Below are 72,089 nucleotides of genomic sequence, written 5' to 3'. Positions count from 1 at the left end.
CCCCAAGTCAGAGCTCCAGGCATGTCCATTCCCCAGACAGTGCGCATTGTATTCATCATGTAGGTATACACCCATCCCCTCCTGGCACCCCCTCTCCTTGAGTCAGCACCTTCAAGCGTGACCATTCCCCAGATGGTACGCAACACACTCATCATGTAGGCATATACCCATCCCCTCCCCCCACCCCCCACCTCAGTCTGATATCCGATTGGTATCATTCCCAGATGTGAATTTAAGTGATGATCAGGGAAACCAATTTTCTGGTGAGTACATGTGATGCTTGTTTTTCCATTCTTGGGATACTTCACTTAATAGAATGGGTTCCAACTCTCTCCAGGAGAACCAAAGAGATGTCATATCACTGTTATTTCTTATAGCTGAGTAATACTCCATGGTATACATATACCACAATTTACTAATCCATTCGTGAATTGATGGGCATTTGGGTTGTTTCCACATCTTTGCAATTGTGAACTGTGCTGCTATAAACATTTGGGTACAGGTGTCTTTGTCACAGAATGACTTTTGTTCCTTTGGGTAGATGCCCAATAATGGGATTGCTGGATCGAATGGTAGGTCTATTTGAATCTGTTTAAGGTATCTCCATAATGCTTTCCACAGGGGTTGAACTAGTTTGCAGTCCCACCAGCAGTGTATGAGTGTTCCTGTCTCTCTGCATCCACGCCAACATGTGTTGTTTTGGGACATTTTGATAAAGGCCATTGTCACTGGAGTTAAGTGATATCTCATTGTGGTTTTGATTTGCATTTCTCTGATGATTAGGGATGTTGAGCGTTTTTTCGTATGTTTGTTAGCCATTCTTATATCTTCTTTTGAAAAATTTCTGTTCATGTCCTTTGCCCACTTTTTGATAGAGTTCTTTGATTTTTTTCTTGATGATTTTCCTGAGTTCTAAATAGAGTCTTGTTATCAGTCCTTTATCTGATGTGTAGTATGCGAAAATTTTTTCCCATTATGTAGGTGGTCTGTTTACTCTCGTGACTGTTTCTTTGGCTGTGCAAAAGCTTTTTAATTTAATCAGGTCCCATTCATTTATTTTTGTTGTTGCTGTGGTTGCCTTTAGGGGTCTTCCTCATAAATTCTTTGCCTAGGCCAATGTCTGTAAGAGTCTTTCCTACATTTTCTTCTAGAATTATAATAGTTTCACACCTAAGATTTAAGTCTGTTATCCACCGTGATTTGATTTTTGTGAGAGGTGAAAGCTGTGGGTCCTGTTTCAGTCTTCTACATGTGGCTATCCAATTTTCCCAGCACCATTTATTGAATATGGATTCTTGTCCCCAGAGTATGTTTTTGTCTGCTTTGTCAAAGATTAGATGACTATATAAGGATGGTTTTATATTTGGATTTTCTGTTCTGTTCCACTGGTCTGTGTCCCTGCACTTGTGCCAATACCAGGCAGTTTTAAGAATCACAGCCTTGTAGTATAATTTGAAGTCTGGCAAATTAATCTTTGAAAAGATAAACAAAATAGACACACCTCTGGCTAGACTAACCAAGAGCAGAAAAGAAAAATTTCTAACAACCTCCATTAGGAACATGAAAGGAGAAATCACAACCGATGCCACAGAGATACACGATATCATCTATGAATTCTACAAAAATCTTTATGCACACAAACTGGAAAATGTGGAGGAAATGGACAAATTTTTAGAAACACGTAGCCTTCCCAGGCTCAACCAGGAAGAAATAGAATTCCTGAATAGACCAATATCAAGAACTGAAATTGAAACAGCAATGCAAAACCTTCCCAAAAAGAAAAGCCCTGGTCCAGATGGGTTCACACCTGAATTTTACCATACATACAAAGAAGAACTGGTGCCCATACTACATAAACCATTCTCCAATATCGAGAAGGATGGAATTCTCCCCAACACATTTTACCAAGCCAACATAACATTGATACCAAAACCAGGAAAGGATGCAACAAAAATAGAGAACTACAGACCAATTTCTCTCATGAATATGGATGCAAAAATTCTCAATAAAATCCTAGCAAATTGAATCCAAGTGCTTATCAAAAAAATAATCCACCAAGAACAGGTGGGCTTCATCCCAGAGATGCAGGGGTGGTTCAACATTCGTAAATCTATAAATGTAATTCACCACATAAATAGAAGCAAAAATAAAAACCATACGATCCTCTCAATAGATGAAGAAAAAGCATTTGACAAAATTCAACACCCTTTTATGATAAAAACGCTTAAGAAAATAGGCATAGATGGAACCTACCTAAAAATGATACAAGTCATATATGACAAACCCACAGCCAACATCATACTGAATGGGGAAAAATTGAAAGCATTCCCACTTAGAAATGGAACCAGACAGGGCTGCCCACTGTCCCCATTACTTTTCAACATAGTATTGGAAGTCCTTGCGAGAGCTATCAGGCAAGAGAGCAGAATCAAGGGAGTCCAAATAGGGAAAGAGGAGATCAAACTCTAACTCTTTGCTGTTGATATGATGTTATATCTGGAAAACCCCAAGGATTGAACCAAGAGACTCCTGGAATTGATTAATGAATACAGTAAAGTCTCAGGTTACAAAATCAATATACACAAATCAGAGGCATTCATATATGCCAATAACAGTCAATTGGAGAACCAAATTAAAGACTCAATACCCTTAAAAATAGTAACAAAGAAAATAAAATATCTAGGAATATATTTAACTAAAGAGGTAAAGGACCTCTATAGGGAGAACTATGAAACACCGAGGAAGGAAATAGCAGAACATGTAAATAGGTGGAAAACCATACCATGCTCATGGATCGAAAGAATCAACATTGTTAAAATGTCTATACTACCCAAAGTGATCTACAGATTTAATGCAATCCCTATTAAATTACCAACATCATTTTTCACAGATATAGAAAAAATAATTATACACTTTGTATGGAATCAGAGAAGACCCCGTATAGCAAAAGCAATTTTAAGCGATAATATATTTTGGAATTACGTATGACATTTTACTTTTTATTTTCTGTATGTCTCATGTGTTTTTGTTCCTCTATTCCTCCTTTATTGCTTTCTTTTGTATTGAATGAATATTTTCAAATGTAGCATTTTAGTTTCCCTAATGATTGTGCAGTACATTTTCAAGTTTATTTTTAGTGCTTGCTCTAAAGTTTACCATATATAGTAGTCCTGACTTATTCATATTTCTTTTTCCTTGTGGCTTCCTTTATCTGTGGTCAACCACGATCCATAAATAGATGAATATTGTTTAATAAGATATTTTCAGAGAGAGAGAAACCACATTCACATAACTTTTATTACAGTATATTGTTATAGTTTTTTATATTTTAGTATTAGTTATTATTACTAAATTCTTACTATGCCTAATTTATAAATTAAACTTTATTTTAGGTAAGTAGGCATAGGATTTGAATTACCATCTAGGATCACTTGCTTTTAGCCTTGAGAAGTTCTTTTATTGTTTCTTATAAGGCAGGCTTGCTAGCAACAAAGTTTCTCAGTTTTTGTTTATTTGGGACAGTCTTTATTTGTCTCATTTTTTAATGATAGCTTTGCTGGATATAGAATATTTGTTTGACTTTTTTTTCTTTGAGCACTTTAAATATGTTATTCCATTGTCTTCATTGTGTCTGCTGAGAAGTCAGCTTTTAATCTTATTTGGGTTCCTTTGTAAGTGATGTGTCATTTTTCCCTGTTGCTCTCAAGATTTTGTCTTCATACTTGATGTCCAGCGTTTTACTGTGTTGTGTTCACTTGTGGGTTTCTTTGCATTTATTTTACTTGGAGTTTATTGAGCTTCCTGGATGGGTAGTTTATTGTTTTTCAATAAACGTTAGAAGAATTTATCTATTATTTTTTCAATTTTTTTTCTTCTACTTTCCTCTTTTTCTGGTGCTCCCATTATCTATCTATCTATCTATCTATGTTGGTACCCTAATGGTGCTCCACATTTTTCTACATCTCTGTTCAATTTTCCTTATTCTTTTTTTTTCTCTCTCTCCTTCTTTGGGGTGTCCTTTTTTTTTTTTTGCTTACATAATCTGTATTGATCTCTCTTCAAGTTTGCTAATTCTTTCTTCTGCCTGACCAAATTTATTGTTCAGCCTCTCTAGTGAAAATTTACTTCACTTATTGTAATGTTCAACTCAACAATTTCCATAGGCTTCTTTTTAAAAATTTCTCTTTATTGATATTCTCTATTTGATATGTCATTGTAGTTTGACCTTCTTTTACTTCTTTGATGATCCTTTCCTTTGGTTCTCTACACATATTTGTAATAGCTACATTGAATTCTTTTTCTATTTAAGTCCAACATCTGATTGCTCTCCCAGGCAGTTTCTGTGGCTTGCTTTCTCTATGGTGTGTAGGTCATATTTCCCTGTTTCTTTTCATACATTGTCATTTTGGTTGGAATCTGGACATTTTAGATAACATATTATAGCAACTCTGGATATTCCTCCCCCTGACCTGGGAGTTGTTATTGCTATTTGCTTATTTGTTTAGTGAATGGCTAGATTATTTTAGTGAAGTTACAATGTTAAATATCTGATATTGCTTCTCAGGGCAACACAGCTTTGGGTATGTTCACAGTTACCCTGGGATGACAGTGATTCTGGTAGGGTTCTCTTTCACTCTTACCCTGACTACCCCAGCTGTTATGCTCCATTAATTTCTAGCTGATTGCTCTATTATTTACAACAATGCCCTGGGGTACAATTTCTTCTACAAACTAATCACTTCTAATTGTGGCTCCTTTGATGAAATAGATTCTGAGATTGGTGTTTGATATTTGTTCTGAACCCCAGGAGGACTTCTCCCAGCTCTTATTTCCAGGTTCTGTACTGCATACTAGCCATCCTACATTCTAGGCTCTATCTTAATTAGGTTCACAAATCTCCTTCTAATTGCCTTTTACTACAACTTCCACTGTTCTTGAGAGTGCCCTCAGGTTTAAAGTTATCCATGCTTTGTTGAAAATGAATTTTATCTCTTTTGAGAAGATATTAGGAGCTATTTTATAGCCTGTTCTTCCACCCAGGCAAAATCTCTCAGACAGAGTTCTGGAACTGAGAGTGGGGGCATTGCAAACTTCTCTCTATTGACACTCTTGCTCTAGAAGCTTAGCACTCAGTGGAAGTGTAAGGGGAAGTCAGCAGCCTGGAGTGATCAAGCTTTATTCTCCATGGGTTGAACCACTACCTCATGAGCTTTGGTTCGGAGTCGGAGAGAGAGGGAGCCCTCTGTTTTTTGGCTATAGCAGTCTGGAGTGGAGTTACTATTTCACTGAGTTGGGATGAAGGAGAGAGGAAGAAGTCTTCGTTCAAATATCACAGAATCTTGCCTTTATTACCAATTTTTTTTCCATTGGATTTTTTTTTATTTTCAAAAATGTAAATAAAAATCAAGAATTCAAATAGCAGAGTTCTTACAATCTGGCATATTCAACCTGAATTTCATAAAATGGAAAAACAGCTCTTAGCAAATAATTTTCAAGTATTATAGGAGACTATCACCAAATTTTGATAGATTTTTTTGAATAGATGTTTATTTATTTGCTATTTGATCTTAGGACTGTTTCCAGAGGCTTTAAACGGTTGTTTTCTTGTTTGTTTTTTTTTTTAAATCATTTTCATCATTTTCACTGGGGAGCAAATCAACAGAGCTCTTCATGCTGTCATACCAGAAATAAATTCCCATTCTTTTATTCTTGTAACAATACTTATTGAGGGCTTCTGTGTGCCAGACTCTGTGATGCCTGGTGGCTGATGGGTATTGTTAAGGACTAAATGATTGTATCTATCCCAAATATACATGTTGAAGCTCTAATCCTCAATTTTATGGTATGTGGATATGGGGCCTTTGGGAAGCAATTTGGGTTAGATAAGGTAATGAGGGAGGGTCCCTTATGATGGGAATAGTGCCTTTATAGAAAGACACACCAGATGATCTCTCTCTCTCTCTCTCTCTCTCTTCCCATCTCCCTTCTCTCTCCAAATGCACATAAAGAGAGGAGACCTCATATTGAAACCTACCTTATCAGCATCTTGATCTTGGACTTGCAAGTCTCCAGAACTATGAGAAATAAATTCCGTTGTTTAATCCACAGTCTATGATAATTTATTATGGCAGCCCAAGCAGAGTAAGACAGGTGGACACTGATGAGTGAACACAATATAGTTGCTATTTTAGGAACATTTTATAGGAGTGTAACATTTATCAACTAACCATACAAAAATACACAAAATTACATGTGTCAAGAGTGACAAAGGAATACAGTGTCATAAGAGCATATAAGACTGCATTTGACCTAATCAAGAAGGTCAAGAAAGAGATATTGAATTCTAAAGGAAGAATAGAAAATATTTTTGTTGAGGGAGGTGCATTCCAGGCCAAAGCAATATCATTTGCTGTCCTAAGACTAACAACGGGAAAACCAAAGACACCTGTACCCTAATGTTTATAGCAGCACAATTCACAATCGCAAAGATGTGGAAACAACCCAAATGCCCATCAATTCATGATTGGATTAGTAAATTATGGTATATGTATACCATGGAGTATTACTCAGCTATAAGAAATAACAGTGATATGACATCTCTTTGGTTCTCCTGGAGAGAGTTGGAACCCATTATATTAAGTGAAGGATCCCAAGAATGGAAAAACAAGCATTACATGTACTCACCAGAAAATTGGTTTCCCTGATCATCACTTAAATTCACATCTGGGAATGATACCAATCGGATATCAGACTGAGGTAGGAGGTGGGCAGAGGGGATGGGTGTATGCCTACATGATGAGTGTGTTGCGTACCGTCTGGGGAATGGTCACGCTTGAAGGTGCTGACTGGGGGGGGAGGGTGTGAGGAGGGGATGGGTATATACCTACCTGATGAGTGCAATGCGCACTGTCTGGGGAATGGACATGCCTGGAGCTCTGACTTGGGGGGATAGGCGGTACATGGGCAACGTATGTAACCTGAACTTTTATACCCCCCATAATAAGCTGAAATAAAAAAAAGAAAAGAAAAGAAAAAGAAGAGTTTTTAATAGGGAGGTGACACTAGCTTTGTGTATGCAGAGATCTTTCTGACAACAGTATGGAGCATGATTTGGAGGGAGAGTCTAAGAAAAACATACCATTTTTCTGAACTCTTACACAGAACACCTCTGACACCAGATGTGTGGGTTTTTTCCCACACTAGCCAATTCTTTGATTTTCTGCAGACGCCATCTGGGCATCCTACAGTTCAATTCAATTCTAACAATATCTATGTATTTAGCATCAGATACCACAAGTTAAGGGCTTACAGAAGATTGCTCCCACTTCAGACACCAATCAGACGTCTGAGCCTCCCATACTTTTGACCAATTGGGTGTAAATCAGTGGTTTCAACAGCCTCCTCTTTGGGTTTGATAATTTTCTAGACTGGCTCACAGAACTCAGGACAATACTTTACTTACATTTACTGGTTTATTATAAGGGATATTATGAAGGATACAAATGAACAGTCAGATGAAAAGGTATAATGTTCCAGGTTCACAAGAGTCCTTAGAACAGGAGCTTCTGTTCCTGTGCAGTTGGGGTGTGTCATCCTCCTGGCATGTGGATGTGCTCACCAACCCAGAAGCTCATCAAAACTCATTGTTCAAGAATTTTTATAGAGCTTAATTTTTACCCACCCCCACTTCCCAGAGGTTTTTGGGTGAGGCTGAAAATTCTAATCCTCTAATCATTTGGTCTTTCTGGTGACTGTCCCCATCCTAAGGCTATCTAGGACCTCACCCTAAATCATCTCATGAGCATAAACCTAGATGTGATCAAAATTATAAATAGCAAAAGATAGCTCTATTACTCAAGATTCCAAAGTATTTAGGAGCTCTGTGCCAGTAAACAGGGACAAATACCAAATATATTTCTAATTATACAACAGGAATGAAAGCAGAAGCAAGGAGACCAGACTAGAGATGGCAATAGCCTGGACTAGAGTATTTTTGGAGGTCAGAAGCTGAGGATACAGTGGGAAGAAATAAAGAGAAATGGAGAGATAATCTAGATATATAGGAGATAAACTTTAGAGAACTACTTCATCAATTGAAAAGAAGAGTAACAAGGAATGACGGTGATAACAGTGATAAGTCCAAGGTTTTAGTCTTATCGTTCAGAGAGACGATAAACACTGGAAGAGGATCAAGTTTGAAGAAAGATTGCATAAGTTTAGTTTATAATAATCTGTCATGCAAAAGTGTATAGGTTAGGTTGCAGCAAGAGCATAAGAATTTTTAACTACTCAGGAGATACTTGTTTAATAGTATATTTGTGTATACTTTTTAATTCTAGTTTATTCATTTCTATTCATTAAGAGTTTATCCATAGAATCCTTATTTGGCAGCTCTTTACTCAGTTAACTTTCCCATATATACTAACAGAGATCATGTTACAGCAAAGGAGATCATTATTTTCAAAATCAATCAGATCCCTTGTGTGACACTTAAATTGACAGTAGTAACTGTTCCATTGAATCCAGGATGTAGGGTTGCTATACATTTGACAAATTTGAACTCTGGCCCAGGAGTCTGACAACCTAAGTTATAGTGCCAGTTCAGCTGTTAACTGACTTGGGAAACCTTAAGCTAGTCCCTCTTTGCAAGGACTCTGTGGCTTCATCTTTATAAAGGTCCACTGACCACTAGTTCTTTACAGAGGTCTATTAAGTAGCCCATGGGCAGTGTGATGGTTTCAGAGAAAAATGCAACAATATTTTGTTTATATAACTTCTACAAATTTAAATTTTAGTTGTGATTTTCATAAAAATTTCATTTTGTTCTTAATATAGATTACATTCTTAAGGGCATAAAGTTTTAAAAGTGATATAAGAGTGTTAATGGATAGGTTGTAAGTCTTCTCTAAAATATTTTCACATCATCTGTGAATTATTATTTGTCCCAGTTATCTATTGCTGCATAACAAACTACTCTAACACTTAGAGGCTTAAATCAAAACCCACTTCATTATATCTCACAATTTTGTGGATCAATAATTTGGGTAGGTGATTTAATAACCACAGCCTTGTAGTTTAGTTTGAAGTCGGGTATATTAATACCTCCCATTTTGTTCTTACTGCCTAAAATTGCCTTTGCTAAATGGGGTCTTCTCTGGTTCCATATGAAGCATAAAATTATTTTTTCTGTATCTAGAATACGGACACAGACCAGTGGAACAGAACTGAGAACGCAGACATAAAATCATCCTCATATAACTATCTAATCTTTGACAAAGCAGACAAAAACATACACTGGGGAAAAGAATGCTTATTCAATAAATGGTGCTGGGAAAATTGGATAGCCACATGCAGAAGACTGAAACAGGACCCACACCATTCACCTCTCACAAAAATCAAATCATGGTGGATAACAGACTTAAACCTAAGGTGTGAAACTATTAGAATTCTAGAAGAAAATGTGGGAAAAACTCTTATAGACATTGGCCTAGGCAAAGAATTTATGAAGAAGACCCCAAAGGCAATCACAGCAACAACAAAAATAAATAAATGGGACCTGATCCAATTAAAAAGCTTCTGCACAGCCAAAGAAACTGTCACAAGAGCAAACAGACAATCTATAGAATGGAAAAAAAATTTTACATGCTACACATCCAATAAAGGGCTGATAACTAGAATCTATTTAGAACTCAGGAAAATCAGCAAGAAAAAATCAAACAACCCTATCAAAAAGTGGGCAAAGGACATGAACAGAAACTTTTCAAAAGGAGACAGAATAATGGCCAACAAACATATGAAAAAATGCTCAACATCTCTAATCATCAGGGAAATGCAAATCAAAACCACAGTGAGATATCACTTATGTCCAGTGAGAATGGCCTTTATCAAAAAATCCTGAAACAATAAATGTTGGTGTGCATGCAGAGAGACAGGAACACTCATACACTGCTGGTGGGACTGCAAACTAGTGCGACCTCTGTGGAAAGCAATATGGAGATACCTTAAACAGATACAATTAGACCTACCATTTGATCCAGAAATCCCATTATTGGGCATCTACCCAAAAGAACAAAAGACATTCTATAAAAAAGACATCTGCACTCGAATGTTTATAGCAACACAATTCACAATTGCAAAGATGTGGAAGCAACCCAAATACCCATCAATACATGAGTGGATTAATAAAATGTGGTATATGTATACCATGGAGTACTACTCAGCTATAAGAAACAATGGTGATATAGCACCTCTTGTATTTTCCTGGATAGAGCTGGAACCCATTCTACTAAGTGAAGTATCCCAAGAATGGAAAAATAAGCACCACATGTACTCACCATCAAATGTATTTCACTGATCAACACCTAAGAACACATTTAGGAATAACATTAATCAGGTGTTGGGCAGATGTGGGGTGGAAGGGGATGGGTGTATACCTACATAATGAGTGCAATGCACACGTCTGGGAGATGGACACGCTTGAAGCTCTGATTCGGGGCGGGGGGGGGCAAGGGCAATATACGTAACCTAAACTTTTGTACCCCCATAATACGCTGAAATAAAAAAAAAAGAATTTGGGTAGGGTTCAGGTGGGCATTTCTCTTACACACTGTATAGACTAGAATGACTTGGTGCTATTTAGCTGATATCTGGGCTTGTCTAGAAATTCCAAGATAACATCACTCACGTGTCTGAAGCATTAGTTGAAACATCTGCAAAGCTGAGCTCAAATAGGACACTCTTTCTTTCCATGTTGTCTTAAGATCTCTCCACATGATCCCTCCAGCAGAATAGTTGAACTCCTTATATGGTGTTATGGATTGAATTGTGTCCCTATACAATTTATGTAGAAGTCCTAATCTCAGGGACCTCAGAATGTGAGCTACTTGGAAATAGGGTCATTACAAATGTAATTAGTTAAGATAAGATCATACTGGAGTAGGGTGGCCTCTATTCTAATATGTAGGTATCCCTATAAGAAGAGAAGAACAGACACAGAAACACAGACACATAGGAAGAACTCCATATGATGAAGGAAACAGAGATTGGAGTAATGCATGTGCAAGCCAAGGAACACCAAGGATTGTTGGCCATACCAGAGGCTAAGAGAAAGTCATGAAGCAGATTCTGCCCTAAAATCTTCAGACAGAGAACACGGTCTTATCAACACCTGAATTTGGAATTTCTATCCTCCAGAATTGTGAGAGAATAAATTTCAGCCAACCAGTTTATGGTACTTTGTTACGGAAACCCTAGGAAAATATAATACCTGGCAGCACAGGGTTCCAAAACCAAATGATCCAAAAGACAGTTAAGTCTTGCCATACTCTTAAGGACTGTGTCTGGATACTGGTACAGTCACTTCCAACATATTACATTGATCATGGTAGCTACAGAGCTTCCTCCCAGATTCAAGGAGAGAGGACATAGACCCAATTTCCTCACTGGAGGAATATTAAAAAAAAAATTGCAGATATCTTTTTTTTTTTTTTTTTTTTTTTTTTTTTTTTGAGACAGAGTCTCACTCTGTTGCCCAGGCTAGAGTGAGTGCCGTGGCATTAGCCTAGCTCACAGCAACCTCAGACTCCTGAGCTCAAGCGATCCTCCTGTCTCAGCTTCCCGAGTAGCTGGGACTACAGGCATGCGCCACCATGCCTGGCTAATTTTTTCTATATATATTTTTAGCTGTCCATATAATTTCTTTCTATTTTTAGTAGAGGTGGGGTCTCGTTCTTGCTCAGGCTGGTCTCGAACTCCTGAGCTCAAACGATCCGCCCACCTCGGCCTCCCAGAGTGCTAGGATTACAGGCGTGAGCCACCGCGCCCAGCCAAAAATTGCAGATATCTTTAACCTACCATATTGTTTGTTAAATTTACATTTTTGCTGTTATTTTTGTGTTTTGTGATCTCCACAATAAACAAAAATGTCTGTTACATCAGACAAGTGGGAGTCTCATGGTGCAATCAGAAAATAACACAATTCTTTTTCCCCTCTGCCCAATTTAACCTATTCTGTTAGGGTAGTTTTTTTCTCTGGTATTGGAAGAAATCTTGAGCAGGCTCCATTGCTTATCTGCCTATCCTTAGATAGTAAAAAGCCTTGTTCACTTTTGGTCACAAGAATAGTCTCATTTAATAATTAATATGCTCTTTCCAGTATAATAATAAAAAGATCAGACTTTATTCAAAATTAATTTTCTCCCTTCACCCAGCTCTTGTCTGCTTTAGGCTAGTTACTTATTGTGATAAAAGAGATACATGATTATAATCTCTGGGTACTCATCATGCCCTTATAACCCACCTATCCCCTCATTAGACTACTTTAAGTTTTACCAAGGTTGGAAGAGTAGGTAGATAGGAAAGAGAAATAAAAAGAAGAATGCTATGTGTGACTGTGCAGGTTGGGCATCCAACAACTCACCCCATCATTCATGAACACCCTGGTATGGGGCAGGAAAGAACCAACTTGGTTGATACAGATATAATATAGAATTTTTTTTTCAGGGCTAATATTTGAGGTTGACTCTTTTGAGATGCACCCTATACCCCTGCTCACCTCGGACCTCTAGGAATGTGATTCTCCTTCACCTCAAGCATACTGAGAAAGTATTCAAGGAGGCCACATAGCCTTACTTAATATTTGGCCCCTGATATTTGAAGGACACAGCAGATAGTTGAGAGGCTATGTTAAATAGTCTGTGACGGCAGAGTAGAAGAATGGGTATGGTAAGCAATTGCTATCACAGAAGCCGGCAGGTCAGAGGTAAGCTATTTAAACTTTGAGGCAATCAGGGAAATTTGAATGCTGTATGGACATTTGATGATATTAAGGAAATATTTTTCATTTTTGTTGTGGTAATAGTATTTTAGTTGTGATTTTTAAGTCATTGCTTTTAGAGGCACATACTGAAGAATTTAAAAATTAAAAAGATTTATAAAATAAACAAATACATGCATATCTACATAAGTGACTTATTGACCAAATATAGAACCCATGACAGAAATTTCAGCCTCAGGATATTTTTAAAAGTGATTCTTCCTAAGACAGTTTTTGCTAGAGGGAAAGGCAAGAGTAGAAAGAGGCTGAAGATGAATCACTGAATGAGGGGAGTTTGAAAGTGCTGGGCAAGCCAGATGCACCACTGCATGAGATGCCCATGAAAATGCCAATGAGAGAAAAAGTCAGCACAAACATGGTCAGAGGAAATCAATAACAGATTGATGTATTGATCAAATTTTCAAGTAAGACCTTTCTTACTTCTTCTCCACTCTGCCATCAGAAGAAAAATGGATCAATGTCTCAAAAGTAGTTCATTGAAATGTAAAAGTTGCATACTAGGAAGAATAATGGTCCTTCAAAGATGCTTACACTCTAATCTCTGGAACCTGTGAATATGTTACATTACATAGCAAAAGGAGGATTAAGGTCACATGGAGTTAAAGTTGTTAATCAGTTGCCAATGAGATGGAGAAATTACCCTGGATCATCTCAGTGAGCTCAATGTAATTACAAGGGTTCTCATAAGAAGAAGAGAGAGGCAGAAGGGAGAGAACCAGAGAGATGGCAGCTTAAGGAGAATTTCGCCTGATGTTGTTGGCTTTGAAGATAGAGGAAGAGAACTATGAGTCAAGGATTATGAGCAGCCTCTAGAAGCTGGAGAGGACAAGGAAATGGATTCCTCTCTAGAGGCTACAGAAAAGAACTCAGTCCTGCTGACATCTTTTTTAAAAATTTTATTTATTATTTTTTTATTTCAGAATATTACAGGAGTACAAATGTGTACATTACATATATTTCCTCTGCCCACCCGAGTTAGAGCTACAAGTGTACCCATCCCCCAGACAGTGCACACCACACCCGTTAGGTGTGAATATACCCATCTTCTCCTCCCCCCTCCCAACTGCCCAACATCTGATGGACGTTACTACCATATGTACATGTAAGTGTTGCTCAATTAGTACCAATTTGATGGTGAGTACATGTGGCGCTTGTTTTTCCATTCTTGTGATACTTCACTTAGTAGAATGGGCTCCCGCTCCATCCAGGATAATACAAGAAGTACTAGTTCACCATTGTTTTTTGTGGCTGAGTAGAACTCCATGGTATAGATATACCACATTTTATTAATCCACTCATGTATTGACAGACACTTGGGTTGTTTCCACATCTGTGCAATTGTGACTTGTGCTGCTATAAACATTTGAGTGCAGATATCTTTTTTATAGAATGTCTTTTTGTCCTTTGGATAGATGCCCAGTGATAGGATCCTGCTGACATCTTAATTTTAGCCTGGTAAGACCCATTTCAGACTTATGACCTCCAGAACTGTGGTAATAAATTTATGTTTTTTAAGCTACCAAGTGTGTCATACTTTGTTATAGTAATAATAGGAAACTAATACAAGTACTAATGCAAATACTAACATAAATTTTTCAACTCAGTATAATGTCATGAATGTAAATAATAAACAAGACTACAATATAAATCTAAAATTAAAAACTTATTGGTTGGGACAAGTGAATTTGCATGTTTATTGTTATCACCCAAGCAGTAAAAAAAGTGTGAACAAAAAATAATACAAATATCTGAAAATTGTATTTTATTGAACTGGTAATGCATTCACTCACATTTCTCAGTGTGTTGTTATAAAACTTTGTCAAATGAGGGCATGAAGCCACACACAAAAAAGCTTTTGCATAATTTTCAAATAAGGCACAATAATCTCTCTAGTAAACCAATCACATTTTCTCAAAACAAGTGCAAAACAATACTTGGAAGTACAATTTTTTTTCCTGTAAATTTAGAGAAGAGATGAAAAGTAAACTAATACTATTCAAAAATGAAATTCATATACCAATAAGAGGTGATACTATTACCAAAGAAATTGTATAACCAACTGCAGTGTTAATATCAAATATTAGCCTCAAAGAGAAAGCAGAAAGCAGAAAGCAAAATCTTTTTTTAATCACAGGTCATTGTTGGACAATGGTATGTGATATGGAAGACCAGTTACTGACATCTGTATGTTCTAGCATTGTTTTTCTTTATAGTTGGACAAATCCACTGATGTGCAAAATCTGGATCAGTTCTTAGCATATGATTTTATATATATACATATATATATATGAAGAGTATAATGTTACTTTTTGTTCTGTTGCTGAAAAACTTAAGGAAGAAGAGATCTTGTGTTTAATTTTTATTATTGCTCATTTTATTTTATTTTGTTTTGTTTGTTTGCTTTTAGTGAGTTCTGGCACAGACTGAAAACGTTGCTGATTTTGTTATCTATAGCAATCCAACTTTTGCAGCACGGAAGTGCATTGCCACAGAAATGAGAAAGTTTCCTTTGGATGCCAGTATACACACTGCTTTATTCAAGGATAACAATTGATGGTCAGCTATGCCCCTTGATTCTAATTCAGCTTTGAATGACATAGTGACATAGTGAAAATTATAAATATGATCAAATTACGGCCATGTATTTCTTTTCAATATGCTTTGCGAAGAAATGTATAGCAATTAGAAGTCTGATTTTCCACATTGAAGTACACTGGTTGCCAAGGGAAAAGGTGCTTGCATAAATTTTTGAAACAAAAGATGAAATTAAAATCATGACTCCGATAATGGCAATTTTTTTTTATTTCAGCTTATTATGGGGGTACAAAATTTTAGGTTATGTATATTGCCCATGCCCCACCCCACCCCACCCCCAAGTCAGAGCTTCAATCGATAATGGCAATTTTAATGATCTCAAGTGAATTTCTCAGCTGGTATAGCCCAGGGTTATATTCAGTATTTTGAATAGCCCAACTCTACAACTTCAGTGCCAAAAGATGACAATTTTTAATGGTGAGGATGAGATAGTAAGCTTTCTTAAGAAGGCTAGTGTGTAAGTAGCTCCATCACTAAGATATTTATTCTTTCATAATACTTGATGGCTTTCCTTACTTATTAGAGAAAGAAGAACATGAAGAAATTGTTTTCAGAAAAGAATGAATTCACTCACCTCTATCACCCATGTTAAAACATTCAGCTTTCATTTAATAGGGCTCTGATAGTGAGAAATCTCTACCTAAAGTTTGGGTTTATGTTCAGTAAAATCTTCAGATATGTCTAAAATAATCACTACATAATTGCTTAAGCTTTCTTGGTAATTTATGATTGTGAGTTTGTATTTTCTAATTTGGCAGAAATAAAGCATAAAGTGCATAAATAAAGTTATCTATCCTTTATCAAGCCAAAGATAGACATCTTGGTTTAAGACTGTAAACCATTTCACCTTTCCCACTGATGTTAAATACTTATTCTTGATTTTTAAATTGCATTCTATTTTAACTTAAAAAAATTGTAATTGATCATTTAACAATGACCTCTATTGGTACCAACTGTACATTAGTATGCTGAAAATTTGATAAACACTAGACTACATGATTGTTAAAGTTTTTTTCATACTTCTAACATTTCTTCCAACAAATAGTCTAACTGTATTAGAGCCAGTCAGTTGTAAGCACTAAAAGGAAAGCTAAAATATATAACAAATTTTCTGTGCCCTTCAGAATCTCAATATAAAGGATAATACAGGCCAAGTTACAATTATGTATATTCTTATGACATGAAAGAGAATTTTTATATAGGCTAAACCTGTACCTTTTGCTAATTCAAAAAGTTAATTTCAGGTAGTGAAGTTGGCTTGCTGTATTATAGTAGGCAATCCTTCTCAATCTTTTTCACATTATGGATTCATAGAAAATATAACCTCTGGATAGCACAGGGAGGTAAAGGGAAGACATTGTTTGAAGCCAGAGGCAATCAGCACAGAGGGATCTCTTTGTCACAGGGCTCTCCAGGCCTCCCCAAGGGCCAAGTCTCCTTAGCCATACATAGCAATATCTTAGTATACCTGAAACCCATTTATGGCATACCTGTTAGGAAGCTCTGGTATAGGGATTAAGCACTTCATTTTTATAATTAGAAAGACCTGGGTTTGAGTTTTTTGGCCCTTGGCCTTTATCCTAAGAATAGTCAAGAAGAGTTTTTGAAGTTTAAGCAGACAAGTAATAAGATCTGAGTTGTAATTAAGAACAACAAAAAAAATCAGTGTGAAAGATTAATTTATAATGAATTACTTATTTCTCTAATCTTCAGTTTTCTCATCTATAAAATGGGGTAATAATTACTTCATAAGTTTTAAAGGAGATAATACATGTATTTATTAATTTATCCAATAAATAAGCATTAAGGGAGAAAGGACTGAGCTAAGCATTGGGAAAACAGTAGCAAGAAGGCAGACATGGTCTCTAGCTTAATGGAACTTAAAGTTATCAGAGAAGATAAATATTAAACAAGAAATTAAAAGTGCACCGAGAACTCAAAAAAGTGCACATTGAACCTACTCTGCTTGGTATGTGTTGAGGATGAGTGGAAATATCAGACTTCCTGAATAAATAATGTGTTTACTTATTCTCAGATTTCATAAGCTATTTGAACTTTGGAAATTTGTATTTTTTCAAATAGCACAAGCTTAAGAAGCCTCTTGTATATCATGTTGAAAACCTTGGGCTTTATCCTAAGAATAATACAGAACAATTTTTGAAGTTTCAGAAGAGATGAAGTAAGATTTGAATTATTAATATGTTTAAGAACAAAAAAAATCACATGTACACAGTGTAGAAAATGAATTAGAGAGCCTGTTGTAGTAATCTAAGTGGTGGAGACTGAAATAATGAGGGCCTCGACCAGGGAGAGTAGTGACATCCTTGGGTGAATAGGAGAAGAAAGATTTGAGGAAGATGGTAAGAATGATAATGATGGTGAACATGAGGAAGAAGATATTGTTCTCAGGTGTCATAATGTCTGGGAAATAATAGTTTTCTAACTTCACTTCCAATACACACCAGCTTTGGTTGGTTCACTTATCACATTTTTATAACCCTCCATGCACTTATATTTATTTCCCCAACGTCTATCCTCTCTGATAGACTGTTGGTTCTGTTAAGACATGGTGCATCATAATAGTTGACCTCTCTATGCCCAAGATATAATACTCTCAGAGATTTTCATAGAATAGGTATTGTTGAGGCCAAGAACATCTGAATTTTGAACAACAGTTTTAGGTGATTCTAATATAGTACTAATCCATAGACATTTTTAAAAAATATAATCATAATAACAAAAATGAAAGCCCATAATCCCACAGTCCAAATCAAAAGTTATAACATGAATAACTTAAATTGATGTAACCTTCCCCTATCTCATCCCCACATTTAAATTCAGATGTAATCTTTATTCTGAATTTTATGTTTATAATTTCCTTGATTGTTCAAAGTGTTTTATCAGCCTTATATATAAGCCTTATATACTTATGCTTTCTACTTTATTGAAATAGAATTTACACGCTATACAATATACTCACTTAAAGTATATGGTGAAAAGTTCAATGGTTATTAGTATATTCACAGAGTTGTGCAACCATCAACATAATCTTAGAATATTTTAATTTCTCCTCTAAAATATGCATATATTGCAAAATATATTTATGTATATGTGTGTGTATGATACACACACACACATGCACACACACACACACACAAGCAGTCACTCTCCATTTCCCCAGCCTTTCAGGGTCAGCCCAGGGCCACCACTAAGCTACTTTTTGTCCCCAGAAATGTGCCCATTCTGGACATTTCATATAAATGGAATCATAAAATATGCAACCATCTGTCACTAGCTTCTTTTAATTAACATAATTTTTAAAGATTCACCCATGTTGTAGGATGTATCAGCACTTTATTTCTTTATATTAATGAATGATATTTAATTGTATGGAATGAAATATAAATCATTCATAGAAACATTGTATGAATGTTTATACATTCATTAGTTGATAGACATTTGGGTTATTTCCACTTTTTGGCTATTATGAATAATGCTGCTATGATGTTTGAGGAAGTGCCAGACTATTTTCCAAAGTGGCTCCACTATTTCGTATTCCTACCAGCAGTGTATGAGTGCTCTAATTTCTTCAAATCACTGCCAACACTTGTTACTATTTCTCTTTTGGATTATAGCTATTCCACTAGGTGTGAAGTGGTACATTGTTGTGATTTTAATTTATATTTACATAATGACTAATGATGTTGAGCATCTTTTTATGTGCTCATTGACCATTTTTATATTTTCATTGGATAAATGTTTATTCAAATCATTCATCCATTTTTAAAAATTTGGTTATTTGGCTTTTTGTTATCGATCTTAAAAAGATATTGAAGAATTCTATAAAAGTCCCTTATCAGAATTGTGCTTTCAAAATATTTTCTCCCATTCCTTAGGTTGCCTTTTCACTTTTTTCATAGTATCCCTTGAAAGTTATAAGTTTTTACAGTTGATGAAGTCCAATTTATCTATTTTTCTTTTGTTGTATATGCTTTTAATATTATATCTAAGAAATTGCCACCTAAATTAAGAACACAAAGATTACTTTTCTAAGAATTTTATATATTTAGTTTTAATATTTAATTTAAGCCTATGATTGATTTGTAATTACCTTTTTGTATATGGTGTGAAGTAGGGAGTATAAATTCCTTCTTTTGTATGTGGATATCAGGTTGTTCCACCATCAGTTTTCAAAAGAGTATTTTTTATCCCATTGAACTGTTCTAATATCCTTGCCAAAAAATCAGTTGACTATAAATATGAGGATGTACTTCTGTAGTGCCAATTTTATTCTATTAATCTATATATCTATCCTTGTACAAGTACCACACTGTCATGATTTCTATAGCTTTGTATTAAATTTTGAATTTAGAAAGAGTCCTTTCACTTCTTTTTCAGGATTATTTTGGCTGTGTTGTGTCTCTTGAGTTTCTATATGAATTTTAGGATCAGCTTTTCAACTTCTATAAAGAAACCAACTGGGATTATGTTAGAAATTGCATTGAATCCATAGATCAATTTGGGGAACATTGACATTATAACAATATTAAGTCTTTTGGTCTATGAAGATATATATTATTGTCTTTAATTTCTTTAAATGATGTTGTGTAACTTTCAGTTTATAGGTTTTGTACTTTTTTTGTAAATTCATTCCTAACCAGCTTATTACTTTTGATGCTATTGTAAATGGAATTGTTTTCTTATTTAATTTTTGGATTGTTCATTGCTAGTGTATAGAAATATTATTGATTTTTTATATTGATCTTGTATCTTTCAACCTAGCTGAACACATTTACTAGTCCTTATAGATTATTGGTGGATTTTTAGAATTTTTATATATAAGATTGTCATTTGCACATAGAGATAATTTAATTATTTCCTCCAATATGGATGTTAATTTTTTCTTGCCTAATTATCCTAGCTATATACTACAGTGCCAAGTTAAATAGTATTGGTCAGAGCAAGCATCCTTATTTTGTTTCTAATTTGAGGGGTATTCTTTCACTATTAAGTATGATGGTAAACCGTATTTTTGGAGATGTCCTCCCCATGTTGGGGAAGTCCTCTTCTATTCCTAATATTTTTAGAATTTTTACCATGAAAGAGTATTAAATTTTGTCAAATGCTTTTTGTGTGTCTAATGAGAAAAGCATATGATTTTTGTCCCTTAATCTACTAATATGGCATGTTATGTTGATTGATTTTCAAAATGTTAAACCAATCTTGCATTCATTGGATAAATTCTACTTTCTCATGGTATGTGATCCTTTTTATATGTTGCAGGATTGATTTATCTAGTATTATGCTGAACATTTTAATGTCTGTATTAATAAGGGATATTAATTTGTAGTTTTCATGTGATGCTTTTGTCTGGTCTTTGTTTCAGGGTAATACTGGTTCCATAGATTGAACTGAGAAGTATTATATTTACTTTTATTTTTTGAAAAGGTTTAAAAGATTGGTATAAATTTTTCTTAGAATGTTTTGTATACCTTATGAGTGATATCATCTGGTTTGGCTTTTCTTGGTTGGGGGGGTCTTTTTTATTATCAATTTTCTCTCTACTTGTAATAAGTGTATTCAGATTTTCTGTTGCTTCTTAAGTCAACTTTGGTATTTTGTGTATTTCTAGATATTTGTCTATTTCAGGTAGTTTTCTCAACTTTTTGGCTTCCAATTTTTCATAGTATTCTCTTATAGTCATTTTTATTTCTGTCAGTGATGCCCCCTCTTTCATTTATTATTTTAGTAATATCTTTCTTGATCTCTTTTTTCCCTTGGTTAGTCTCACTAAAAGATTGTCAGTTTCCTTGTGTTTTTTCAAAGAAAAAGCCTTTGATTCAATTGAACTTCTCTCTTTTTTTCTATTCTTTATTTCATTCATTCCCACTCTAAGTCTTCTGCTTCTATTGGTTTAGTTTGATCCTCTCTTTCTAGTTTTTTGAGATAAAATGTTAAATTATTGATTTCAAGTATTTTTTTAAATAAAATGCAGCTATAAATTTTCCATTAAGAACTACTTTTGGAGAGGTAAGATGGCGGAAAAGAAAAAACATACACCACAGGGTTCTGCAAGAAAGACAGATTTTAGAAGAAAGTGAAGAAAAAAAAAACAGGCAGACAAGCATAGATCAGACAAGAGTTGGAAGAAAGGGTGCCTGAAACTACAGGAGAATCCACAGGAAAAAGTTGCAGAGGAGAACTGGAGGGGAAAGGCCCCCAAAAGGCTGGAGATCAGCAATAAGGGTAGGTGGAGCAGCTACATTTACCATCCCTTGTGTTTTGGACTGTGAGTGGGTTCCTAAGTGGAAAGACATGCGCACACCAGCCCAGAGAAGGCCGCTGCCAGTGAGCCATGAGCCTCTTGCAGACAGAGCACCAGGCTCGAGCTCCCTTGGGGCACCTCCCAGTCTACAGACCCCAGCGAAACTGCAGGGGCCATATTGCTTCATTCTCCCCTCCCCGCTCCCTACCGGCAGCTGCTGAGAGAGACAATTTAACCACCACCCAGAGGCATCTACGGGGAATGGGACCTTTCCTGTTGGGGACCTACAGCAGACTGAGGGGTACTCAGATTGTGAGCTCCCTACCTGCCAGCCCTCCCAGGTGCTGCTTGCCTCTTGATTCGAGGAGAGTGGGACAAATCCTTAGATGGAAAGACATTGATCCAGCTTGGGCACCCTGTGGGTGACTTGAGACTAGCACTCCTCTCCCTGGAAAGGTCAGGGATTGATCTCCAGAGCCCAGGGGACAGGCCTGCAGACCAGATCCCATACACCCAGGTCTCGACCGCATTACCCTGGGTCACAGATGGGATATTTATGAACGACCCTACTGAGTGTGTGTGCCTTTAGGGGCAGATCAGCATGCTTGAGGGGTAACCTTCCTCTCACAGGAAGACCATGCACCCAGCCCAGGCTGCAATCCTGGGCAGGGAACCTCCTGGCCTGCATGACAGTCAGGGTAGATCCACTGGGTTGAGGTCCTGCCTGCTGGCAGAGGCCCGGGAGAAACTGCGGAATAGGGGAGGGTGGAAAGGAGCAAGGCCTACTCCAGACTGTAGGTCTCAGACAGCCCCACCCCCACACACAGACTTTTCTGCTGAGTGGGGCCATTCCAGCTTCTCCCTGCCAGCTTTTCCCAGAGGCAAAGAACACAACTTTGACCCCTGCTAAGAGCATTTGTGGAGCTCAAGGGTAGGCTCAGCCAACCCAGCTCTGACCAGACTCACTTCCTGACCTGTCCCCACTGAGGTGTAGAATAAGGACACACCCGGAAGTCCCAGGGCCACACTCACCACGTGAGACACTAGAGTGCCTCTCCAGAGGAAAAAGAGCTGGTTAGGTGACCCAAAAACAACACTGCAGCCTGCTCCTCCCACCAAGCACCACCTACTGACAGGGAGGTCATTCTGCATACCCTTTTACTGCATCTACAGACTCATCATATAGGGTGTGGTCGAATCTAACCCACAAACACCACCTACTGGCTCAGAGACTAAACAGGGTGTGTCATTAACCAAATGAATATCTAAAGGTAAGAAGCAACAGCTGATCCAGATGGGAAGGAATCAGCAAAAGAACTCTGGAAGTAAGAACAATGAAACAGAAAGCACACCTCCAAGGAGGAACACCGGCTCTCTAGCAATGGACAGTAACAAAATTCAGAACACAAAAATGGCAGAAGAAGAATTTCAAACATGGATCATAAGAAAACTCAATGATATTCAAGAAAAAAATGGATAACCAACACAAAGAAAACACACAAAAAAAATCCATGACCTGGAAGAAAAATTCACTAAAGAAATTGAAATATTAAAGAAAAATCAAACCAAACTCCTGGAAATGAAGAATTTATTTAGGGAACTACAAAACACAGTGGAAAGCCTCAAGAGAAGGGTAGATCAAACAGAAGAAATAATCTCAGAGTGAAGATAACACTTTCCAATTAAATAAGTCAGTCACAGTGATAGAGCAAAGAAATAAGAGAAAAGACCAAAGTCTGCAAGAAATGCGGGATTATGTGAAGAAGCCTAATGTGAGAATTATAGGCATTCCTGTGGGTGAAGAAGATAAAATGCAAGGGTTCCATAAGCTATTTCAAGATGGAATTGAGGAAAATTTCTCAGGCCTTGCTAAAAATCTAGATATACAGGTAAAGAGGCCCAAAGGACCCCTGGGAGATCCATTGCAAATAGGAAAACACAACGTCATGAAGTCATCAGACTGACCAAAATATCCACGGAAGAGACCCTTCTTTGAGCTGTAAGGTGAAAGAAACAAGTAACATACAAAGGAAAGCCCATCCGAATAATGCCAGATTTCTCAACTGAAACCTACAAGCAAGAAGAGACAGGGGCCCCATTCTCACTCTTCTGAAACAGTATAATGCCCAGCCTAGAATCTCGTACCCAGCAAAGCTAAGTTTTGTATATGAAGGAGAAATTAAGACATTTTCAGATAAACAAAGACTGAGGGAATTCACTAAGACAAGACCAGCCCTCCAAGAAGTACTCAAAACAGAGCTGCACACGGACCAGCACAAGAAACACTGACAAATGTAAAACTACTCAAAAGCTAAAGATCAAAGGCCAGATACCACAATGGCTCAAGAGAGAAAACATAACAATGAAGTTCTACCCAACAGGATGAACAGAAATCTGCCCCACATATCAATTCTCTCAATAAATGTGAATGGCTTGAACTCCCCACTCAAGAGACATAGGCTGGCCCAGTGGATTAAAAAATACAAGCCAAGTATCTGCTATCTCCAGGAAATTCATCTAACCTGCAAGGATACATTTAGACTGAAAATAAAGGGGTGTAAATCAATATTTCCAGAAAACGGAAACCAAAATAAGGCTGACGTGGCAGTTTTGATTTCAGATAACTTAGCTTTTAAACCAACAAAAGTAATGAAAGACAAAGATGGTCACTATATAATGGTTAAGGGTACAGTTCAACAAGAAGACATAACTATACTTAATATGTATGCACCCAACTTAGGTGCACCCAGATTCATAAAGCAAACCCTACTTGATCTAAACAAAATGATAAACAGCACCACCATAATAGCCAGAGACTGCAACACCCCGCTGACAGCACAGGACAGATCCTCCAAACAGAAGATAAACAAAGAAATAATGGACTTAAGCAGAATGCTAGAACAAATGGGCCTGACTGACATTTACAGGACATTCTATCCAAAATCCACTCAATATATGTTCTTCTCATCAGCTCATGGGACAATCTCTAAGATTGACCATATCCTAGGACACAAAGCATGTCTTAAAATATTTTAAAAAATAGAAATTATGCCATGCATATTCTCAGATCACAGTGGAATAAAAGTAGAAATCAACCCTAACAGAAATTCTCATTTCTACTCAAAGTCGTGGAAGCTAAACAACTTTTCCTGAATGATTATTTTATAAATGAGAAAATCAAGATGTAAATCAAAAGATTCTTTGAACTAAATTACAAAGGAGACACAAGTATCAAAATCTGTGGGACACAGCTAAAGCAGTCCTGAGAGCAAACTTCATTTCCATAAATGCCTGTATCCAAAAGACAGAAAATTTACAAATAGACAACCTAATGAATAGACTTGAAGAGCTGGGAAAAAAAGAACAGACCAACCCCAAACCCAGCAGAAGGAGTGAAATTAATAAGAACAAACCAGAAATAAATGAAATGGACAGCAAGAAAACTATATGGGAGATTAATAAAATAAAAAGTTGGTTCTTTGAAAAGATAAACAAAATTGACACGCCTTTGGCTAGAAAAAAATCTCTAATAACCTCCATCAGGAACACAAAAAGGGAAATTACAGCTGATGCCACTAAGAGACAAGATATCATGTATGAATTCTACAAAAACATTTATGCACACAAACTGGATAATGTGGAGGAAATGGACAAATTCTTAGAATCTCACAGCCTCCCTAGGCTCAACCAGGAAGAAATAGAATTCCTGAACAGACCAATATCAAGATCTGAAATCGAAACAGCAATAAAAAACCTTCCCAAAAAGAAAATCCCCGGACCAGATGGTTTCACACCCAAATTTTACCACACCTACAAAGAAGAACTGGTGCCTATCCTGCAAAAGTTATTCCAGAACATTGAGAAGGATAGAATCCTCCCCAACGCATTTTATGAAGCTAACATAACCCTGATAACAGAACCAGGAAAGGACGCAACAAAAAAGGAAAAGTACAGACCAATACCCCTTATGAATATAGATGGAAAAATTCTCAATAAAATCATAGCAAATCGAATCCAGGTGATTATTAAGAAAATAATCCATCACGACCAAGTGGGCTTCATCCCAGACATGCAGGGATGGTTCAACACACGCAAATCTATAAACAGAAGCAAAAACAAAGACCATATGATCCTCTCAATAGGTACAGAAAAAGCATTTGACATTAATCAACACCATTTTATGATAAGAATGCTTAACAAAATAGGCATAGATGGGGCCTACCTAACAATGATACAAGCCTTATATGACAAACCCACAGTCAACATCATATTGAGTGGGGAAAAATTGAAAGTGTTCCCACTTAGAAGTGGAACCAGACAAGGTTGCCCAGTGTCCTCATTGCTATTCAACATAGTTCTGGAAGTCCTTCTGAGAGCAATCAGGCAAGAAAGCAGAATCAAGGGTGTCCAAATGGGGACAAAAGAGATCAAACTCTCACTCTTTGCTCATGATATGATATTATATCTAGAAGACCCCAAGGATTCAACCCAGAGACTCCTGGAATTGATAAATGAATTCAGTAAAGTCTCAGGATACAAAATCAATACACACAAATCAGAGGCATTCATATATGCCAAGAAGAGTCAAACTGAGAACCAAATAAAAGACTCAATAACCTTCACAATAGCAGCAAAGAAAATAAAGTACCTAGGAATATATTTAAATAAAGAGTTAAAAGACCTCAACAGGGAGAACTATGAAACACTGAGGAAAGAGATAGCAGAGCACGTAAACAGGTGGAAAACCATACCTTCCCCTTGGTCAGAAGAATCAACAAAGTTAAAGTGTCTATACTACCCAAAGTGATTTACAGATGCAATGCAATCCGTATTAAATTACCAACATCATTTTTCACAGATATAGAAAAAATAATTTTACACTTTGTATGGAACCAGAGACAACCCTGTTTTTCAAAAGCAATTTTAGGCAACAAGAACAAAATGGGAGGTATTACGTTACCAGACTTCAAACTATACTACAAGGCTGTGGTTATTAAATCAGCTTGGTATTGGCACAAGAACAGAGACACAGACCAGTGGAACAGAACTGAGAATCCAGATATAAAACCATCCTCATTTAGCCATCTAATCTTTGACAAAGCAGACAAAAAAAATACTCTGGGGAAAAGATTCCTTATTCAAATATGGTGCTGGGAAAACTGGCTAGCCATATGTAGAAGACTGAAACAAGACCCACACCTTTCACCCCTCACAAAAATCAAATCATAGTGGATAACAGACATAAACTTAAGGTGTGAAACTATTAGAATTATAGAAGAAAATTGGAAAAAACTCTTATAGACATTGGCCTAGGCAAAGAATTTATGAAGAAGACCCCAAAGGCAATCACAGCAACAACAAAAATAAATAAATGGGACCTGATCCAATTAAAAAGGTTCTGCACAGCCAAAGAAACTGTCACAAGAGCAAACAGACAACCTACAGAATGGGAAAAAAATTTCATATACTACACATCCAATAAAGGACTGATAACTAGAATCTATTTAGAATTCAGAAAAATCAGCAAGAAAAAATCAAACAACCCTATCAAAAAGTGGGCAAAGGACATGAATAAAAACTTTTCAAACGAAGACAGAAGAATGGCCAGCAAACATATGAAAAAATGCTCAACATCTCTAATAATCAGGGAAATGCAAATCAAAACCACAGTGAGATATCACTTATGTCCAGTGAGAATGGGCTTTATCAAAAAGTCCCAAAATAATAAATGTTGGCATGGATGCGGAGAGACAGTAACACTCATACACTGCTGGTGGGACTGCAAACTAGTGCAACCTCTGTGGAAACCATATGAAGATACCTTAAAGAGATACAAGTAGACCTACCATTTGATCCAGAAATCCCATTATTGAGCATCTACCCAAAAGAACAAAAGACATTCTGTAAAAAAGACATCTGCACTTGAATGTTTATAGCAGCACAATTCACAATTACAAAGATGTGGAAACAACCCAAATGCCCATCAATAGATGAGTGGATTAATAAAATGTGGTATATGTATACCATGGAGTATTACTCGGCTATAAGAAATAATGAGGATATAGAATCTCTTATGTTCTCCTGGAGAGAGTTGGAACCCATTCTACTAAGTGAAGTATTCCAAAAATGGAAAAATAAGCACCACATGTACTTACCTCAAATTGGTTTCACTGATCATGATCTAAGAGCACCTTTAGGAATAACATTATTCGGGTGTTGGTCAGATGTGGAGGGGGAGGGGATGGGTGTATACATACTTAATGAGTGCGATGTGCACTATCTGGTGCGTGGACACTCTTGAAGCTCTGACTCAGGGTGGTGGGGGGGGCAAGGGGAATATACGTAACATAAACTTTTGTACCCCTATAATATGCTGAAATAATTGAAAAAGGAAAAAAAAAGAAAAGAAAAGAAAAATAGATTCTTTTTGACAATTGTAAGCATTCAGTACAATAGTTGGATTAAGACGAAGTGGCAAAGCAGAGTCCAAAGCCAAATATTCATCAGAAAAAGCTAATGGTGTTTATTTGGTGGCCTAGAACTAGTATTACCCACTACAGCTTCATGAAACCTGGTCAGTTGATTACAGTAGATGTCTACTGCAACCAACTGGATGAAATCATGAGGACACTTGCCATTAAGCAGCTGTAATCAGTCAACAGAGACAGGTCAATTCTTTTGCAAGACCACATGTTGCAACAAACAAAACTGCTCGAACTACAGAGGCTGGACTTGAAAACTCTCTGTCATCCACTATATTCACCAGACCGTACACACTTCTTCCAGGCTTTGGACCATTTCTTGCAAGGGAAAATATTCAATTCTCAACAAACTGTGGAAAATACCTTTTGTGATTTCATTGCCACTCACTTTCCAGGCTTTGCTGCTGGCATAAACAAACTACTGTTGAGATGACAAAACTGTCAATAGTTTACATGCATACTTTGATTAATTGTACTGCTTCTTGTTTGAGATATACTAGACTAAACTTTTGTTTTGAAATTGGACATTTTATATTTATTGACCTAATAACTTCATAAGAGCTAAGGAAACCAGTTGAGGGAATACAGCACCTAACTATAGCACAGGAATAAAAAGACGCATTGAAGAAGATAGGAAGTACAGTTTTACATTGCCTGCATAAGCCCTTCCCCAACCCCAGGCAGCAGAGTTAGTAGAGAGATACCCTCTGCTTAGAAGGAGAGGGAAGTGGGAACTGACTTTGCCTCAAACACAAAACCCAGTAAAACCTAGTACTGTGCAAGCCCCCACGGCCCTAGACTCTAAGGTGATATCTGTGGACTAAGCCACCAGGCCTGCCCCAACACTAGGCCAGATCCCACAGCCGCAGGTTCCAAGCCTTCCTGGCAGACTTGGTCTCTGGGTTGCCCCACCAACACACTGATCTCAGCAGCCTCAGTTTCCAGACTACTCCCATTGACCAGCTAATCCAAGCATCTCCAGGCTCTGTACCACCTCTAACATCAGGCTGGCCCCTATGCCACCAGGCTTCAGGCATGCACCAACACTAGGATGCCCCCCACTTCAGCTCTAGTCATCAGGTTGGCACCTGAGAACCTATTCTCCAGTCCAGTCCCTGCAAATACAGGATCCAGGCCCACATAGCTCCAAATCAGCCCCTGTGGCTCTAGGCTTCAGGTCTGCCCCAGTGCCAATTTGGCACCCTGGCCTTAAACACCAGACAAGCACCCGACACAGGCTCCAGGCCCTTACAGTGGCAGGCTGACCCCTGCAGCATCATCCTCCAGACCAGCCCCTATGGCCCCCTGCTTCAGCAGACCTACAGTCCAACTCTGCTCCAGCAGACCCAATTTTCAGGCCTCCTCTGTAGGTCCCAATACTGGACTAGCCCCTATAGGCTCGGGCTCCAGAACTATCCCTATTTAGTGAGGTCCCTGGCCACTCCCTGGGTCCTGGGCCCCCAGGGGAGCCCTCACAGATTTAACCTCGAGGCCAGCATCTGCACACCAAGCCTCCAGGCTGGTGCCAGTGAGCACAGATTCCAGGTTAAACCCCACAGCCCCAGACTGCAGGCCACCTCCAGTAGCTCCAGGTACCAGGATGGCACTCATGATACTAGGCACTGGATCAGCCCCCATGGACCCAAGCTTCAAGGTGGTTCCTATGACCATAGGCTCCAGAGGGCCCAGGGTCCAGGCTTGCTCCAGCAGAGCAAGGGGCTAGACCCACCCACAATGTCAGGCCAGATATTGTGGACTGAGACTCCAAAACCACCTCCATAGACCCATTCTGTAGGGAAGACCTTATGAGTCCAAGACTCTCACTTACCCCCACAGACTCAGTCTCAAGCCTCACCTCAGTGCCAGGCCAGCCCCTATAGACTCAGGATCCAGGTCTGTTTCAGGGATTCCAGGCACCAGACCCATCCAAAGGCCTGGCCAGTGTTTGCAGACTCAGGCTTAAGGCCCACTCTAGTGCTATGTTCACCCCTATGGACCCAGACTTTAGGCTTCTACCCATGGATATAAGACCCAGACCCACCCTCATGGACCAAGGCTCCAGGCCCATCCTTGCAGACTCAATAAACAGGTCTACTCTAGTATACACAGGCTTCTGGCCCAATTCCATGGACCCAGGTACCACAATTGCACATATACTGACCCAAGCACCAGAGCAGCCTGTATGAGGATTCTAGTAGCAAGCTTACCCTTTGATCATGACAGACAGCCTGCCCAGAATCTGGACTGGTGAAGAGTTTTCCCAGACAAAGCCAGTCTTCCAAGACTGGAATAAGTCTCCACTTCTTCAAACACACAGACATCGATGCAAGGCAACAAGAAACATGAAAAACCAAGAAGACACAGCACCACCAAAGGAATACAATAATCTCCCAGTAACTGACCCCAAAGAAATGGAAATGTGCAAACTTCCTAAAGAATAATTCAAAATAATTGTTTTAAGAAAGCTCAGTGAACTTCAAGAAAATAACAGAGAAACAATTCAATTAAATCAATAAAAAATATATCTGCACTGGAATGTTTATTGCAGTACAATTCACAATTGCAAAGATGTGCAATCAACCCAAGTGCCCATCAATACATGAATAGATTAATAAAATGTGGTATATGTATACAATGGAGTACTACTTAGCTATAACAAAATGTGAACTAATACTTTTTGTAACAACCTGGATGGAACTGGAGACCATCCTTCTAGGTGAAGTATCACAAGAATTGAAAAACAAACACCACATATACAAACTATTAATTAGAAATAATTGATCAACACTCATATGCTCATATGGTAGCAAAATTCAATGGAATTCAAGTGGATGATGAGGAGGAGTTGATGGGTAAATTCACACCCAACATGTACAATGCACACTATCTGGGAGATGGACACACTTAAAATTTTGACTCAAATTGTACGAAAACAATTCATGTAACCAAAACGTTTATACCTCCCTAATATTCTGAAATAAAAAATAAATAAACTAAAAAAGAAAGAGAAACAATTCAAATAAATAGAGTCACAGACCAAAAATATAACTGAATAAATAGAAATAAAAAGGATCATAAGAAGCTATTCTGAAAAACTATAACATAACAAATTGGAAAATCTAGGAGAAATGGATAAAGTCCTGGACATTTACAACTTACAAAAATTGAACCATAATGAAATAGAACATACGAACAGACCAATAACAAGTAATGAGATTGAAGCAGTAGTAAACAGTGTCCCCTCAAGAAAAAGCCCAGCACCTGATGGCTTCACTGCTGAATTCTACCAAATATTGAAAGAAGAGCTTATATCAATCCTTTGCAAACTATTCCATAAGGTTGAAGAAGAAAGAATTCTTCCAAACTTATTCTATGAGGTCAGAATTACACTTATACTCAACCAGACAAGAACACAATAAAAAAAGAAAACTTTGGGCCAATATTCCTGATGAACATAGATGCAAGAATATTCAAAAAGTATTAGCACTGAGCAAGAGCCAGACCCTATCTCTACTAAAAATAGAAAGAAATTAGCTGGGCAACTAAAAATATATAGAAAAAATTAGCCGGGCGTGGTGGTGCATGCCTGTAGCCCAGCTACTCGGGAGGCTGAGGCAGTAGGATTGCTTGAGCCCAGGAGTTTGAGGTTGCTGTGAGCTAGGCTGACGCCACGGCACTCTAGCCTGGGCAACAGAGTGAAACTCTGTCTTAAAACAAAAAAAAGTATTACCAAACCAAATTTAACAACACATTAAAAAATGTTATTTTCCATTATCAAGGGAATTTATCCCAGGGATTCAAAGATAGTTCACCATATGCAAATCAGTAAATATGATACATCACAATAACAGAATCAAGGATAAAATTCATATGATCTTTTCAATATATGCAGAAACAGCATTTGATAAAATTCAATATCTCTTCATGATAAAAAATCTCAACAAATGACATATAGAAAGAATGTACTTCAACACAATAAAGGCCATTTATGACAAACCCAGAACTAACGTTATACTCAAAGGTGAAAGATTTAAAGCTTTTTTTTCTAAGATCTAGAACAAAACAAGGATGGCCACTTTTATTCAACATAGTACGGGAAGTCTAGCCAAATTAATTAGGCAAGAAAAAGAAATAAAGGGCATCCAAATTGGAAAGGAGATAGTCAAATTGTCCCTTTTTGCAAATAACGTGATCTTATATATAGAAAACCCTACAGACTCCACCAAAAAAAAAAACTGTTAGAACTAATAAATGAATTCAGTAAAGTGGCAGGATACAAAATCAACATACAAAAAACAGTAGTGCTTCTATATACTAACAACACACTATCAAAAAATAGTCAAGAAAACAATTCCATTTATAGTAACTACAAGAAAATTAAAATACTTTGGGATAAATTTAACCAAGGAGGTAAGAAAACCTGTGCATCAAAAACTATAGAACATTGATAAAAGAAATCGAAAAATACACAAATAAATGGAAAGATATCTAATATTTGTGGATTGAAAGAATTATTAGTATTAAAATGTCCATACTACCCAAAGTAAACTACAGATTCAATGGAATCTCTATCACAATTGCAATGACATTTTTCACAGAAATAGAAAATACTATCGTAAAATTCATATGAAACCACAAAGATCCAAAATAGCCAAGGCAATCATGGGCAAAAAGGACAAAGCTAGAGGCATCATACTACCTGACTTCAAAATATACTGCAAAGCTATAGTAATCAAAATAACATTATACTGGCATAAAAAATCATGTAGACCAATGGAACAGAATAGAAAGCCCACAGATAAATCCATGCATTTGTGGTCAATTGACTTTTGACAAAATTGCCAAGAACACAAAATGGGAAAAGAGCAGTCTCTTCATTTAATTGCATTGAGACAACTCGATGTCCACATGCAGAAAAATGAAATGATACCTTTATCTCAAACCATATACAAAAGCCAGCTCAAAAATATATTAAAAATTTAATTATAAGATAAACTATAAAATTAATAGAAGAAAATATGGGAGAAATGCTCCATGACACTGGTCTAGGCAATGATTTTTTTTTAATAGGGGAAAAGCTCCATGACACTGTTCTAGGCAGTGATATTTTTTAATATGCACCCAAAAGCACAGGTAAGAAAAGCAAAAAATAGATAAATAGGGTTACCATTAAGCTTCTGTACAGCCAAGGAAACAATAAAGAGACAACTTACAGAATGGGAGAAGATATTTGCCAACCACACATGTTATAAGGGATATATACAAGGAACCCAAACAACTCAATAGTAAGAAAAGATAATTTGCCTAAAAAATGACCACATGCTCTGAATAGATATTTCTCAAAATAAGACATACAAATAGCCAATAGGCATGAAAAATGTTCAGCATCACTAATCATCAGAGAAAGGCCAATTAAAACCACAATGAGACATCACTTCAAACTCATTGGAATGACTACTATCAAAAAGACAAAATGTAAGTGCTGACCAGAATGTGGAGAAAAGAGCACCCTTGCATGCTTTTAGTGGGAATGCATATTAGTACAGCCATATGGAAAACAGTATCGAGATTCCTCAACAAATTAAAAATATAACTACCATATGATCCAATAATCCCAATACTTGGTATATATTGAAAGGAAATGAAGTCAGTATGTCGAAGAGCTATTTGCACTTCCATATTCATTTCAGCATTATGCATAATAGCCAAGAAATGAAACCAACCTAAATGTCCATCAATGGATGAATGGACAAAGAAAATGTGGTATATATACATAATTTAATTAAGTCTTAAAAAATAATGAAATCCTGTCATTTGAGACAACATGGATGAACCTGGAGAATATTATGTTAAGTGAAATATGCCAGGCATGGAAAGACAAGTACCACAGTATCTCACATGTAGAAGCTAATAAATCAAACTCACAGAAGCAGAGAGTAGAATGGTGGATTACCAGGAGTAGGGGGTAGGGCCATTGAGATGTTGGTCAAAGGATACAAAATTTCAGTTAGGTAGAAGAAATGAATTCAAGAGATCTGTTTTACAACATGTGACTATAGTTAATAACAATGTATAGTATTCTTGAAAATTTCTAAGAATAATTTTAAGTTTTCTCACTAGAAAAAAATAAATATATGAGGTATATGAGGTACTGCATATGTTAATTAGATCAACTTATCCATTGGGCAATGTATACATATTTCAAAATGTGCACAATAGATATATATAATTTTAATTGTCAATTAAAAAATAAATTACAAAAATAGCAACATCAGCAAATACCGTCAAGGTAGTTACTTCTAAGCCATGAATGAGAATGTCTGTCTATTGACTGTGTCATACAAGGTCTTCCTTTAAACTCAATATAAGCTGTATCTGCATTTTATTTTTCAAATATGATTTTGACTCCTTCAGTCTGTGATTCTCAAACTTGAGTGTGCTCCAAATCACTTAAGGAGTTTTGTTAAAATGTCAGGGTCCACCTCTATAGATTCAAGTAAGTGTAGAAGGGGGCTGGGAATCTGCATTTTAACAAACACTCTAAGGAATTCTTATGTCCACTCACATTTCAGAACCAGGAAGAAATACAACATACAAAGGAGGAGTCTTTCTCACACAGTTGAGATGATTTTACCTTTTCCATAAAGCTTCAGTGCCCATTTCAGAACTGGTCCAAGACATTTCTGGGTCCAGTCAGTGTTACTAAGGCCAGGCTTCTTTCTCCACACCCCCATTCCTACTGCTACTCAGCACTGCCAGCTTTCTGAATAGGGGCAAGCCAGAACTACTTTCAATCCAGCCCTGAAAGGAAAATCTATAAAACCCTAAGCTTCAGGTTGCCTCTTTTCTACCTATTTTACTCAGCTGATATGCTTGACCACTCTCACCACAGCCTGCATATAACTCTGATACCCACAGTTTCTCACTAAAAGTTAGCATAATGGGAGCTAAATATAAGGAAGAGCAGAATTATTTCTTTGAGGTTTGCTGCTCAATTTCTTTAGATTCAAGAAATTCATGGACCAGCTCATTCATCCACTGCCTAGCCTAAGCCAGGCCTGGCTTGGCTGAGGCTCTGATGGGAGAAATTAGGGAAGAGAGTGGATATAAGAGGGATGCACTGGTTTTCCTGCACCCGCAGAGACTGGGTGGTAAGAAAAGTTGAATGAGGGATTGGAAATATTCTTATAACAGTTATTTCAGAATTTTGAGGCTGAAGGTATTATTTTAGGTCATTCACTCAAACCAAGCTTATACTATGTCCCCCTCAAATAATATGCCAGAAGCAGCCTTTTGCCCCCAGTGCTCATGTGCTCATTCCCTTCTGAGACACCACATTCTATTCAATGACAGCTCTGATTGATAGAAAGTTCTTCCTTGTGTTGAGCTGATGAAACCTATCCTCTCTATAGCTTTCTAAAGTCTTCCCCTGAGGACACACTGAAAATATTTGCTCCTTCTGTTTTGTGACAGCCTTTCAGCAGTCTGATGTCTGAGACTGAGTCCCCCTGATTCTTCTCTTTTCCAGACTAAACAGCCCCAGTAACTTCAACTATTTCTCATTGGAATTGTTTTCCAAACCCTTCCTGTTATGAACTGAATGTTTGCATTTCCCAAAAATTCTATATCGAATCCCAACCCCCAGTGTGCCTGTATTTGGAATAAGGAAGTAATCAAGTTTAAATGAGGTTATAAGAGTGAGGCCTTTATCTGATCAGATTAGTTTCCTTATAAGAAGAGACACTGCAGAGCTTGCTACCCAACACCCCCATGTGCACACACTGAGGAAAGGTCCTGAGAGGACATTATGAGAAGATGGCAATCTACAAGCCATAAAAGAGAGATTTTGCCAGAAACCAAAGCTCCTGGAACCTTGATCATGAACTCCTAGCTTCCACAGCTGTGAGAAAATAAATTTCTGTTGTTTAAGTCACTCATTCTATGGTATTTTGTTAATGGAATCCTGAGTAGATTAATATACCAGACTACTCACTTTCCTCTGGACAGGACTCAGGTTGTCTCTCTCGTGCAATCTAGAGCTGTTCCCCGGATGTAGGCCTGGCCAGAAGGAAAGAGAGTCAGATTATCAATTTTAGTAATTAACTTCCTTTGGAATTTTGTTGGTGCTTACTTTCAGTCAGTTCTCCTCACCAAACCCAGCATGTCTGCCCTGAATTCTCATGACAGTGACCCACCCCACTCTCCAGGGTACTGATTCCTGAGGCAGCTAGGCCCTGTTCTGCTCTAATCCTACCTAATTTAGGTGGAATTTAAGAAATATTACTATTTAATATTTATGTAATAAATATTACTACTATGTGTCAGACAGTGCTCTGGGCACTAGAGATGAAGCCCTCAATAAGGCAGATAGCTTCCTGATCTGCTGTGCTTATATTCTAGTGGGAGGACATAGATAATACTCGGCTGGACATAGTCTTAGACAGAGGTTGTAATACTTTTGCCTCAGAACCCATCCTTAACAGAGTTCTTCCCATACTTGAGGGAGCCAAGGCTTTCCCTGGCCCCCAAAGGTATCTGGATTTTCAGCTGGGCTGCAAATGAGGGCTAAAATCTAGAGTCCTCCATCAGTCACAAAAGCTCTCTGGAGCCTAAGTACTGGAGGAATCCACACTGGTAAAAGGAACATGAGGCTCGGTAGAGGTTCTCATAAAGGCTCCAAGTCAGGCTGCCATTTCAGGCTCCAGGACAATGATCAGTTTCCAAATTAGCCTATACTCCTCTGCCACAACCCTAGATATTTTACATTTATCTTTAGCTATCACAATCTAATATAATGGAGCAGTGAAAGTGCACTTTGTAGCCAGGTAGGCCTTGGTTCAAATCCTAGTCCCATTTTCTGAGCCACATAGCTTATGGCCTTAGGCAAGTTACTGGACACTCTGAACTCCAGTTTCCTTACCTACTTCATGGGTTGTTGTCAGGAGGTAATGAAGACATAACTTCAAGAGACTCAATTTCTCTGGTTTTCTTCAGCAGTTTCATTTCCCTTCCCTTGATATGAGAGCTCAAACAGTTCTCATATCAGTTACCATAAGAAGTCACATTTCCTACCAGGTTCTCCTCCTCAGTTTATTTTTGGGCATTACCAAGGAATGTGTCCATATTATATTAGTATGTTTCTGTCATTTTGCTTCTCATCATCTCTGCCAGCCATCTTGTTTTGGACTATTGGGACCACTACTCCACTCCAGACTGGTCTTTTCTTCCCCTTTCTTAACTGCTTTTCTCTGGGCTGCTGTAAGTTTCTCCTGCCTTGCTCTCAGGTCTTATCTCCCCCCTCCACTCCCAAGGGTGACTGACTTCAAGCTTCCATTTCAACTGGAAGAGCTACTGAAGATTTTTTCAAGGTTTGAAAGGTTCCAGAGACATTTTTCTTAGGTGAAGATAAAGGTTAGAGAGCCTGGGATTCCCAATTTCCCAAGAGTCTTTATGAGAGGAAAGTGTTTCTCAAGCCTATAGCCTAGGATTATGGGACCAGTACTGATATGGGGGGAAAGTAGAGCTACCTCTGTCTCCCAAAGCAAATCTCATGGAACAGGATTATTGTTTTTTCTGGTTATAGTTAAAAAGCACCTGGTATAGCTCTGCTGGTACTGGACCTGGCAAAGGGAGTGGGGCAAAGAGAGAGACACAGAGATGAGCAATATATAGTCCATAATTTGCAATCTTGTAGGGGAGGAAATTACACTTGTAAGTGGAAGACATGTTTGGGGATTACCTTTCCACAAAAGGCCTAGTTACACTGTAGAAGGGAGGGATATCAATTACCTCAACCTAGTCTCTGGGAAAATATTCCTAACTGGATTTTATCTATGAGCAAGTCTGCTGATTTCATCCCAGCTTTCTTAGGAATATTGGTCTACAGGGGTCTTATGCCTGAGGGTCTCCCATTATGCCAGGATCTTCCTTAAGTCTCTCCCAGTTTACTGTTGTGACTCTTGAAGAGCAGGATTTTTTAATCCCAGGGCCGCTGAGTTCCTGAGAAATATGACTGTGCCATGACCTCTGCTCTGAGACAGCCATTAGTTTTGAGCCTTTTCATGATGCTTCCTTCAAACTGTGATCTTTTAAGGATGTCTCATTGCCACTGCACCTTCCCTGGAAGGACCACTGGGCCAATCAGGAAACATATCTTCTGATCAGATCATTTGTGCTCTTTTGCTTGGAATACCATCTCCTGCCCCAACCTCTTTTATCATCACCAAGAAGATCCTATGTAACCTGGATCCTGCTGATATCTGCAACCTTATCTTACACCAGTCTCCTTCTCATTCACTATACACCAAGTGCAGTTCTTTTTTTATTCCTTCCTTTGAGCCCACCAAGCTCATGTGTTTTAGGGGCCTTTGAGCTAGCTATTTCCTCTACATAGACTGCTATTATATTACTACTTAAAGTTTTATTCTACATCTATATGTTTATTTTCAATCTCTCTGCTAGAATGTAAGGTAGAAGAGGTCTGAGACTTTCATCTTGGTTGTCTAGTGCAGTGCCTGGAGCACAGTAGGTGTTTAATAAGTATATTTGGAATGAATATGACTGTTGCTATACTTTTCAAGCAAAGAGCTGGAGTGCATAGGCTATATTAGTACCATGTTCACATACTAATTTACTGCTAGGAGACAGTGATGGAAACGTAGGGGTGGCAGCCTTGTTTCAAGAGTTATGCTAGAAATTCAGGCTTCCAATCTCTGACCTTTGCTCTAATCCTTTTTTCTCACAGTAGCCAAAATGAACATTTTATTTTTATTTTTATCATTGAGGTACAATCAACAAATAAAAACTGTATATATTCAAGGTGTATAACATGATTAGTTCATATACATACACATTGTAAAATTATTACAATAAACATATTAATTAATCCATACATCACCTCAATTAGTTATCATTTTTTTTTTGTATGTGGTGAGGACACAAAATCTACTCTCTTCACAAATTTCAAGTAAACAATACTGAAATGTTAACCGAATCACCAGGCTATACATTAGGTCTCAGAGCTTACTCATCTTATAAATGAAAGTTCATGCCCATTGACTAACACCTCCCCATTTCCCTCACTCCTCAGTCCCTGGGTAACAACATTATATTCTCTGCTTCTATGACTTTTGCTTTTATAAGATTCCATATATAGGTGAGATCATACATTATTTGTCTTTCTGTGTATGGCTTATCTCACTTAAAATAATGTCCTCCAGATTCGTCCATGTTGTCACAAATGGCAGGATTTTCTTCTTTTACAGCTGAATGATATTCCATTTTATCCTACAATTTCTTTATCCATCAACAGACACTTAGGTCATTTCCATATCTTGACTATTGTGAATAATTCAGCAATAAACATGGAGCTACAGATATCTCTTTAACGTATTGATTTGATTTCCTGTGGAGGTATACCCAGAGGTGGGATTTCTGGAATGCATGGTAGTTCTACTTTTAATTTTTTGAAGAAACTACATACTCTTCCATAGTGGCTGTACTAACTTATATTCCCTCCAACAGTGTGTAAGGATTCCCTTTTCTCCACACCCTCACCAACACTTGTGATCTTATATATTTTTGCTATCTCGTGTCATCCTAATAGGTGTGAGGTAATATCTCATCAGATTTTGATTTGCATTTTTTGATGATGAATGATGTTTAGCACCTTTTCATATACATGTGGACCATTTGTATATCCTCTTTGGAAGAATATCTATTCAGATCATTTGCCCATTTTTTATTTATTTCTTTATTTATCCTAGTTTATTTTGTTGACTGTTCTTTTGGTATCATATCCAAAAAATCATTTTCCAAAACCAATTTCAAAGAGATCTTTCTGTATGCTTTCTTCTAAAAGTGTTATGATTTCAAGTTATACATTTAAGTCTTTAGTCCATTTTGAGTTGATTATTGTATATAGTGTGACATAAGGGTCTAATTTCATTCTTTTGCTTGTGGATATCCAGTTTCCCAAGCATTATTTAATGAAGAGATTAGTTTTTCCCTATTGTGTATTCTTGATGTCCTTACCAAATATTGGTTGACCATATATGCATGGATTTATTTCTAGGCTCTTATTTCTGTCACCTGTGTATCTATTTTTATACCAGTAACATATTGTTTAGATTAGGATAGCTTTGTAATATAGTAGGAAATCAGAAAGTGTGAAGCCACTAGCTTTGTTGTCAAGAATTGCTTTGACTATTCGAGGTCATTGTGTTTCCATATGAATTTTAGAATTGTATTTTCTATTTCTGTGAAAAATATAATTGGAATTTTAATAGGGATTGCATTGAATTTGTAGATCATATTGGGTAATATGGACCTTTTAACAATATTAAGTCTTCCAATCCATGAACAGGGGATATCTTTCCATTTATTTGTTTCTTCTTTAATTACTTTCATCAACATCTTATAGTTTTCAGTGTGCAGATATTTTACTTCCTTGACTAATTCTATTTCTAAGTATTTTCCTTTTTGATGCTACTGTAAGTGCAATGTTTTTCTTAATTTTTTCAGGTAGTTTATTGGAAGTGTATAGAAACACTACTGATTTTTGAATGTTGATACTGCATACTGTAGTTTTACTAAATATGTTTATTAGTTTTAACCATTTTTTGGTGTAATCTTTAGAGTTTTCTATATATAAAAGCATGCATGTTGTCTATAATCAGAGAAAATTTTACTTTTTAATTTCCTGTTTGGGGGCCTCTTATGTATTTATCTTGCCTAATTGCTCTGTCTATGATGTCCAGTACAATATTGAAAAGAACTGGCAAGAGTTGGCATCCTTATCTTCTTCTAGCTCTTGAGAGGAAAAGCTTTCAGCTTTTTACTGTTGAGTATGATGTTTGCTGTGAGCTTATCACATATGGCCTTTATTATGTTGAGGTATATTCTTTCCATACTTAATTTTTTGAGGGTTTTATCATGAAAAGATGCTAAGTTTTTTCAAATGCTTTTTCTGCATCTATTGAGATGATCATTTAATTTTTATTCTTCAGTCTGTTAATGTAGTGTACCACATTTGTTGATTTTCATATGTTGAACTGACCTTGCATCCCAGAGAGAAATCCCACTTGATCATGGTGTATTATTCTTTTAATGTGTTATTGAATTTGGTTTGCTAGTATTTTGTTCAAGAGTTTTGCATGTATTCAATGGAGATACTGGCCTCTGACTTTTATTTTTTGTAATGTCCTTGTTTGGCTTTGTTATGAGGGTAATGCTAGTCTTTTAAGATAAGTTTGTAAACTATTCCCTCCTTTTCAATTTTTTGGAAGATTTTGAGAAGAATTGGCATTTGTTCTTTAAATGTTTGGTAGAATTTATTTCTGAAACCAAGTGGTCCTGGATTTTTCTTGGTTGGGAGGTTTTTTATTATGTCTTCCATATTATTTGCTATTGGTCTGTTTAAATTTTCTATTTCTTTATGATTCAGTCTTGGAAGATTATAACTTTCTGGGAATTTATCCATATCTTCTAGGTGGTGCACTATATTGTAGTATTGTTAATAGTAGTCTATTATAGTCTTTTGTAATTCAATTCTGTGGTATCAGTTTTAATGTCTTCTCTTTCATTTTTTATTTTATTTATTTGAGTTCTTTTCCTTTTGTTTGTTAGTCTAGCTAAAGTTTTGTAAATTTTATCATTTTAAAATCATTTTATTATTTAAAATAAAACTCTTAGATTTATTTATCTTTTCTATTATCTTTATAGTCTTTATTTATTTATGCTCTAGTCTTTATAATTCCCTTCCTTCTGCTACCTTTGGGAATAGTTTGTTCTTATTTTAGTTCTTTGAGGCGTAAAGTGAGGTTATTTATTTAAGATCAATCTTTTTTTTCTTATTGTAGACATTTATCACCATACATTTCCCTCCTATAACTACTTTGCCTGCATCCCTTGAGCCTGCGTATAATGTGATTTCATTTTTGTTTCTCTTAAGATATTTTTTCATTTCCTTTGTGATTTCCTCTTTGATCCACTGGTTGTTCAGAAGTGTATTGTTTAATTTCTGCATATTTGTGAATTTTCCAAATTCCTCCTGTTATTGGTTTCTAATTTCATACTATTCTGGTTGGACAAAATACTTGATATGATTTCAGTCTTCTTATATTTGTTAAGATTTGTTTTGTGGTTCAACATGTGATCTATCTCAGATAATGTTCTGTGTGCAATGGAAAAGAATATATATTCTGCTGATGTTAGAAGGAAAGTTCTGTATGTATCTGTTAGGTCCATTTGGTCCAAGGAGTAGTTCAAGTCCACTGTTTCCTGATTGATATCTGTCTGGATGATCTATTCATTGTTGGAAGTGGTATATTAAAACCCCCTACTATCATTGCACTGTTTTCTGTTTCTCCCTTCAGTTCTGTTAATATTTACTTTATATATTCAGGTATTATAATGTTGGGTGTGTATACATTTACAATTGTTATATCCTCTTGATGAATTGACCATTTTATCACTATACAGTGATACTCCTTGTCTCTTATGACAGAATTGGACAGAAAGACAGAAAGTATGTTCTGTCTGATATAGCCACTCCTGCTCTCTTTTGGTTACCATTTGCATGGAGTATATTTTTCATCCCCTCTCTTTCAGTTTATGTTTAGCCTTAAGACTAAAGTGAGCCTCTTGTAGGCAAATATTCTTGGAACTCTTAAAAAATTTTTTTCATCCACTCTGTCTTTTGATTTAAGAATATGATGCTTTTACATTTACAGTAATTATTGATAATTAAGGACTACTGTTGCATTTTTGTTAGTTGTTTTTTGCCTGTTTTGTGGTATTTTTTTCCTTCATTCTTTTTTTGTGATTTATTGATTTTTGTAGTGGTTTGCTTTGATTTGTTTACCTATATCTTTTGTGTGTCTACTGGAGATTTTTTCTTTAGTGTTACCATGAGGCTTACATAAAATATATTATAGCTACAGTATTTTATTTTTAGCTTATAGCATCTTTAGTTGCATGCAGAACTGTACACACTTACTCCCCTCCACTACATTTTGTGCTATTGATATCACAGTTTATAGCTTTTTATATTGTGCATTCATTGACAAATTATTGTAACTATAGTTACTTTTAATATTTTTGTCTTTTAACTTTTATACTAGAGTTAAAAATGATTTACACACAACACTATTACAGCCTTAGAGTATTATGAATTTGATTATATATTTACATTTACCAGGGAGTTTTATACTTTCATATATTTTCATGTTGTTATTTAGAATTATTTTATTTCAACTCAACAAACTCTCTTTAGCATTCTTATAAGGTAGGTCTCACGGTGTGATGGACTCCCTCAGCTTTTGTTTGACAGTATCTTTATGTCCCCTTCATTTCTGAAGGACAGTTTTGCCACATATAGTATTCTTAGTTGCCAGGTATTTTTTATTATTATTATTTTTTCTTTCAGAACTTTGAACATAGAATCCCACTTCTTCTTGGTCTACAAAGTTTCTGCCAAGAAATCTGCTGATAGCCTTATTGAGTTTCTCTTGTATGTGATAAGTCTCTTCTCTTGATGATTTCAAGATTCTCTCCTTGTCTTTGACTCTTGACAATTTGATTATAATGTGTCTCAGAGTATTCATCTTTGGATTGATCTTGCTTGAGATTCTTTGCACTTCATGAATATGGATGTCCATATCCCTCCCAATATTTGGGCAATTTTTAGCAAGTCTTTCTTTAAATAAACTTTCTTCCCTTTTCCCTCTCTCTCCTTCTGCAACCTACATAATTTTTATATTCTGATGTTTGGTGGTGTCCCATAGGTCCCTTTTGCTTTCTTTGCTACTTTTCATTCTTTTTCTTTTTGTTTCTCTAATTGGCTAATTTCAAATGACCTATCTTTAATTTCAGTAATTTTTTCTTCTGCATGATTGAGTCTGCATTTGAAGCTCTCTAATGAGTTTTTCAGTTTTGTCATTGTATTTCCCAGCTCCAGAATTTTTGTTTGTTTCTTTTTTATATTTTTTCTATTTCTTTATTAAATTTTTCATTTTATTCATTAATTGTTTCCATGATTACTTTTAGTTGCATATCTATATTCTTTTATATCTCATTGAACTTTAAGATGACTATTTTGAATTCTTTACCAGGACATTCATAGATATCCATTTCTTTGGGGTTAGTTACTGGAGTTTTATTAGTTTCCTTTGGTGGTATCATGTTTGCCTGATTTTTCATTATCTGTGTAGCTTTGTGTCTGTGCATTTGCAAGAACAAACACTTATTCCACTCTTTACTATTTTTGGCAGAGAAATACCATCTCCTGTTGAGTTCCCAAGATGATGGAATTATCTCCAGGCTTACAGTTGAATGAGTTTGGAGCCAGATAATGTGGTTTCTGCTGAGTCCTTAGTGTACTCCACAGTTGGTGGGTCTATTACCAGTGGCTCATGCAGGAATAGATTCTGTCTGGTCCCTGGGTGGACTGGACGCTTCCAGGATGTGGGTAAGTAGGGCTGGTGCTGGGATAAATGTCTGCTTCAGTGTATACAGACAAAAGGCCTGATACCAGGTGAAAATATGGATATGGCTTGCTCTGGGTCGCTGGGAGGACTCTGGTTGTGTCAATAGGTGGGCCCCTGAGAAGGCAGTACTGGCTTTAACTTAAGCTGAGTCAGAGGGCCATATTAGGTTACAAAGCCAAGACTGAGGTCTGAAGGGATGCCTGTGAGGGCATGGATGACTGTGTCTCCCTCTGGAACCCTGTGCAGGCAGTACTTCTCTCAGAACATAGCTGAGAGGGGCTATAGCCAAGTTCCAGAGCTATTTCACAGTCCATAGACAGGATTGAGTTCTGTAGGCCTGTCACTTAAAGCACAGGTGTGTATGAATCCTCCTGGATCACATGGAGGGTAATTCTGGTGGCAGAACCAAGGTCAAATTTGTCTGTACCCAAGCTGACAAGGGTCAAGTCTGTTTCTTGATCTTGACCCAGGACCACAGTCAATAAACCTACTACTTGAGCAGAGGTGTGCCCTCCCAAAATGGCCATCCTTGCTCTTGGACTCTACCAGCGTTTTTCTACCTCCTTTCTGAATTCCAGAGATTCCATTACAGTACTTTAATCTATGGGTGGCTGCCAAATTATTGTTGCTATGCGGGACATAGAAGTGGGAAAATCTATTCTGTCATCTTGCTGATATCACTCCTGCAAAGTGTACTTTTTATATCATAAGTCTTTTCATGTCACCCCCATTCTTAAACCATTCAGTGACCTCTTATTATCCTTGGGATAAATTCATTTATTCTGCTACAAAGAATTACTGAATGCTGTATTTATTTTATTCCTGTACAACAAATTAATACAATTTTAGAGACTTAAAACAGCATACATTTTTAGCTCACATTTCTGTAGGTCAGAAGTCTAGGCATGGTGCCTCGACAGTTCAAAGTATCACAAGGCTGAAATCAAGGTGGCAGCTTGGCTGAGTTCTCATCTGGAGGCTCAGGGGAAAAGTTCTCTTCCAAGCTCAAAAGAAGTCTGAGCTTCTTTTTAGCAGAATTCAGTTCCCTATAGTTTTAAGACTGTTTCCTACCTGGCTGTCAGTCAGGGACCACTCTCAGCTCCCTTCATCTTCAAGCCAGCAACAGTACATCAAATCCTTCATGTGTCTTGAATCTTTGACTTCCTCTTCTACCACTATTCAGAGAAAATTCTCTAGTTTTAAAGGCTCACATCAGGCCCACCTGGATAATCTCCATATCTTCATGTAAACTTATTTGGGATCATAATTATATCCATAAAATCCCTTCACAATAGTACCTAGATTAGTGTTTATTGAAAAAATTCACACCAGGGACCAGGAATTTTGGAAAGCCATTTTAATATGTCACCTAGCACCTATTATGTATTGAGCACTTAGATACTGGGCTACAGCACTAAACCAAAAGGCCAAAAATTATGGTCCATGAAGATTTTATGTTCTAGTACTAGGAAACAGACAATAAACAAATAAGGAAAATATACAGTACATTAGATGGTGATAAATGCTATGGAAAAATGGAATAGACCAAAAGGATTGGGAGTGCCAGGGTGAAATGGTAGCTCAATTATAAATAAGGTGGTCAAGAAAGTCCTCAATGAGGAGATGAAATTTGAGCCAAGATTTTAAGGAGATGAATGAGTGAAGCCTGCAGGTATCTGGGGAAAAGGCATTCCAGGAAGAGAGAATAGCAAGTGCAAAAGCCCTGACGCAGAAAACAAAATTTGCATTCTGTACCCAATCCTGGCTCCTGGCTCTCTCTCCAGCATTATCTCAGTTCCCTACTTCCTCACTTTCTGAGCTTAAATTACATCTTTCTCCTTCCTGTAATTCTCTTTCCCAGGCCCTTACATGGCTGGCTGACTCTTGTTTGTGTCAGTTCCCAGTTCCATTGTTTTGTTTTGTTTTGTTTTTCCTTTTGGAGATAGAGTCTTGCTCTGTTTCCCCAGGCTAGAGTGCCATGGCATCAGCCTAACTCACAGCAACCTCAAACTCCTGGGCTTAAGCAATCCTCCTGCCTCAGCCTCCTGAGTAGCTGGGATGATAGACATATGCCACCATGCCTGGCTAATTTTTTGTATATATTTTTAGTTGTCCAGCTAATTTATTCCTATTTTTAGTAGAGAAGGAGTCTCGCTCTTGCTCAGGCTGGTCTCAAACTCCTAACCTTGAGTGATCCTCTCGCCTCAGCCTCCCAGAGTGCTAGGATTACAGGCATGAGCCACTGTGCCCAGACCCTGTTCCATTGTTATAATCTTATCCTTCCCGTTAATTTTCCCTTATGGCCATTATCATAATTTGTGAGTGTAAATAATTAGGTAATTGTTTGTAAGATTGTCTCCTCTACTAGATGGTAAACTTAGCATGCACACAAGCAATTTGTGTTCTTTTCTTTATTATATTCCTAGTGCCAAGAATGTTGCCTGGCATATAACTTGTGCTTCATTGAATAGATTAACCAAAATAGATTGCAAAATAAATTGGTTGTGTAGGCTAATACAACTCCTGTCTATAAACCCTGGTTTTAAATGCTTATGATCCTAACCATCCAAATTATCTGTGTCCTTATTATTGAAATTTAAGAAAACCCCACATTTTAAATTTATAAAATGTATATTAAATCAAATGTCACTCACTTCTACCACGTAGCTGTTTTTCATGTAAACGTTTATTTGAATAAAGGCATCTACTCTTGAAAAAAATGTTTAACAACCACTGAGCTGGTATATAAACAGATAAGATAATAAAAATCTTAGTGTTACATGGTACTTTAGTTCATAAACATGTATGGAGCATTGATTCAGTGTCAGATACTGTGTTGGGTGCTGGGATAGTGCTGGATAAGACCTAGATTCTACCCTCAAAGATGTCATAATCTAGTAAAGTAGTTAGATAGGGAAATAGAAAATTACAAAGTGTGATCAGACTTATGCTGGAAACTAGCACAGAAATTTGTACATTATTCACCCTTGCAGTATCATTGCCCAGTGATTGTTCAAAGTCTTGGACATTTTCAGAGATGGGGAAGCTCACTACTTTTCTAGCCACATACCTCTATAGAGGTGCCCACTAGCTCCCCAAGTTTTAAATGCACAGAATATTTTATTACAGCTAAGAACTGAGTGAAGTTCAAAAGAAAAAAACAGAAGAACAGCTTAGTACAATAGAAAGAACTCTGAAAAATCCTCGACAAGGGAAGAGGTAAATAAAACAGGAAATAGCCATTCTAGACATTCTTATGCAGCTTTTGGAAAGAATGAAGCAGCTTTATACTTGTACTGACATGAAAAGAGCTTTAAGATATATGGCTAAACTGCCAAACCATGAGCATGGTATAGTTTTCCACCTGTTTATGTCCCATGCTATTTACTTCCTCAGTGTTTCATAGTTCTCCATATATAGATCTTTTACCTCCTTAATTAGATATATTCCTAGGTATTTTATTTTCTTTGTTGCTATTGTGAAGGGTATTGAGTCTTTGATTGGTTGTCAGTTTGACTGTTGTTGGCGTATAATAATGCTACTGATTTCTGTACATTGATTTTGTAACCTGAGACTTTGCTGAATTTGTTTATCAATTCCAGTCATCTCATGGCAGAATATTTGGGGTTTTCTAGACATAAGATCATATCGTCAGCAAAGAAATATAGTTAGACCTATTCTGCCCCCGTTTGGAGGCTCTTGATTTCCTTCTCTTGTTTGATTGTTCCTGGGTCAGCAGAATAAACATTGTTAAAATATCTATACTACTCAAAGTGATCTACACATTAAATGCAAATCCCTATTAAAATACCAACATCATTTCTCACAGATCTAGAAAGAATAATTCTACGCTTCGTATGGGATGAGAGAAGACCCTGTATAGCAAAAGCAAGCTTAAGCAAAAGAAGAAATTGGGAATCATCAATTTACCAGGCTTCAACCTATACTACAAGGCTATAGTAACTAAGACAGCATGGTACTGGCACAAGAACAGAGACATAGACCAGTGGAACAGAACTGAGAACCCACATATAAAACCATCCTCATATTGCCATCTAATTGTTGACAAAGCAGACAAAAGCATACACTGGGGAAAAGAACCCTTATTCAATAAATGGTGCTGGGAAAATTGGATAGCCACATATAGAAGACTGAAACAGGATCCGCACTTTTCACCTCTCACAAAAATCAACCCATGGTGGATAACAGAATTAAACCTAAGGCAGGAAACTATAAGAATTGTGGAAGAAAATCTTGGAAAAAAATCTTACAGACATTAGCCTAGGAAAAAAATTTATGAACAAGACTCCAAAGGCAATCACAGCAACAACAAAAATAAACAAATAAGACCTGATCAAATAAAGGATATTCTGCACAGCCAAGGTAACTATCATGAGAGCAAGTAGACAACCTATGGAATGGGAGAAAATATTCACATGTTGCACATTTGATAAAGGGCTGATAACTAGAATCTATATAGAACTCAGGAAAATCAGCAAGAAAAAATCAAACAACCCTATCAAAAAGTGAGCAAAGGACATGAACAGAAACTTTTCAAAAGAAGACAGAAGAATGGCCAACAAACATATGAGAAAAAGCTCAACATCTCTAATCATCAGGGAAATGCAAATCAAAACCACAATGAACTATTACTTATCTCCAGTGAGAATGGCCTTTATCAAAAAGTCCCAGATGTGGGGGGTGGGGGAGGGGATAGGTGTATATCTACATAATGAGTGTGATGCTCACTGTCTGGGGAATGGGTATGCTTGAAGCTCTGACCTGGGGGTGGGTGGGGGGGGGCATGGGCAATATACATAACCTAAACTTTTGTACCCCCATAATAAGCTGAAATAAAAAATAAATAAATAAAAGATAGTTATCACCTTTCAAAAAAAAAAAAAGTCCCCAAACAAGAGATGTTTGTGTGGATGTTGAGAGATAGGAACAATCATACCCTGCTGGTGGGACTGAAAACTGGCACAACCTCTGTGAAAGTAATAAGGAGATACCTCCAAGAGCTATAAGTAGAACCACCATTTGATCCAGCAATCCCATTACTGGCCATCTACCCAAAAGAACAAAAGACATTGTACAAAAAAGTCATCTGCACTTGAATGTTTATAGCAGCAGAATTCACAATTGCAAAGATGTGGAAACAACCCAAGTGCCCATCAATACACGAGTGGATTAATTAAATGTGGTATATATATATACCATGGAGTTCAACTCAGCCACAAAAACAGTGGTGATCTAGCACCTCTTGTGTTATCCTAGATAGAGCTGGAACCCATTCTATTAAGTGAAGTATTATAAGAATGGAAAAACAAGTACTACATGTACTCACCATCAGATTGGTTTTAATCAATCAACACTTAAATTCACATATAGTAATAACATTCATTGGATGTCAGGCAGACAGAAAGGGGGAGGAAGGGATGGGTATATACACACCTAATGGGCACAGAGCACACTGTCTGGGGGATGGACATGCTTGAAGCTCTTATTTGGGTGGTGCAAAGGAAATTTATGTAACCTAAACCTTTGTACCCCCATAAGATGCTGAAATAAAAAAATAATAAAATAAAATAAAATAAAATAAAAAGATATATGGTTAAGTACATAAATCATATCATAGAACAATACATAAAATATGATCTCAATCATGGATTATATTTATTTAGAACTATGTACAAATATATGCAAAAATGCATGAAATGCTATGGAAAAATACATGACAGACTTAACACTGTTCACCTCAGGGTACAAAAATGGATTGGGATGGGGGTTGGGAGGGAATTAGAATACCTGAATCTTAATCTCAAATCCCCTACTGATTCACAGTGTATCTTTAGGTAATTCCTGCCTCCTCTCCCAGCTTCAGTTTCCTTACATGTAAAAGAAGAGATTAAACACAATGTTCTGTAAAGTTCTTTCCAACTCCACTATTCTTATGCTGTCCTGGCAATTTCTTCTTCTTCTTTAAATTGTACAAGTGAATACTGAGTTTAAATTCAGGAGTTGAAATTTCTATCTCTTCAATTTCATCTTATTAATTTTGTTCTATGGTTCCAGATGTTTCATATCTTTTTTTTTAAAGTTTGACCCCCAAATGGGAATTTATTAAAGGAGGATTTTAAGAAATTGTTATTTTTGGTTTTAGTGATACAGGTATTGTGGCTAGGTTCTTTTTTTCTTTCTTTTCATATTTTTAATTCAGGATATATTGGGGGTACAAACATTTTGATTACATGTAATGGGTTTGCCTCGTCTAAGCCAGGGTGACAACCATGTCCTTTTCCCATACAGTGCACTCCGCTTCCATTAGTTGTGGCTTTACCCCCTGACCACCCACCTAACTGGAACCCAATGAGTATTACTACCATGTTAGCACCTTAGTGTTGATCAGTTAGTACCAATTTGATGTCAAGTACATGTGGTGCATGTTTTTCCATCCTTGTGATACCTCACTTCGAAGGATGGGCTCAATCTCTATCCAGGATAATATAAGAGGTGCTAGATCACCATTGTTTTTGTAGTTGCATAGTATTCCATGGTATACATATAGCACATTTTATTAATCCACTCATGTATTGATGAACATTTGGGTTGATTTCACATCCTTGCAATTGTAAAATGTGCTGCTATAAACATTCAAGTGCAGATGTCTTTATTATAGAATGTCTTTTTTTTTTCCTTTGGATAGATGCTTAGTAGTGGGATTGTTAGATCAAATGGTATTTCTATTTCTAGCTCTTTGAGGTATCTCCAAATTACTTTCCACAGGGGTTGTACTAATTTTTAGTCCCACCAGCAGTGTAAGAGGGTTCCAATCTATCCACATCCACTCCAGCATTTGTTATTTTGGGACTTTTTCATAGAGGGCATTCTCACTGCAGTTAGGTGATATCTCATTGTGATTTTGATTTGCATTTCCCTAATGATAAGAGATGTTGAGCACATTTTTATATGCTTGCTGGCCATTAGTCTGTCTTCTTTTGAAAGTTTCTGTTCATGTCTTTTTCCCATTTATTGATGGGGTTGTTTGATTTTTTCTTGTTTATTTTCTTAAGTTCTATATAGATTCTTGTTATCTGCCCTTTATCAGATGTGTAGAACGCAAATATTTTCTTCCATTCTGTAGGCTATATATTCCCTCTAATGATAGTTTCCTTGGCTGTGTAGATGCTTTATAATGTGATCAGGTCCCATTTGTTTATTTTTGTTGCTGCTGTGATTGTTTTGGAGTTCTTCCTCATAAATTCTTTGCATAGGCCGATGTCTAAGTGTCTTCCCAACATTTTTTTCCAGAATTCTTAAGGTTTCACACCTTAGATTTAAGTCTATTATCCATAGTGAGTTGATTTTTGTGAGACGTGGGGATCCAGTTTCAATCTTCTGCATGTGGATATCCAGTTTTCCCAGCACCAATTATTGAATAGAGATTCATTTCCCCAATGTATATTTTTGTCTGCTTTGTCAAAGATTAGATGATAAATCCAGGATGGTTTTATATCTGAGACCTACATTATATTCCAAAGGTCTGTATCTGTTCTTGTGCCAGTACCATGCTGTTTTGTTTACTATAGCCTTATCCTAAAGTTTGAAGTCTGGCAAACTGATGCCTCCCAATTTGTTCTCTTTGCTTAACATTGCTTTGGCTATATGAGGTCTTTCTGGTTCCAGGGAAAGCATAGAATTATTTTTTCTAAATCTGTAAATAATGATAGTGGTATTTTGATAGGGATTGCATTAATTCTGTAGATCACTTTAGATAGTATAGACATTTTAGCAATACTGATTCTACCGATCCATGAGCATGATAGGGATTTCCTTCTGTTTGCATCTTCTACAATTTCTGTTTTTGGTGTTTCATAGTTCTCCTTATATATGTCTCTCACCTCCTTCATTAAATATATTCCTAAATAATTATGTTTTTAATGCTATGGTGAATGGTGTTGAGTCTTTTATTTGAATTTCAGCTTGACTGTTATTGGCATATATGCAATGGACTTAAACAGAGCTCTAGAACAAATGGGTCTAACAGACATCTACAGAACATTCCACCCAAATAAAGCCAAATACACATTCTTCTCATCAGCTCATGGAACTTTCTCCAAAATCGATCACATCCTAGGCCACAAATCAGACCTCCACAAATTAAAAAAGTAGAAATTGTATCATGTATCTTCTGAGACCATAGTGGCATCAAACTAGAGATCACTTTCAACAGAAACACTCACCGCTTCACAAAGTCACAGAAATTAAACAATCTACTGCTGAACAACTACTGGGTAGAGGAGGAGATCCAGATGGAAATCAAAATATTCTGGAAACTAAAGATAATGGGGACACAAGTTATCAAAATATGTGGGATAAAACAAAAGCATCCCCGAGAGGAAATCTAATGGCATTAAATACTCACATCCAAAAGACAGAAAGCTCACAAATCAACAAACTAATAAACTGTCTCAAGGAACTGGAAAAGGAAGAGCAAATTAATTATAAACCTAGCAGAAGAAAAGAAATAACTAAGATCAGAGCAGAACTAAATGAAATTGAGAACAAAACAACTATATAGAAGATCAATAACTTGTCCAACCCTTGCTTATTATCTTCTTCACCCTCAGGAATGCCAATAACTCTCAAGTTAGGTTTCTTCACATAATCCCACATTTCTTGAAGACTCAGATCATTTCTCTTACTTTTTTGATCTATCTCTGTGACTGACTTATTTAGTTGGAAGAAGTTATCTTCAATTTATGAGATTCTTTCCTCTGTTTGATCTACCCTGCTCTTGAGACTTTCCACAGTGTTTTGTAGCTCTCTGAGTGAATTCTTCATTTCTAGGAGTTCAGTTTGGTTTTTGTTCAATATTTCAATTTCTTTAGTGAATTTTTCCTCCAAATCCTGTATTTTTTGTATGTTTTCCTTGTGTTGTTTATCCATTGATTCTTGTATATTATTCAGCTTGCTTATGATCCATAATTGGAATACTTCCTGTGACATGTTGGTGTTTTGAGTCTGGTTTGTGTCAAATGGTTGAGAGCTGGTATTTCTCTTTGGGGGTGAGCTTTCTGTTTGATTCCTTGTGCTTCCTGTGTTTTTTTCGCTGGGCCCTTCCCATCTAGATTAATCGTTGGATCTTTTCTTATAGATTTAGTCTGATTAACAGCACTCTTTGTGCTCTATTCTTAGGCTGTGAAGCAGTCTAGGTATATTGCTTCCTTTGGCAAGAGGGGGAGACTGTTGTGAATTGTTTAGAGATTTTTCTATTTCAGTTGGGGGACCCATTCTTCACAGATGTAGAGAAAATAATTATACACTTTGTATGGAACCAGAGGAGACCCCGTATAGCAAAAGCAATTTTAAGCAACAAAAACAAAATGGGAGGTATTAATTTGCCAGACCTCAAACTATACTACAAGGCCGTGGTTCTTAAAACAGCCTGGTACTGGCACAAGTACAGGGACACAGACCAGTGGAACACAACAGAAAATCCAAATATAGAACCATCCTCATATAGTCACCTAATTTTTGACAAAACAGGAAAGAATATACTCTGGGGAAAAGAATCCCTATTCAATAAATGGTGCTGGGAGAATTGGTTAGCCACTTGTAGAAGACTGAAACAGGACCCACAGCTTTCACCTCTCACAAAAATCAAATCACGGTGGATAACAGACTTAAACCTTAGGCGTGATACAATCAGAATTGTAGAAGAAAATGTAGGAAAGACTCTTACAGACATTGGCCTAGGTAAAGATTTTATGAAGAAGACCCCCGAGGCAATCACAGCAGCAACAAAAATAAATGAATGGGACATGATTAAATTAAAAAACTTCTGCACAGCCAAAGAAACAGTCCAGAGAATAAACAGACCACCTACAGAATGGGAAAAAATATTTGCATACTACATATCAGATAAAGGACTGATAACAAGAATCTATTTAGAACTCAGGAAAATCAGCAAGAAAAAATCAAGCAACCCTATCAAAAAGTGGGCAAATGACATGAATAGAAACTTCTCAAAAGAAGATATAAGAATGGCTAACAAACATATGAAAAAATGCTCAACATCCCTAATCATCAGAGAAATGCAAATCAAAACCACAATGAGATATCACTTAACCCCAGTGAGAATGGCCTTTATCAAAAAATCCCAAAACAACACATGTTGGCGTGGATGTGGAGAGACAGGAACACTCATACACTGCTGGTGGGACTGCAAACTAGTTCAACCCCTGTGGGAAGCATTGTGGAGGTATCTTAGACAGATTCAAGTAGACATGCCATTCGATCCAGCAATCCCATTATTGGGCATATACCCAAAGGAAAAAAGGTCATTCTGTAACAAAGACACCTGTACCCGAATGTTTATAGCAGCACAATTCACAATAGCAAAGATGTGGAAACAACCCAAATGCCCATCAATACATGATTGGATTAGTAAGCTGTGGTATGTGTATACCATGGAATATTACTCAGCTATAAGGAATGATGAAGATACGACATCTCTATGGTTCTCCTGGAGAGAGTTGGAACCCATTATATTAAGTGAAGTATCCCAAGAATGGAAAAACAAGCATCACATGTACTCACCAGAAAATTGGTTTCCCTGATCATCACCTAAATACACATCTGGGAATGACACCAATCGGATATCAGACTGAAGTGGGGGGTGCGGGACAGAATGGGTGTATGCCTACACAATGAGTGCATTGTGCACCATTTGGGGAATGGTAACGCTTGAAGGTGCTGACTCGGGAAGGGGGGGTGGGGAAGGGAGGGATATATACCTACATGATGGGTGCAACGCGCACTACCTGAGGAACAGACACGCCTGGAGCTCTGACTTGGGGGGAAAGGCGGTACATGGGCAACGTATGTAACCTGCAATTCTGTATCCCCCATAACAATAAGATGAAAAAAATCAAACAAATAACCTAATGTAATTCATAAAAAAAAAAGAATGTTTAAGTAAAAGAAAAATAAATAAAAATCTTTATATGGGTCATATAAAAAAAAAAAAAAGATCAATAAAACCAAAAGTTGGTTTTTTGAAAAGAGGAACAAAATTGGTAGCCCTATTTCCATATTGACAAGAACTAGAAAGGAAAGGACTTTAATAAACTCAATCAGAAATGAAAAAGGAGAGGTCATTACAGACATCACAGAAATACAAAACATTATCTTTGAATATTATAAAAATCTATATGCCCCAAAACTATAAAATGTGGAAGAAATGGACAAATTCTTAGAAACACACAACCTCCCTAAGCTCAAGCAGGAGAAAACAGAATTCCTGAACAGACCAATATGAAACACAGAAATTGGAGCAGCAATTAAAAACCTTATCCCCAAAAAAGTCCCAGACCAGATGGGTTTGCACCTGAATTTTAACAAACCTACAAAGAACTCATACATATACTGCAGAAATTATTCCATAACATTGAGAAGGATGGTATCCGCCCCAAATCATTCTATGAAGCCAATATCACCTTGATACCAAAGCCAAGAAAGGACACAACAAAAAGAGAATACTACAGACCACTATGAATATAGTTGCAAAAATCCTCAACAAAATCTTAACAAATAAAATCCAATAGCACATCAAAAAAATAATTCATCATGACCCTGTGGGCTTTATCCCAGAGAAGCAAGGATGGTTCAACATATGCAAATCTATAAATGCAATTCGTGACATAAATAAAAGCAAAAACAAAGACCATATGATTCCCTCAATAAACACAGAAAAAGCATTTGACAAAATCCAGCACACTTTGATGATAAAAACTCTTAAAAAAATAGGCATGGATGGGGCATTCCTTAAAATTATTAAGGCCATATATGATAAACCCTCAGCTAATATCACATTGTATGGGAAAAAATTGAAAGCATTCCTACTTAGAACAAGAACCAGACAAGGCTGCCCACTATCTACATTTCTATTCATTGTGCTGGAAGTCCTTTCCAGAATAATCAGACAAGAGAGGAGGATTAAGGGTGTTCAAATGGAGGCAGAAGCGGTCAAACTCTCACTCTTCACTGATGATATGCTTTTATATCTAGAAAATCCCAAGGATTCAACCAAGAGATTCCAGGAATTGATAAATGAGTTCATTTTAAAATCATGATGCTTTATTTTATGGCATTAGTTTTCAGTCATCTACAAGATTGATATACATTGCATATATGTCTTCATTCATCTTTGAGTTTAAAAATAATGTTAATCATGAGATGTCTTAGTAAATCCTTCCAACTTGACACAGAACTGGTACTCAGTACAGTGTGTGTATAACGCACTTTCATCCTGCAAATTCACCAAACAGTACTCTCATCGTGTCCATATTTCAACATCTTACCCACTGAAAAATCTTATAAGAGATTTGTCAAGTGTTTGGATGAAATAAAGGTGATACTGTTCTTGGGAGATTGCATTTCCAGGAGTTTGTCAATGTCCTCACTGTTTTCGAGTTTAAGTGCATATATATTTTCAGAGTATTCTCAGGTGATATTTTGTATTTCTGTGGCATTGCTTGTAATATCTTGTTTTTCATTTCTAATTAAGGTTATCTAAGTCCTTTGTCTTCTGTTCCTGGTTAACCTAGCAAAGAGGTCTATCAATTTGTTTATCTTTCCAAACACCAAATTTTTGTTTCGTTGATCTTCTGTATTATTTTCTTGCTTTCAATTTCATTTAATTCTGTTCTGATATAGTTATTTCTTTTCTTCTGCTGGGTTTGGAATTTGTTTGCTTTTCCTTTTCTAGTTTATTGTGATATGTCATTAGATTTTTAATTTGTGATCTTTCTGCTTTTTGATGTAGGTATTTAAGGCTATGAATTTTTACCTTAGGACTGCTTTCACTGAATCACATAGATTTTGATATCTTGTGTCCCATTATAATTCAGTTCCAGGAATCTCAATTTCCATCTTAATTTCATTGTTGGTACAATAATCAATCATCAGCAGGTTGTCTAATTTCAATGACTTTGTGTAGAATTGAGTGTTTCTCTTGGAGTTGATTTCTATTTTTATTCCACTGTGTCTTAGAAGATACATGGTATAATTGTTATTTTTGTGAATTTGTTGAGACAGGTTTTGTGGCCTAAAGTATGATCAATCTTATAAAATATACCATGTGTTGGTGAGAAGAATGTATATTCAGTAGTTTTTGGGTAAAATGTTCTGTAAATGTCTGTTAGGCCCATTTGTTTTAGAGTCACTTTTAAGTCCAGTGTTTCTTTATTTTCTGCTAGGATTATCTGTCCTGATATGTCAGTGAGGTGTTGAAGTCCTCATCCCCAGCAATTATGATGCTGTTGTTTATGTATTTGCTTATATCTAGTAGGATTTACTTTATGAGTCTGGGTGTTCCTGTGTTAGGTACATAAATTTTTAGGATTCTTATATCTTCTTGCTAAATTGCTTCCTTTACCATTATATAATGACCACCTTTGTCTCTCTGAATTAATTCTGATTTAAAGTCAATTTTATCTGATATGAGAATGGCTACACCTGCTTTCTTTTGATTTCAATTTACATGGAATATTTTTTTCATTCCTTCACCTTGAGTCTGTATGAATCCTTCTGGGTTAGATGTGTTTCCAGGAGGCAGCATACATTTGGCTCATATTTTTTACCCTTCAGCCAGCTTGTGCCTCTTAAATGGAGAACTCAAACCAATCATGTTGATTGATAGAATTTATATGTGGGATTCTGTTCTGTTCATCCTATTGCATATGCATTATTACTTTGTTTTATCTGTTGTACTATTGCATTATATGAGCTTTGAGCTTTAGCTTTTGGGTGGTTTTACACTGATGGGTGACTCTTGTGCTGATCCATGTATAAAGTACAATTGAGTATTTCCTGCAGGGAAGGTCTGGTCTTGACAAATTCCCTCAGTGTTTGCTTATCTGGAAAGTATTTCTCCTTCATGGATGAAACTTAGTTTTTCAGGATAAAAAATTCTAGGCTGGCATTTGTTCTCTTTATGAAGACTGAACTTGGGGCCCCAATCCCTTCTGTCTTGTAAGGTGTAAGTTGAGAATTCTGCAGTTAGCCTAATGGGTTTTCCTTTGTATGTTACTAGATGTTTTCACCATATGGCTTGCAACCCCCCAGTACTCAGTCAGGAGGAAATAGAAACTCCTACACAAACCAATAATGAGCAAGGAGATTGAAGCAGCTATAAAAAATCTTACAACAATAAAGAAGCCCCAGATAAGACCAGATGGATTCACAGCTGAATTTTATCAGACCTACATAAAAGAGTTGGTACCACATTGCAGAAACTCTTCCATAGCAATGAGAAGGAGAGAATCATCCCCAACTCATTTTACAAAGCCTTGATACCAAAGCCAGGAAAGGACACAAACACACAACAAAACCCTACAGACTAATATCCCTTATGTATGTAGATGCAAAATTCCTCAATAAAATATTAGCAAATCGAATTCAACAGCACATTAGAAAAATAATCCACCAGGACCAAATAGGCTTCATCTCAGGGATGCAAGGATGGTTCAAAATATGTAAATCAATAAACGTGATCTACCACATAAACAGAGTTTAAAAAAAAAGATCATATGATCATCTCAATAGATACAGAAAAAGCATTTTAGAAAATTTAGCACCCTTTCATGATAAGAACCCTCAACATACTTGGCATAGAAGGAACATATCTCAAAATTATAAAAGCCAAATATGACAAACCCATAGCCAGTATCATACTGAATTAGGAAAAGTTGAAAGCATTCCCACTCAGAACTGGAACAGGACAAGGATGCCCACTGTCACCATGTCTATTCAACATAGTCCTGGAAGTCCTAGCCAGAGCAATCAGGCAAGAGAAAGAAATTAAGATTATTCAAATTGGGAAAGAGAAGGTTAAACTCTCAGTTTTTGGTGACAATATAATCTTATGTCTAGAAAACCCCAAAGAGTCCACCAAGACACTCCTGGAATTGATAAATAAATTCAGCAAAGTCTCAGGTTACAAAATTAATGTACACAAATCAGTAGCATTCCTATACACCAACAACAGTGAAGCCAAGATTCAAATCAAAGACTAAATACCTTTCACAATAGCTATAAAGGAAATAAAATAGCAAGGAATATACTTAACCAAGTGGTAAAAGATCTCTACAAAGAGAACTATGAAACACTTAGGAAAGGAAGTGCTGATGACACAAACAAATGGAAAAACATATGATCATGGATCAGTATAATCAACATTTTTAAATGTCCATACTTTCTAAAGTGATTTACAGATTCAATGCAATCCCCATCAAAATACCAAAGTCGTATATCACAGACGGAGAAAATTTAATTTTATAATTCATTTGGAACCAGAAAAGAGCCCAAATAGCCAAAGCACTCTTAAGCAAAAGGAACAAATCTGGAAGCATCACATTACCAGACTTCAAACTATCCTACAAGGCTATAGTAACCAAAATGGCATGGTATTGGCACAAAAATAGAGACATAAATCAATGGAATACAACAAAAAACCCAGACATAAAACCATCCACATACAGCTAATTGATCTTTGACAAAGCAGACAACAATATACACTGGGGAAAAGAACCCATGTTCAATAAATGGTGCTGGGACAACTGGATAGCCACATGCAGAAGAATGAAACAGGATCCATATCTCTCACCACTCACAAAAATTAATTCAAGATGGATAAAAGACTTAAATGTAAGGCATGAAACCATGACAACTCTAGAAGAAAATGTCGGGAAAACTCATGTAGATATCAGCCTAGGCAAAGAATTTATGAAGATGCTCCCAGTGGCAATCATGACAATGAGAAAAATAAATAAATGGAAACTGATTAAATCAAAAAGCTTCTGCACAGCCAGGAAATAATCAACAGAGCAAATAGCCTACAGAATGTGAGAAAATATTCACAAGCTATACATCCAGTAAAGGTCTAATAACCAGAATCTACAAAGAACTCAAGCAAGTCAGCAAGAAAAAAAAATCAAACAACCCTGTTAAAAATGAGCAAAAGACATTAACTGAATATTTTAAAAAGCAGATAGACAAATGGCTGATAATCATATGAAAAAATGTTCAGTGTCACTAATTATCAAGGAAACACAAATTAAAACCACAATGAGATTTCACCTTACCCTATATAGAATGGCTTTTATTAAAAAATCCCAAAACTATATTTGCTATCATGGATGCAGGGAGAAAGGAACGCTTATACAATCTTGATGTGACTGCAAATTCATATAAGTTTTATGGAAAACAGTATGGAGATTTTTCAAAGAACTAAAAGCCAACCTACCATTTGATCCACCAATCCCACTACAGGGTATTTTCCCAAAGGAAAAGAAGTCATTTTATCAAAAAGACACATGCACTAGAATGTTTATTGCAGCACAATCCACAATTGCAAAGATGTGGAATCAACACAAATGCCCATCAATTCATGAGTGTATTAACAAAATGTGGTATATTTATACCATGGAATACTACTCATCCATGAAGAAGTGTGGCTTAATGTCTTTTGCAACAACATGGCTGGAACTGGAGACCCTTATCCTAAGTAAAGTATCTAAAGAATGTAAAAAGAAACACCACATGTACTCACTATCAAATTGGACTAACCAATGAGCACACATGTGCATAGAGGGAAGGTGGGGAAGAAAGGATGGGCAAAAATCTACCTAATGAGTACAATGAACACTATCTGGGTGATGGTCACACTTATAACCCTAATTCAAGCATTAAAAAAGTGATACTTGTAATCAAAAACATTTGTACCCCCATACTACTTTGAAATAAATAAAGATGATATTCTTTTAATTCACCAGTCTAGTAATCCTGTCGCAAAAAAGTTAGTTTTTATTGAATTAATCTTAGTGAATCCAAAATGGCTCATGGTGATCTCTTCTTTCATTTCTAGATCCCCACAAGCCAATATTCTTACATAGAATTTTGATTTGTATTGCTTCCTGGTTCCTTATTTACTATATCTGATTTTTACCTATTTTTTATTTTTGCAAAAATCAGTACATTTACCAATAACTATCCTTCAAAGACTAACCGAATTATTTTTGGACTGGACTACTCTGTAGAACAGTGGCCAAATTCTGTTCCAGTTCCAGGCCCCTTGAAACCTTGAGGCATCTGGCCTGAGAGAGAATGCTCCCTGGGAATGCCCTTTCCTTACCTAAATTCCTCCTAGCATTTATAAACAACTGAAGGATGAGGCCTTCAAGAAAGCACTGGGCCTACAGAGACCATGGCTTTGGTATTACATATAACGAGTTCTCTAATGGGTTCAGAAAATATCTTATTCTGATTTTTTTTGTAAAGTGAGTTAGTATAATTTGATTATTTGAATAGTCATTCATTCAACAAAAAATTAATACCTACTAAGAATAGAGAAATGAATCATATATGAGACCTTTCCTTAAGGAGTCCAGAGAGGAGATTAGAATGGTACATAACAGAAAAGGACTTCTGAGATTAAGTGAAAGACCTGAGAACATCTTAATCATTCAAACACATTCCTTGTGGTTTTATATCGGTATTCTTCTGTGACCCACTTTTTGAGACACCTAGAAAATATAGCATCAATGGAGGCAACATGATACAAGGATCTCAGCATTCTTGAGAGACACAGGATCTAATTGAAGCTCTGTCACTGCCTACCAGTGGAGACTGATGTGCAGAGAGAGAATGGGACTGCTCTGAACTCACACTATGAGAATATGGGATAATCGAAATTAGTTCTTTCCTAAATTACACATACTAACCTGGGGTGTATCATAGAGCTACTAGTGGGCTTCTCTTATGCTGCTTGTGCAAAATGCAGTTTGCAGAAATTAAATAAACAGTGGCCATAGCTTAAGCTCAACCAAGACATGGAGTATCACCCATTAGCTTTATATAAACTCCAGGTCAGCTGCAATGAGACAATCCATGAGAGCTTACAGCAAATCGATGAAAGATAGTCACAGGCTGGAGACACAGACAGATTTTTGTTAAGACAGAATTCCAGAATATCTGGCACAAGGGGAAAGCTCTGTACATCTGGGTTTCCTCCAACCGAGAGAGATCAATCTTTTAACAATGAACAAAATACAATGGTCAATAGAAGAAAAGGGTGGGCAGAACAGAGGAAAAGATCTCACCAAGTGTCAAGCCAGGCTATCTAGAAAACTTTCAGGAAAGAGAGACTAATTTCAGGTTAATACTGCCTTAAGAAAGCTAAATTAATTTACTTACCAAGAATAAATTCTGCACCTACTATGTGCAAGGCACTTTTCTAGGTGTTTAGCATACAATAATAAACAAAAGAGATAAAAACCGTTGCAATTTGGAGAGCACTGGTTTAATGTGGTGAGGAGTTCACAGTCCTCAGCATTATGGAGAACAAAAAAAGAATTACAATCCATCATCCCTCCTTGAGGTTCTTAAAAATTAGTTGAGGAAATAAGATTACTACTCATGCAACAAAAGACCAATTCAAGGAAAGATATAATAAAGGATTCCATTCTGTGGCATGAATAGGTTTTCCTCTCTTGCCTAGACTGCTACAGCTTTCATTTAAAAAACTCTTTATGTGAAAAACAGGGTTGGGTTAATCATATTTCTCAGTTTATGACACTTATTATCACTGGTCCATGCAAGGCACTGCTCATGTATTTGTTTATTTATTTGACTATTTATTTTTATTTTTTGTGTTTTTAATTCTTTATTTTTTTATTTCAGAATATTACAGGGTACAAAGGTTTAGGTTACATATATTGCCTTTGCAATGCCTGAGTCACAGCTACAAGTGTTCCCATCTCCCAGACATTGTACACTGCACCCATTTGGTGTGAATATACCTATCTCCTCCTCTCCGCTTCCACCTGCCTGACATCTGATGAATGTTACTTCCATATGTGCACATAAGTGTTGATCAATTAGTACCAATTAGATGATGATTTAATTAGTTGATGGCATATGGGGTGCTTGTTTTTCCATTCTTGTGATACTTCACTTAGGAGAATGGGCTCCAGCTCCATCCAGGATCATATACGATGCTTAGTTCATCATATAACATATAAACATATAAAACATATAAGATGCTTTTGTGTGTGTGTGTGTGGCTGAGTAGTACTCCATGGTATACATATACTTTTACTCCATTTCCAACTCCCATTCCCCAACCTAACCATTCCATCTTAGTCACCCATTCATTGCATGAATCTTTCACTGGTCTCTTCTCAAATATCACCTCCTCAAAGAAGCCTTTCCTGATTCGGTTGTCTTAAATCTCACCTCCTTGTCACTGTTTATCCTCTTATTCTGATTTATTTTTTACAGATTGTGTCACTACATAAACTTCAATTATTTACCTCCTTCACTAGAAAGTAAGCTTCATGGGGCATAAGGAGTTTGTAGTATGCAGTACTACATTCCTAGAGCCTAAAACTGCCTGGCACAAAGCAGGTTGTCAACTAATATTTGTGAAATGAATGTATGAGTGAATGAATAAATGAATAAGTAAAAGGAAGATAAGTCATAACTGGGAAAGTTGAGAAGTTTCCATAAATGACTCATAAATACCTGAAGTGTTGTATATGATCATAATTAATCCCTTGCCTTTTCTGTGATTTTATTGATATATTCCTTTAATAAACATTCATCACAAACTCTGTGATAGGCACTGTGCTAGTCACTGCAGAAACAAAAGCAAATAAGTAAATTTAATTCTTTCCCACAAGAATGTTGCAGTACAATAAGCACAATAGACACATAAATAAATAATTATAATGTAATGTAAGAAAAACTTTAATATACATATGGACAATAATCTATGGGATCTCTGAGAAGGGAGCAACAAATTTTATAAGGGCCAATGGACAAGGAGACATTTAATTCATACTTTCAACAATGATTTATGGGGCACCTGCCTTGTGTCTAGCCTTTGCTAGGTGCCAGTGACACAGCAGCAGCCATAACTAAGGTCCAACATAAGAAATAGATGAGCACTAAAGAAGAAGCATTTTCTCTCCAGAAGAGCTGAAACCAAGTAAAAACCCAGGGCTCACATGACTGCCAAAGTGAGAAGCTCTTTCCCAGGCAGTTGAAGAGTACAGCAAAAAGGAATTTTGGCAGCCACTTGGAAGGAAACATGCTCTGAAGAGAGAAAGTAAACAGGGCTTTCAAATAAGCTCAAATCAACACCAGTAAGTAAAATTGCTTCAGTTCCCTGAAATGGAAAGGTGAGCCTAAAAGTCCACTCCATCCCCATGGTTAGGTCATGTTGGAGCCAGCTTCTGAGATCTCAAAGCACAGAAAACTAGATTTGTGGGATACACTTGAAATTCAAACAGTTAAAAAGCTCACAACAAGGGTTACGATGGCATGTTTCAAAATGCTGTGGCTAAAGGTATAAGTATGAATCCTCCAGCTACTCTTGAAAGACCTCATTTGATTTCAAAATCTGTAGTTACCTTGAAGCATTTGCTTTGCAGCAAAACTACTGGTGTAAGTAAATGCTACAAATGGCAGGCATTGATTTGTGATGGAGCTGCTTCTCATATGGGCAATTCTACATAGCATGATCTAGGGTAAGGAGCTTCAGAGATTTCCATTAGAACAATGAAGGTGGTCTATAAAGAATTTTGTTTCCAAGTTGAAAATTATCACAGTTCCATATTAATAATTATAAATACAATCCATAATACAAATCCAAGAATAATTATTTCATTGGCTCTATTGAACTATATTAAACAAGGTTCTTGATGTCTCTGAGCAATGCCAGTTAAGACAGCTAGTTACACATATAAAAGTTAGACACAATGCACCTAAAACTTAGCACAAACACTTAAAATATCCATAATAGACTATTGTCACGATGCAACATGTCACATATCCTTCTGATATTTTGCAGCTGACTATCCCATCCAGAGGAGTGCATGTGCCAAACCAGTGGGCATGAACCTTGATTGTTCACTTGAGTAGACATGTACAAACTAAATTCAAAGAAAGATTAGGACAAAGCTTTACCTTCCTAAACTTGATGCACTTAGAAGGTTAATATAAAGTTCAGACATGCCAGGAGCCTTATTTCAATTTCTGAATGAAAAACAAATTAACCATGCAGTCCAAGTTAATGTGTAACTGGTTTCCAAAAGAGTGCAAATTTAGTGCACCACCCACTTACATACACATTTTTGGGTTTTTTTATTATAAGAATGTTTAAAACATTCTTAAGATATATTTAAAAAATGAAACTAAAATCAAATATCTGGATTTTCTGAAGTATTTCCATTAGATTAGTTCATAGCTGCCTATTAGCTGAAAAAGTAAACAGTAAGAGCAGAAATTATCTCATTTCCTTTAGACCAGTGTTTTTCAAACTGTGATTTATAACCCACTGGAAAGGCTTAAAGTTAACTTGGTGGGTCAGGACCAGTAGTTATTATAAGGTTCAACTTATTCAATTTGTATTTATGTGTATATACCATTTGTATCTACCTATACATCAAATATATATATATATATATATGACAGCAGCTTACATCACATTATTCTTTAATAAAAGTTATTTTTAGGAAAATTTGTAATCTGTCACACACACGCACACATACTCATACACACATACGTGTGTGTATGCACCATGTACTGGTGTACATTTTCTTACTGTGGATCTAAGCCAAAAAAGTTTCAAAAGTATTGCTTTAGACTCTTTTTTCCTGCATGCATCCAAACTTACAAAGACCCGCATTTGATCCTCAAACTTAAATCCCCTGGCTTGTATCTAAGATCCATTATATGTTGGTCCTTCTCTACCAAAGTTATCCCCAATTGTTTGCTTCAAGGAGAATGACTGAGTTCCTTAATCTCAGCCTTCTCACCACACCCAGCCACATGCAAACTGTAGTCATTTCTGTCTTTGAAGCTATGCTTCCCCAGCTTTCTTCCCTAGAGTATCATTTACTTCTGTACTTATCCAATTTCCACTCCTACTTCAAGACTCAGAATGAGGATGACTGCTTCCATGAAGCCATCTCTGATCATGCATTTCTAACTATTGGCACCAACATTTCTCTCCTTGCTTTCTAATTTGACCATGTTACTTACCTTCCATGCCACATACCTCAATAATTAAAGAACAGCAGGAACATCAAATGTAGGAGAGACATCAAAGGCCATTTGGTCTTTCTCCTGAGGGCAATTCAGCCGAAAACAGTGTGCATCCAAACCACTTGTGATGTGTACTCCACATGTAGATTCCTGGATCATATGACAAGACCTCATGGATCAGAATCTTGGGGGGTAGAGTATAGGTTTTTGTATGTGTATCTTTTTTTGGGGGATGGGGGTCTCTGATGCCCAATTGTCTTTGAGAGCTGACATTCTATTTTGACCTACCACCTAACTCAGGGACTGTTGCTTTCCCTGTTTTCCTAGGAATAGCCCAGGGTCATTGCTTTCATTGGTACTCATTCCCATTTTCTTTTCTTTTCTTTTTTTTTTTCATCTTATTATGGGGGATACAGAATTTCAGGTTACATATGTTGCCCATGTACCGCCTGTCCCCCCAAGTCAAAGCTCCAGGTGAGTCCGTTCCCCAGACAGTGCATGTTGCACTCATGATGTAGGTATATACACATCCACTCCGCACTCCCCCCTCTCCCCGAGTCAGCACCTTCAAGCGTGACCATTCCCCAAACGGTGCGCAATGCACTCATCATGTAGGCATACACCCATCCCCTCCCCCCACCCCCCACCTCAGTCTGATATCCGATTGGTATCGTTCCCAGATGTGACTTTAGGTGATGATCAGGGAAACCAATTTTCTGGTGAGTACATGTGATGCTTGTTTTTCCATTCTTGGGATACTTCACTTAATATAATGGGCTCCAACTCTCTCCAGGAGAACCATAGAGATGGCGTATCTTCGTTATGTCTTATAGCTAAGTAATATTCCATGGTATATATATACCACAGTTTACTAATCCACTCATGCCTTGATGGGCATTTGGGTTGTTTCCACATCTTTGCCATTGTGAATTATGCTGCTATAAACATTCGGGTACAGGTGTCTTTGTTATAGAATGACTTTTTTTCCTTTGGGTATATGCCCAATAATGGGATTGCTGGGTCAAATGGCAGGTCTACTTGAATCTGTTTAAGATATCTCGATAATGCTTCCCACAGGGGTTGCACTAGTTTGCAGTCCCACCAGCAGTGTATGAGTGTTCCTGTCTCTCCACATCCACACCAACATGTGTTGTTTTGGGATTTTTTTGATAAAGGCCATTCTCACTGGAGTTAAGTGATATCTCATTGTGGTTTTGATTTGCATTTCCCTGATTATTAGGGATGTTGAGCATTTTTTTCATATGTTTGTTAGCCATTCTTATATCTTCTTTTGAGAAGTTTCTATTCATGTCATTTGCCCACTTTTTAATAGGGTTGTTTGATTTTTTTCTTGCTGATTTTCCTGAGTTCTAAATAGATTCTTGCTATCAGTCCTTTATCTGATGTGTAGTATGCAAAAAATTTTTTCCCATTCTGTAGGTGGTCTGTTTATTCTCATGACTGTTTCTTTGGCTGTGCAAAAGCTTTTTAATTTAATCAGGTCTCATTCATTTATTTTTGTTGTTGCTGTGATTGCCTTATGGGTCTTCTTCATAAATTCTTTGCCTAGGCCAATGTCTGTAAGAGTCTTTGCTACGTTGTCTTCTCGAATTCTAATAGTTTCACAACTAAGGTTTAAGTCTGTTATCCACCATGATTTGACTTTTGTGAGAGGTGAAAGCTGTGGGTCCTGTTTCAGTCTTCTACATGTGGCTAACCAATTCTCCCAGCACCATTTATTGAATAGGGATTCTTGTCTCTAGAGTATGTTCTTGCCTGCTTTGTCAAAGATTAGGTGTCTATATAAGGATGGTTTTATATTTGGATTTTCTGTTCTGTTCCACTGGTCTGTGTCCCTGCACTTGTGCCAGTACCAGGCTGTTTTAAGAACCACAATCTAGTAGTATAGTTTGAAGTCCAGCAAATTAATACCTCCCATTTTGTTTTTATTGCTTAAAATTGCTTTTGCTATACGGGGTCTTCTCTGATTCCATACAAAGTATATAATTATTTTCTCTACGTCTGTGAAGAATGATGTTGGTAGTTTAATAGGGATTGCATTGAATCTGTAGATCACTTTGGGTAGTATAGACATTTTTAACAATGTTGATTCTTCCGATCCATGACCATGGTATAGTTTTCCATCTATTTGCAAGTTCTGCTATTTCTTTTCTGAGTGTTTCATAGTTTTCCTTATAGAGGTCCTTTACCTCTTTAGTTAGGTATATTCCTAGATATTTTATTTTCTCTGTTGTTATTTTGAAGGGTATTGAGTCTTTAATTTGGTTTTCTGATTGACTGTTATTGGCATATATAAATGCCTCTGATTTGTGTATATTGATTTTGTAGCCTGAGACTTTGCTATATACGTTAATCAATTCCAGGAGTCTCTTGGTTGAATCCTGGGGGTTTTTCAGATATAACATCATATCATCAGCAAAAAGTGAGAGTTTGATCTCTTCTTTCCCTGTTTGGACGCCCTTGATTCTGCTCTCTTGCCTGATAGCTCTCGCAAGGACTTCCAATACTATGTTGAAAAGTAATGGGGACAGTGGGCAGCCCTGTCTGGTTCCAGTTCTAAGTGGGAATGCTTTCAATTTTTCCCCATTCAGAATGATGTTGGCTGTGGGTTTGTCATATATGGCTTGTATCATTTTTAGGTAGGTTCCATCTATGCCTATTTTCTTAAGCGTTTTTATCATAAAAGGGTGTTGAATTTTTTCAAATGCTTTTTCTGCATCTATTGAGAAGATCACATGGTTTTTATTTTTGCTTCTATTTATGTGGTGAATTACATTTATAGATTTACATATGTTGAACCACCCCTGCATCTCTGGGATGAAGCCCACCTGTTCTTGGTGGATTATTTTTTTGATAAGCACTTGGATTAGATTTGCTAGGATTTTATTGAGAATTTTTGCATCTATATTCATGAGAGAAATTGGTCTATAGTTCTCTATTTTTGTTGCATCCTTTCCTGGTTTTGGTATCAATGTTACATTGGCTTGGTAGAACGTGTTGGGGAGAATTCCATCCTTTTCAATATTGGAGAATAGTTTATGTAGGATGGGCACCAGTTCTTCTTTGCATGTATGGTAAAATTCGGGTGTGAACCCATCTGGACCAGGGCTTTTCTTTTTGGGAAGGTTTTTTATTGCTGTTTCGATTTCAGTTCTTGATATTGGTCTATTGAGGGACTCTATTTCTTCCTGGTTGAGCCTGGGAAGACTATGTGTTTCTAAAAATTTGTCCATTTACTCTGCATTTTCCAGTTTGTGTGCATAAAGATTCTTGTACAATTCATAGATGATATCGTGTATCTCTGTGGCATCGGTTGTGATTTCTCCTTTCATGTTCCTAATGGAGGTTATTAGAGATTTTTCTTTTGTGCTCTTGGTTAGTCTAGACAGAGGTGTGTCTATTTTGTTTATCTTTTCAAAGAACCAACTTTGTGTTTTATTAATTTCCCTTATGGTTTCTTTGTTGTCCTTTTCATTTAATTCTGATTTGATCTTAGTAATTTCTTGCCTTCGGCTGGGTTTGGGGTCATTCTGTTCTTCTTTCTCTAGCTCTTTGAGTCTATTCATTAGGTTGTCTATTTGCAAGTTTTCTGTCTTTTTGATATAGGCATTTATGGATGTGAATTTTCCTCTCAGGACTGCCTTAGCTGTATCCCATAGATTTTGATAAGTTGTATCTCCATTGTCATTTAATTCAAAGAAACTTTTGATTTCCATCTTGATTTCTTCCTTTATAGAATAATTGTTCAGGAGAAAGTTGTTTAGCTTCCATGACTTTGAGTAGGAATGAGGATTTCTGTTTGTGTTCATTGTTACTTTTATTCCGCTGTGATCTTAGAAGATGCATGGTATAATTTCTATTTTTTTAAATTTTTTAAGATATGCTTTATGTCCTAGGATATGGTCAATCTTAGAGAATGTCCCGTGAGCTGATGAGAAGCATGTATATTCTGTGGACTTTGGGTAGAATGTCCTGTAGATGTCAGTCAGGCCCATTTGTTCTAGCATTCTATTTAAGTCCATTATGTCTTTGTTTATTTTCTGTTTAGAGGATCTGTCCTGTACTGTCAGTGGGGTGTTAAAGTCTCCAGCTATTACAGTAGTGTTGTGTATCATTTGGTTCAGGTCAAGTAGGGTTTGCTTTATGAATCTGGGTGCACCTAGGTTGGGTACATATATATTGGGTATAGTCATGTCTTCTTGTTGAATTGTGCCTTTAACCAGTATATAGTAACCATCTTTGTCTGTTATTACTTTTGTTGGTTTGAAAGCTAAGTTATTGGAAATTAAGACTGCCACACCAGCTTTCTTTTGGCTACTGTTTGCTTGAAATATCAATTTCCATCCTTTTTTTTTCAGTCTAAATGCATCTTTGCAGGTTAGGTGAGTTTCCTGAAGACAGCAGATACTTGGTTTGTATTTTTTTTATCCATTGAGCCAGTCTTTGTCTCTTGAGCAGGGAATTCAAGCCATTCACATTTATTGAGAGAACTGATAAGTGGGACAGATTTCTGTTCAGCTTGTTAGGTAGAACTTCATTGCTATGTTTTCTCTCCTGAGCCATTGTGGTACCTGGAATTTGATCTTTAGCTCTTGAGTAGTTTTATATTCGTGGGTCTTTCTTGTGCTGATCCATGTGTAACTCTCTTTTGAGTACTTCTTGGAGGGCTGGTCTTGTCTTGGTGAATTCCCTCAACCTTTGTTTATCTGAGAATGTCTTAATTTCTCCTTCGTATAGAAAACTTAGCTTAGCTGGGTACAAGATTCTAGGCTGGGCATTATTCTGTTTCAGAAGCGTGAAAATGGGGCCCCAACCTCTTCTTGCTTGTAAGATTTCAGTTGAGAAATCTGGTGTAATTCTGATGGGCTTTCCTTTGTATGTTACTTGTTTCTTTCTCCTTACAGCTCGAAGAAGGGACTCTTTAGTGGATATTGTGGTCAGCCTGATGACTACGTGGTGTGGTGTTTTCCTATTTGCTATGAATCTCCCAGAGGTCCTTTGAGCTTCTTGAACCTGTATGTCTAGAGTTTTAGCAAGGCCTGGAAAATTTTCCTCAATTATGTCTTCAAATAGCTTGTCCAACCCTTGCTTATTATCTTCTTCACCCTCAGGAATGCCAATAACTCTCAAGTTAGGTTTCTTCACATAATCTCACATTTCTTGAAGACTCTGATCATTTCTCTTATTTCTTTGTTCTATCTCTGTTGCTGACTTATTTAGTTGGAAAGAGTTATCTTCAATCTCTGAGATTCTTTCCTCTGTTTGATCTACCCTGCTCTTGAGACTTTCCA

Source organism: Eulemur rufifrons, chromosome 30 (genome assembly GCF_041146395.1).
Source record: "Eulemur rufifrons isolate Redbay chromosome 30, OSU_ERuf_1, whole genome shotgun sequence".
Lineage (NCBI taxonomy): Eukaryota > Metazoa > Chordata > Mammalia > Primates > Lemuridae > Eulemur > Eulemur rufifrons.
Note: the sequence above shows the minus strand (reverse complement) of the source record.